Source organism: Miscanthus floridulus, chromosome 9, assembly GCF_019320115.1.
Source record: "Miscanthus floridulus cultivar M001 chromosome 9, ASM1932011v1, whole genome shotgun sequence".
NCBI lineage: Eukaryota > Viridiplantae > Streptophyta > Magnoliopsida > Poales > Poaceae > Miscanthus > Miscanthus floridulus.
In genome coordinates, this window is record NC_089588.1 from 66,504,534 (window position 1) to 66,576,622 (window position 72,089).

The 72,089-nt window shown below is 44.6% G+C and overlaps 1 protein-coding gene and 1 non-coding gene across 2 annotated transcripts; both read right to left on the reverse strand.

Moving 5' to 3' along the window:
• Positions 1-28,689: 28,689 nt before the first annotated feature.
• Positions 28,690-38,874, reverse strand: LOC136482091 (receptor-like kinase TMK4). The gene is made up of 2 exons (XM_066479341.1): positions 36,439-38,874; positions 28,690-29,639 (listed from the first exon to the last, which is right to left on the reverse strand). Exons 1-2 carry the CDS (start codon positions 38,699-38,701, stop codon positions 29,176-29,178), a joined length of 2,727 nt encoding a protein of 908 aa, XP_066335438.1. The 5' UTR covers positions 38,702-38,874; the 3' UTR covers positions 28,690-29,175.
• A 15,587-nt stretch (positions 38,875-54,461) lies between these two features.
• LOC136484647 (small nucleolar RNA R71) lies at positions 54,462-54,570 on the reverse strand. Its single transcript, XR_010766149.1, has one exon. It is a non-coding gene; the product is annotated as a small nucleolar RNA R71 (small nucleolar RNA).
• Positions 54,571-72,089: the final 17,519 nt, after the last annotated feature.

Sequence of the window (72,089 nt, forward strand, 5' to 3'; positions counted from 1 at the left end):
TAGCCTAGGGTCACGTCTAGCTCACGTGCGCTGGCTATCGAGCCAATGCCGGCACACTGGTGCCATAACACGGCTGCTCAGTTCCGTGCTCTTACCACCGCCATGCCATGCATGCGTCCAAGCTTCAATGCTACTCCACCATCGCCCTCACCTAACCCTAGGTCTTCACTAGGTAGCCCTAAAGCCGCAGTAGTGCTCGCCTTGGCTTGCCATTGTCGGAGACGACGAGCCCACCGAAGCGCAATGCTGTTGCCCACCATGGCCGCCGTCAAGCACTTCGGTGAGCCTCTGAGCCTACCAAGGGCACCCGTAGATGCGGAATGGGTTGGGGAACACGTCGAGGGTGACGCTACCGCCAGCGACCTCACCGTCGGTGAGCTTTTCACTGGTCAACCGCCGCCTTTGCCTCGGTCACACTAGCGCATGGGGCCAAGTTGACCTATGAGCCCCCGCTGTCAGCCACTATTGGTGTATAGACCGGGTGGACCTAACTGTAGCGCCCGAGTAAATTTGATTTTCTTTATGTATTTCATAGATTTTGTTGCTAACTTGCAAAAATTATATCTTGAGCTAGGAGTATCCAAATGGGGTGAACCAAATTTTGTTGGATTCATATTGAAGTGTACTATTTGATAAAAATATGAAATCTACCATTTAGTGTATTTTTCTGGGAGAATTAAATTCAGCAAGATAAGTGCTTTTAAAATAGATTCTATCTTGTAAATTGCATAACTTGAGCTAGGAAGGTGATAAAATTGTGATTCCAATTTTTCTGGTCTTGTATTGATAAGCTCTAGCTAGGAAAAATACTAAACCTATAGTAAGAATACTTGTAATATGGTCTTCCTATTTAATCTTAATTAATTACTAGATTCTAGTGAAATTAATTGGGGTAAAATACATAACATCTGATCATACAAATTTTTACACAGTATTCTCATACTTGGAGGAAAGTAAAAAAATATTAAATCTGTTGCTTGACATTTTTCACTATGCTAAACTATTTTTGCTAAAATAAGCATATCTAACTTGTCATCTTTGTAGAGGTATCTATACTTATCGAAATGGCATTAAATTTATACAGTAGACTATTAGAGTCATGTTTAAGCTACTGTAACTTTCTTAGAATTTATTGAGCACTAGAAATATTTACTCTGTAAATCACCTTATTATCTAAGGAAATTAATAAATGAAAATAAATAAATTAGTTAGGCCTAACCATGATGTTTTTTGTCTTGTGTGTGATGCATATAATCTATTGATACTATTAGTGAGGCTTAGAAGTATTTGTTTATAGGAAACTAGTTAATAATTGCTTTATAATTCAATTAGATGACTACATGTGTAGTTTCTGTTGTTGTGATGATTTCATGATGATAATGATCTTTTCTATAAAACTTGATATTAACAAAGTTGTATATAACTTACTTATCTACATGGTATTAAATTTTCATAGTCATAGGTCTTACGGTTTAAGAATTATGGCTGTTAGAAATCTGATGTCAGAAATGCTTACTCTCTAGATAGATCTAAAAGATTGAATTGTTTGACCTAGATAACTGCTGAATCGCGTTAAGATGATTGAAAGAAAGTTGTAGGCAATTTCATAAGGTTTCCATAAAGTCCATTACCATATTATTTTGATGTGTACAACTCTAGTTATGATCAAAACAAGTGGTTGTTGTCTTGTAGTCCAGAAAATGATTTACATAAGTGTTTGTCTAACTTACTTGAGAAGAGATATGCACCAACTTAGTAAAAGAAAATATAACTTGTTATCACCTTAATGCAATGCTGCTGAGAACACTTATGAGGATGCATTCATCACATCATATCATATTATACCGGTCATTATATATGCATCCATGATATCTTATTTTCTACTCATGCATATAGGATAGTCCAAAGGGATAACCCTGTTGGAGTTCAAAGAAGAGCCAGAGGAACAATAGGAGGCACCTCAGTCTATAGCTCCATAAGGAGAGGAGCAAACTCTTGATGACTTACCTAAGTACCTAGACCACAGGCCAACTTCTTTTATCAAAGGTAAGCCCCGAAGCATTTTAAGCCTCCCATGTTTTACAAAATATCAATTGAGTCCTTTATGTTTAATGCATTAGGTTATAAGAGTTCAATTGGAAACACTTGATGCATAGAACTACCTTGTCCAGATAAATATACCTTTAACCCTGTGTAGGTCTAGGATCGAATATATGCTTAGCCATGCTTAGACCGGTAGAAGTCGAGTGATTTCCTGTCACCTGTGAGATATAGGTGGATATGAGAGCATGGTTCGCTATATTCGCTATCGTGGAAAAGAACCATGGGGTAATGTAATTGGAGGTCGAACGGAGTCTATGCATAGGTTGGATCATGTGATTCCGTCTATGCCGATTAAGGACCGTACCATTGTTGGTGCTTCTATCGAGATTGAACGCATGCCTCTCACTTAGCTGGCCAAATAACTCATTCCGACCATGAAGCTAAGTAGATCAACTCAGGTCGGGCCCCGTTCTATAAGAGTGCACACTCTGGATGGTAGTAAGGATGTGCAGGGAGCCAGACGTGAGCCTAAGGGCATGATGGCCCAAAACGTCCTAGCAGCTGGTCGTCCCGGATTATTCAGCGCTAATCGAACCCGCGAAATGTGGACCTGAGTTGTACCAAAGGTGATCTAAGGTGACCGTTGATCTGGTCTGCCTAGGTTTGTGTTAGGAATAAATTCTCAACCGGTTGAAATCAATTCAAATCATCGTCTCTCTCAGACAGTGAGAAACTTAGCTAGTCCCAACATCGTAGTACATGTATTATGGAATGATGGTTATGATGAACATGGAATTACTACACCGGCTATGGTTATTATTGATATGCTACTAAATGATATACCACATGTTTGGCATAGGTTAGTTGATAATCTAGAGATGAATAGCTATAATTAACTTGATGACCGAATTATAATTGCATACTTGAATTGGTAAGCTTTTTATGCAAAATGTTGTCAAGCTAGCTCCACTTATATAGTCTTGCATAATCTTAGGAGTCACTTTATTTTTGGTTTATGATGGGTAAGTCTAGTAGAGTACCTTCTTATACTTAGGGTTTATTTCCCATTGTTGCAAATAATACGATGTATCATGGCTACTGTAAGAACTGCTTTTGTCCTGCCGTAGACGAGGAGTAGGGCCCTAGGCAAGGCATCTCTTGTTAATCCCTCTCTTATGCTTTTGTGGGATTGTGATCATGAGCTGGCATCATATTTGAACAATCATGACAGATGTTGGTTTCAAACTCTATTTTCTTTCGCTACTATTTTACCTGAAATTGGTTTGTAATAACTTTTAATCGTACTCTGATATATGAAGTTGTATTTGTGAACTTTATGTAACATGTGACATGTATGTTAAATCATGGACAATCTTAGTTGTATGTTGGTTGAATCGAGACCCTTTGTGGTACTCGACGGACTACCGGGTTTATATTGGCTCAAGTATGACAGTGTGACCGCTTGCGGGCTGCCATTGTACTTGTGCTCTTATAAATTGGACAATTCTACTATGGCTGGATTCAGAGCAAGATTCAACATTAATTGCCACATGTGTATTTAAAACAAAGGTTTTTGTTTTCCAAAACCAGTTTTTAGGAACTAATAGCTACATATAGGTGTTTGAATCTAAAGTGTGCCAGTGACCACTTCCTTTATGCCTAGTTAAGGATTTTAGATGGCTAATTAAGTACTAACTTGGGGGGTTTTATTTTCGTCATCCATACGGCATGCTATTGTATGGATGCCATTCAATTGAGTGGTAATGTATGGATCAAATGCCACTACGCCCAAGGTAAGATGCCACTCATCATCACAGTGGCATGACCGTAAGATGTGAGCGTGCAGTCTAATGGGGAGAGTTATCTTTGATACTAAAGTATATATATGTCTCATATATATACAGAGGTATTTAATTATGGGTTAGCTTTGATACGACTGTATATGCATATTTATATGTATATATGGGACGTATTTACTTTTGGGTAGCTTTGATATAGAAGTATATATATGGGTATATATATATATTGAAGTATTTAGCTAACAACCTAGAGCCCAGATTTTTATTTCTGCATATATAATTGTGGGGTTGGGCTGAAATGAAATTCTTGTGCAGGTACACTAACAGCGAAACATGTAGCCCGACTAGCTACGTTATATATGAGAGAACGCATGTATGCCACCGTGCATATCGTTAGAAGTTAAATTTTCCTAAGTTTGTGAGGACGTACGAAACATACATGCATCATGATCAATCATTCATTACACACTTGCATTGTTCCTCCCCTTATAAGTTTCTTATTCGATTAAGTAACTCTTTTCTAGTATAACATTGTTCTCACAAGAGTTGCACCATTTTGTTGGTATAGATGGCAGCATTAGCTAGGAATGAGACTTTCCTAGAGATGTTCGGTACCCCTGCCTTACTTTGGAGGGTCCTACATTATGCGGGATATACCGAACCACCTCTCTATTCTTGGAATGAGGTATACCTAAAAGGACAACCATGGTATGAGGTGCAGCTAACCATACCAACTCGTACCCAAGCACCCCTATGGTAGGAGTGGAAGGCAGAATCTAAAGGAAAAACTCCATGGGAAGGTGCCTAGGTAGTTGCTTTTGAGGTGTTGAGCCAGATATGTCAGCAACACGGGGATGAGCTTACCGGCAGTGCCACTGGCACTTTTCCTCAGGTGGATCCATCCACAGTAGTTTGGGCACATCGCAATCGCAATGCATTGATCCTAGACTGGGATGAGCGAGCAGATAGTTCTAGTCCCGCTATGAGTGCTATGTTCACCATGATGGAGATGTTTTATGCTCGTTAGGATACCCGGGACTTCTAGCAGGAGTCCTATACCATTTGCATGGACAGGCTCATGAGAGCCAAAGCTACCCAGCGAAAGCTGAGGAACCGTGTTCGCTAGCATAAGGCAGCAAGTGAGGCTCGATGGGAAACTGATCAGGCATATGTAGCATTGGGAAATCTCCACACTCAGATGGAGCAACTTGATCAGCAGAGAGCTATTGCCCAAGAGGCAAGAGCTGATGATCAGGCAGTGCTAGCAAGACTACAGGAGCAGCAGGAGGCTGCTCATGCCGAGGCACTCACAGCTACATGCTAGTGGATCCAAGAAAACAATCGTGCCGCCATAGCAGAAGCAGCACGAAACAATGCCAAAGCCTTAGCCGCGCAATAGGACCGAGTCGAAAGGGACTTGCTCTAGCAGCTTGCACATACCCAGAATGTGGTGGTTAATCTTTAGCATGAGGTGCATTATTTGAACAACGAACTGCACCCGATCCTTGATGAGGAAGAAGAAGATCTAGAAATGATGGTCGAAGATGATGGTTGGGAGGAAGAAGATGTGGATCTAGAGGATGAGGATGATGCTATCTCTGACCTCAACAGTGAGCATGCTGAAGAGTAGAGCCATTTAGTGACTAGTCAATGTGCTAGTTGTATCCCTACTATCTGTGTAATAGACTTGTAGTTTGAATTTCAGTATTCATGACTTAACTTCGATGTAATATTGGCGCTTTGCATGTTGTGTCATTACGGATTGAACTTTGATAAAATTCTAGTTTCGTTTTACTAGTGAAATATGACATGCATGTTAACGCATTGCGAGTATGATAAGTGATCAAATTGGTGATGTTATGTTGTGAGAATGAATTATTATGCCTTTGTTTTATTGTATAAATTTAAGATTCTCTCTAGTAATTTTAGTTGGGCATCGTTACAAATTTCATCTGCAATCTCTTGACATCATCCAATAATCACTTATTGTTGCAACTTTGTAGATGACTCACACTCGCGATGGAGCAGGCGCCAGCCAAGGTGGCAATGATGGTGACTTACCACCACCGCCGTCACCGTCTGTGAATGAGTTTTTCGCACAATTCCTAGGTAATTAGAGAGCCATGGAGGATACACTGTGCCTCATTGCATAGAACACCGCTCACGCCCGTCAGCAACATCAAGGGCCTAAACTGAATCAATATAGCTCATTCAAAGATTTCCAAGACACTAAGCCTCCTATCTTCAAAGAGGCTAAAGAACCGCTCTAGGCGGATGAGTGGCTGAACACAATAGAGCAAAAGTTTCATCTGTTGAGGGTAACGGAGCATTAGAAGGCCGAGTATGTGTCTCATCAACTGTAGGGACCAGTAAGGATATGGTGGACCCATTTCCTGTCTTCTCTACCTGCAAACGCATAGGTCACCTGGGAACAGTTCAAGTTAGCCTTTAGGGGACATCACATTCCCTCGGGGCTAATGCGCATGAAAGCCACCGAGTTCATGAGATTTACTCAAGGGACCAAAACCCTTACCGAGTACATGCATGCCTTCAACAATCTATCCAGATATGCCCTAGAGCTTGTCAACATAGAGGAAAAGAAAATAGAGAGCTTCAAGAGAGGCCTTAGCACCAAACTAATCAAGACTATGCCCAACTCAAGGTGTGCAACCTATAATGAGTTTGTTAGTGATGCCTTAACCTAGGAGAATCAGAACAACTTACATGTAGCAGCAAAGGGCCGCAAAAGAGTAGCTGAGGTAGGTGCCTCAGAGTCATCTTAGTCTAGAGCTCCAGTGGCAGCCATGCCACAGTTCCATCCACCAGCACCTAAGTATAGGCCTCCTCAGCCAAAAGCTCAAGCCAATTGCCCTCAGAAGACATTCCGTAGGGCATTCACCATTGCCATACCTAAGGCCAATGCAGGCCAGGGAACCTCAGTAGGACCAAGGAACAACCAGCCATGCATCAACTATAATCAGTTGGGTCATTGGGCCAAGGAGTGTCCCCATCCCAAGAAGAATAGCAATCAAAACTAGGGTAATCAGAAATAGGCAAATCCTAAGGCATGTCCTGGATACGTGCATTATACATCTATGGAAGAAATTCCCACGAGAGAAGTTGTTATCGTCTGTATGTTTCTTGTTAACAAACATCTTGCCATTGTTTTATTTGATTCTGGAGCTTCTCATTCATTTATGAGCCAAATATTTGCATCTAAGCATCATCAGAAGATAATTGAGGTAGACAAGGGTGGTTATAGTATAAGTTCAGCTGGGGCCACTATTTCTACTAATCAATTAGTGAGAGATGTGCTTATCTCTATACAAGAGAGGGAGTACACTATGGATCTTATAATATTACCAGGACTAGCAATAGATGTGATTTTGGGCATGAATTGGATGAGGGGTCATGGAGTTCTCATTGACACTACCACTAGAACAATTATGTTGAGAGAACCAAAGGGGAGTAATGCTTTTCTAGTACCACTTCCCTGGAGTTTTGATCTTCAAAACTTGTCTTGTGCTATCCAAGCCACTACTCTCTATGATATTCCAGTGGTTTGCGAATTTCCTGATGTATTTCCCGATGAGTTGTCGGGTTTACCGCTGGATAGGGATGTGGAATTTAAGATTGAGTTAGTGCCAGGTACAGCACCTATCTCAAGAAGACCCTATAGGATGCCACCAAATGAGTTAGCCGAACTTAAAATTTAGTTGCAGGAACCTTTGGACAAAGGTCTCATTTGACCTAGTTTGTCTCCATGGGGATGTCCAGCATTATTTGTAAAGAAGAAGGACAAATCCTTGAGAATGTGTGGGGAATATAGGTCGCTTAATGCGGTAACCATTAAGAACAAGTATCCTTTGCCTCGTATCGATATTTTGTTCAATTAATTGGCAAAAGTAAAGGTATTCTCTAAGATTGACTTGAGGTCCGGTTATCACCAAATTAAGATCAGGCCAGAAGATATACCTAAGACAACTTTCTCCACTAGGTACGGCTTGTATGAGTATTTGGTCATGTCTTTTGGGCTAACAAATGCTCTACCTACTTCATGTATTTGATGAATTTGGTATTCATGCCCGAGCTTGACAAGTTTGTGGTTGTGTTTATCGATGATATCTTGATTTACTCGAAAAATGAGGCAGATCATGAAGAGCATCTGAGAGTTGTTTTGTCTAGATTGAGGGAGCATAAATTATATGCCAAATTTAGCAAGTGTGAATTCTGGTTGAGGAAACTACTTTTCTTGGGTCATATCTTATCTAAAGATGGAATCTCTATAGACCCGACTAAAGTACAAGAGGTTATGGATTGGAAGGCCCCGACTTCGGTTCATGAAGTTCAGAGTTTTTAGGGCTAGCAGGCTACTATCATCGTTTCTTTCTGGATTTTTCCAAGATAGCTAAGCCCATGACCAGACTACTCTAGAAGGATGAAAAGTTCAATTGGACTTCAGAGTGTGTAGCCACTTTTCACACCCCACGGACCTTGCTAACTATAGCTCCTGTTTTAGCACAACCCAACATTGAAAAGCCTTTCGATGTGTTCTGTGATGCATCGGGTATTGGTTTGGGGTGTGTGCTCATGCAAGAAAGAAGAGTTATTGCCTATGCTTCCAGACAATTGTGAAAGCATGAAGTCAATTATCCTACACATGATTTAGAGCTCACAGTAGTTGTTCACGCCTTAAAGATATGGAGACATTATTTGTTGGGAAACATATGTCACATATACACTGACCACAAAAGTCTCAAATGCATCTTCACTCAACCTGAGCTGAACATGAGACAACATAGGTGGTTAGAGCTAATCAAGGACTATAATTTGGAAGTGCACTACCATCCAAGAAAAGCTAATGTTGTAGCAGATGCACTTAGTCGAAAATCTCATTGTAACACCTTAAAAGCCTTGTTGGAAGATGGATTTAATTTGTTACATCTTGTTGTGCTGCATAATATCACTGTCAATTGCTCACTTGAGAGCAAAATCATAGAACTATAGAAGACAGATGGGTGTGTTCCACATCAAGCGAAAGATGAAAGAACAGGAAACCAAGCATTTTAGGTTGGATGAAAGATGTCTACTATGGTTTGGGGACCGGCTTGTGGTACCGAAAAACCGAGAACTTAGAAATCAAATTTTAGATGAAGCTTATTCATCCAAGTTGTCTATCCATCCGGGTAGTAGCAAAATGTATCAAGATTTGAAAACCCGTTTTTGGTGGACCAAGATGAAGAAAGAGATCGCTGCCTATGTCGCTAGGTATGATAATTGCAATAGAGTCAAGGTCATTCATTTGAAATCTGCTGGATTACTTCAGACATTGCCTATTCTAGGATGGAAATGGGAAGAAATAAGTATGGACTTTATTACAGGCCTCCCATAGACACAACAAGGTCACGATTCTATAAGGGTCATTGTAGATCGCCTCACCAAGTCAGCACATTTTGTACTAGTTAACACAAGGTATCTAGCTGAGAAGTACACTGAGCTGTACGTTTCGCAAATCCTGAGACTACATGGCATACCAAGGACCATAATCTCATATCGGGGACCATAGTTTATAGCTCACTTCTAGGAACACTTGCACCAGGCATTGGGAACTAAACTAATCAGAAGTTCAGCATACCATCCATAAACTTCTAGACAAACTGAGCGAGTGAACCAAATCTTAGAAGATATGTTGAGAGCTTGTGTTATATCCTCCAAGGGTTCATGGGAAAAATGGCTACCTTTAGCTGAGTTCTCCTATGACAATAGTTATCAAGAGAGCGTCAAGATGGCTCCTTTTGAAGCCTTGTATGGCCGAAAATATAAAACTCCTTTGAATTGGATTGAACCTAGAGAAAGAAGATATTATGGCATTGACTTTGTCACCAAAGCTGAAGAGCTAGTACACATTATCCAACAGCATATGAAAGCAGCTCAGTCTAGACAAAAGAGTTATGCTGATAAAAGAAGAAGACCATTAACCATTGAAGTGGGAGACTATGTGTACTTAAAAGTTTGGCCCATGAAGGGAGTGCAGAGATTTGGAGTAAAATGGAAGCTTGCGCCTAGATATGTAGGGCCATACTAGATTATTGAATGGAAGGGAAATGTCGCCTACAAGTTACAACTTCCCCCAGAGATGAGTGTGATATTCAATGTTGTCCATGTTTCTCAGCTAAAAAGATGCCTCTGCATGCCTGATGAAGCTATTGCACCCACCAACATTAAGCTCCAATCGGATTTGACCAATGAAGAGAAACCAATCCGAGTGCTAGAAGAAATGGAAAGAGTAACCCAGAGCAAGGTCATTAAGTTCTACAAGGTGGTGTGGAATAACCACAATAAAGAAGATGCCACGTGGGAACAGGAGGATTATTTACGTGAGGTCTATCCTGCTTTTTATGAAGAATGGTAGGTCTTGCAAATCTCGGGACAAGATTTCTATAAGGGGGGCTATAACACCCTAGTGTTAAGCATTGCATTTGACACTTGCATTTCATGAGCACAATCATCATCCATTCATTCATGAGCATGAGCATATGAAATTTCATTTCATTCTTTATACATTATCACATGTGATGTTGATTATATATATGCATATGCTTGTAATCATGTATGACCAATGTATGAAATGGTTGTGAGGTCATAAAACACCTTAGACACATCTAGGATGGTAAATGGAACAATTTTTATATTCATGACATGAACCAATTTTGCTTCTAAGTGTTGGTTTACATTGAAATGTCATTTTCATGATGCTAGTATGACTAAAGTTGCAAGTAGTTTAGAGAGCTTGCATGGCTGTGTGACCTAAATAAAAGTTGTTGTTCTTGTCTTGAGTAACAAACTTTATTTAAGGGTCATGAGCTCATTTAGTGCCTAACTTAGTCAAATAGAGCTCACAAGTTTCAACTTAATGTTGTTTGTAACAGAAAATTTTGCTGTCCTAAACCTGTTTATAGTTTCATACTTTGGAGCACTGTAGTTTGAAAACTAGCTCAAATTAGGCCATGATCATTATAGCAAAGTTGTAGTACTCACGTAGCTCTACACTTTGTATTACTAAAGTTTTCAAAAATTCACCACAGATTAGGACATAAAGGTTAGTGAACAGGGCCATTTTAGTCGGCATGATGGCCTTTTCAAACCGGCCGAACGCACACCGGTCATGGCCGACCAGCTCAGATGCCATGCTCCATGTGTTGCCGCTCGCCTGTCCGCATGTCGCCGTGTCAAGAGGGAGAGTGAGCCAGCTGCTTCCCATTTCCACTCACTTATGCCCTCACTCTCTTCCTCTCTCTCTCACTCTCGCGCCCACCGAGCGAAACTACAGTGCCACACCATCGCCGCCACACCTCCGCTGAGCTCGCTCGCTGCCGCCACTGTGCCATTGTCTGATTGCTCATGTGCATCGCTCGGCCATCACCACCTCCACCCCATCGACCACCCATTGCCTTAACCCAAGCCAAGGTAAACGCCTAAGGGCGAGTTCACCATAGTTGCGCCCTCGCTAGAGCGCCACCGAGTTTGTGCTCGCCGTGGCCATGCTCCACCGAGCCATCTTGCTCATGCTTTTCTCTCGTTAGGGTTAGCCTAGGGTCACCGTCTAGCTCATGCTGTTGGCCATCAAGCCAACGCCGGCACACCGGTGCCAGAACATGGCTGCTCATCGCCGTGTTCTCGCCGCCGCTATGCCATGCATGTGGCCAAGCTTCATCGCCGCTCCACCGTTGCCCTCACCTAACCCTAGGTCTTCAATAGGTATCCCTAAAGCCACAGCAGTGCTCACCGCCGCCTGCCATGGCCACCGTTGAGCTAGCTCCGGTTAGCCTCTGAGCCAACCAAGGGCACCCATAGATGCGGAATAGGTTGGGGAACACATCGAGGGTGACGCTACCGCCGGCACCTCGTCGTCGGTGAGCTTTTCTACAATCAACCACCGCCTCTGCCTTGGTCTCACTAGTGCATGGGGTTGGGTTGACCTATATGCCCCTACTATCAGCCACCATGGGTGTATAGACCGGGTGCACCTAACTGTAGCGCCCGAGTAAATTTGATTTTCTTTATGTATTTCACAGATTTTGTTGCTAATTGAAAAAATTATATATAGACCTAGGAGTGTCCAAATGGGGTGAACCAAATTTTTTTTGATTCATCTTGAAGTGTACTATTTGATAAAAATATGAAATCTACTCTTTATGGTATTTTTTTGGAGAATTAAATTCAGCAAGATAAGTGTTTTTAAAATAGTTTCTATCTTGTAAATTACATAACTTGAGCTAGGAAGGTGATAAAATTGTGATTCAAATTTTGCTGGTCTTGTGTTGATATGCTCTAGCTAGTAAAAATACTAAACCTACAGTAAGCATATTGTTTTATGGTCTTCCTATTTAATCTTAATTAATTGCTAGATTCTAGTGAAATTAATTGGGGTAAAAATACATACCATATGATCATACAAATTTTTACATAGTATTCTCATGCTAGGAGGAAAGTAAAAAAAATATTAAATCTATTGCTTGACACTTTTCACTATGCTAAACTATTTTTGCTAAGATAAGCATATGTAACTTGTTATTTTTGTAGAGGTAGCTATACTTATCCAAATGGCATGAAATTTGTACAAGACTACTAGGGTCATGTGTAGCCTACTGTAATTTTCTCAGAATTTATTGAGCAATGGAAATGTTTACTCTGTAAATCACCTTATTATCTAAGGAAATTAATAAATGAATATAAATAAATTAGTTAGGCTTAACCATGATGTTTTCTGTGGTGTGTGTGATGCATATAATCTGTTGATACTATTAGTGAAGCTTAGAAGTATTTGTTTATAGGTAACTAGTTAATTATTGCTTTATAATTCAAGTAGATGACTGCATGTGTAGTTTCTGTTGTGGTGATGATTTCATAATGATAATGATCTTTTCTGTAAAACTTGTTAATAACAAAGTTGTAGATAACTCACTTATCTACCTGGTATTAAATTTTTATAGTCATAGGTCTTATGGTTTAAGAATTATGGCTGTTAGAAATCTGCTGTCAGAAATGTTTACTCTCAGGACAGATCTGAAAGATTAAATTGTTAGACCAAGATAACTATTGAATCACATTAAGATGATTAAAAGAAAGTTGTAGGCAATTTCGTGAGCTTTCCAGAAAGTCCATGACCATATTATTTTGATGCGTATAACTCCAGTTATGATCAAAACAAGTGGCTACTGTCTTGTAGTCTAGAAAATGATTTACATAAGTGTTTGTTTAAGTTACTTGAGAAGAGATATGCACCTACTCAGTAAAAGAAAATGTAACATGTTATCACCTTAATGCAATGCTACTGAGAACACTTATCAGGATGCATTCATCACAACATATCATATTATACCTGTCATTATATATGCATCCATGATATCTTATTTCCTACTCATGCATATAGGATCGTCCGAAGGGATAACCCTGTTGGAGTTCAAAGAAGAGCCGGAGGAACAACAGGAGGCACCTTAGGCCATAGCTCTAGAAGGAGAGGAGCAAACTCTTGATGACTTACCCGAGTGCCTAGACCATGGGCCAACTTCTTTTATCAAAGGCAAACCCTGGATCATTTAAGCCTCCCATGTTGTACAAAATATCACTTGAGTCCTTTATGTTTGATGCATTAGGTTATAAGAGTTGAATTGGAAACACTTGATGCATAGAACTACCTTATCCAGATAAATATACCTTTAACCCTGTGTAGGTCCAGGATCGAATATATGCTTAGCCATGCTTAAACTAGTAGAAGTTGGGTGATTTCCTGTCACCTGCGAGATATAGGTGGATACCGGAGCACGGTTGGCTATATTTGCTATCGTAGAAAAGAACCATGGGTAATGTAACTGGAGGTCGGACGGAGTCTATGCGTAGGTTGGCTCATGTGATTCCATCTGTGCCAATTAAGTTCCGTACCATTGTTGCCGCTTCTGTTGAGATTGAACGCATGCCTCTCACTTAGCTGGTCGGATAACTCGTTCCGACCACGAAGCCGAGTAGCTCAACTAAGGCTAGGCCCCGTTCTGTAAGAGTGCGCACTCTAGATGGTAGTAAGGATGTGCGGGGAGCTAGACGTGAGCCCAAGGGCAGGCCAGGCCTCAATGTCCTGGCAGCTGGTCGTCCCTGACTGTGCAACGCTGATCGAACCCGTGAAATATGCACCTCAGTTGTACCAAAGGTGACCTAAGGTGACCGTTGATCTTGTCTGCCTAGGTTTGTGTTAGGAATAAATTCCCAGCTTGATGAGGACATCACTCCTTCAGATGTACCTGCTGATCCTCCAACCGTCATGCAAGGTCCAATGACCTGGGCTCGAATGCGTCAACTCAATTTAGAGGTGAGCTCGTTCTTAAGCGATCCTTTTTATACTTTTGAGAATAGACTACTACCTAATGATGCTATCTTGCTTAGGAACATTGGAGAGGGTCATGAAGGACTTAGAGGATGTGGTGGAGGCAAAGATGACCAGCAAGGACGTCCAACAGGATTCGGAGGCCCGGTCCAACATGATTTCGAGTCTGCCTTGGCCTCCAGGACCAGTCTGCCTTAAACTGGTCACCTAGGACGTATCCGGACTCTGTTTTCGATGATCCATATATGGATGGAAAGCTAATTTGATAAGGAAGCCAATCCAAGTGGTCTTATGTCAAAAGCTGTTCGGAATCAATAGGAATCATGGTCACAAGTTAGCATCTACAATCTATCAGGGTGCTGCGACACTGTCTTTTGGTCCGTTGGACCATGTATCGTGTTTGGGCCCATTAGGGGCACGTCCAGGGGTCTTGCATGACCCTAGAGTCTTCATAAATAGCCGCCGCCCCTCCATTAGGGTTTGGGTTTTGCTTAGATTATTCTGTCAAGAATAGTTTCGCCGTTCATCGGTTTGTGAGACCCCAACTTTGTGAGATTAATCATTCATCTACAATTTGGTTGTGTTCCTTCTTGTTCTTGCTTGTGTTCTTCATTGCACAGGTAGGGATTAGCCTTCTTGGTGAGGTCAACCTGGTCCATGACTTGGTTGATAACCAGAGGAGCTGTGGTGCTAAGATTGCAGGGTTCGATCTTTCGATCTGAAGCCGGATCAGTGTGTCATTCTCCACCACAGCGATAGTTACCTCTACCTGATGGAAGATCGGGATCCCCATTTCCATTAAGTGGTAATCAGAGCTAAGATATACCATCAGGTTCATATTTATCCCCTAGTTTTGAGTGTTTCGCTTTTGTCCCATAGTCCAGTGCCATATTTTTTCCCCGTCCTAGAACCTTCCGCGCCATAGCCTTTGCATATTTCGGTTTCAGAGTCCGTCGTGTTGAGTTTGTGTCCTGGTCAAAATCTTGTTGCTGGTTAGGTCATGTTAGAGTCCAGTTCATGTGTTTTCCCCCATCGTTTCCATCAAATCTTTGCTGTGGTGACCAATTTTACGCACATTGTTCCCGTTTTGTCCTCTAATTCGGAGCCAATTCTTAAAACTGGTCTAGTTTTCTCATATGAACTCTGATTTGGATGTTCCATATATAAAATTGATCAGAAAAAAATTTTGGATCTGTCCATCCCCTGTTTCTTTGGGGTTGGAAAATTTTAAATTGGTAAAAAAGTGGTCACAAGATCCTCTTTTCATGGCCACAAGGTTTTTGTCGATTTTGAGCAAGTTTTCTGAAAATTCCACAGGCCACGTCTTTCACTTGTTTAAGCTCATATTTTTTGTGGTTACTTCCTTTGTGCTCCTAAGTGAATAAAAAATATCAAAAAAATAAAATAAAAAAGTTGAAATTTCCCAAAAAAACAACGACAACCCAAAAAATAGAAAAAAGAGGGGCAAAAGAGGAATAATATCTAGAGGAGCACATAGAGAAGACCAAAGTGAGTTGTGTTAGCGTGTGCTATCTAGTTCCTTGTTTGTGTTGCTATTTCCATCCACCATACTTGTTTTTCACACACCAATCACCTTGCTATCCACCATACTTGCTTGTTTGTTACACACCTGGTACTTAGAGCATTTTAGACCAGCAACGAGAACAAGTACTTTGGACTAAAATTCAGCATTACTTTCTGTTACTGACTTGTGTGCCAGATATACATATTACTTTTTATGTGTCTTCCAAGCTCCACGAACTTTTCAGATCAGTACAGAAAGAGGGCCTTGCAATCTCGGTACCACTACCTCACTGGTATCACGAACCAGCCACCGGTTGTACCACCCACTGCTTGCATTGATAAGAACTTTGTAAGAGCTTGGTAAGACGCTTCCACTTGCTGTGAAAAGTGACACCACTACAACCACATAGTCATTTGGTAGGGATAACTTTCACCGTTTGTTCCTATTTTTGTGTTTACAATGGCAAGAGGTGATCAGACTAGAGATAACAATCCTAAGGGTTTCAACGAGTATGTCAGCCAAGAGCAACTACAAGTTGTTGTAGAGGATGCCCAAAAAGGATGAATGAGGCCATTAGGAAGGCCGTCATTGACGCACTCATTGAACTCAACATTGGCAACAACATGGAGAGATTGGACAAATGAATTTCCACGCTGATCGACAAGGTTACTGAGTTGGAAACATTGGTGGCGGTCAATAACAGTGACGTCTTCGGCAGCAACACCGATGGTCTCTTGCCAGAAGACACGGTGCATGATGCCATTGGGAACATAGATCAAGCAGCCTTCCGACAAGAAAGATTACGACGACGTCTTCACCGCAACACGACAGATATGGGTGGTGTCCACCACCATCAAGGTAATAATCACCGTGTACCCGATGATCCTTATGCTAAGATTAAGTTCACAATACCATCTTTTTCGGGTCATTATGATGCTGAGGGATATCTAGATTGGGAGATGATGGTAGAACAAAAGTTTAGTGCCCACCTTGTGCCTGAGCATCATAGAGTTCGACAAGCTACTAGTGAGTTTAAGGATTTTGCCATTATTTGGTGGAATGGGCTAGCTACACAGGATGCTTTACCTGGTACGTGGGAAGAACTTAAGGTAGCTATGCGTGATCGCTTTGTTCCTCCTTATCATAGAGATTTATGTAAGAAATTAATGCAATTAGAACAAGAAGATAAATCTGTACAAGATTACTATGGTGAGCTCCAAAAGGGATTGATGCGTTGTAGTGTTGTGGAGGGGAATGAAGATGCCATTTGTCGTTTTTATTCGGGTTTGAGGCATGAGATTCAGGACATTGTTGATTATAAAGAATTTAACACTATCAACCAGTTGTTTCAGTTTGCTATGCTTGCAGAAAAGGAATTACAGGGGCGTGAACAACAGAGCAAGAGCAAGGTCAGCACCACATACACGCCAGGCTCGGCACCATCTTTGAGGCTGACCAACCCAACCACTTTTTGGGTGCCTCCACCAGCGAGCAAGCGACCAACAGCCTCTGGAGTGTCCACTACACCTAAGGCACCTCCCACACGACCTTCAGATTCAGGTAAAAATTCTTTGTAGGTGCCTATCAAGAGTGCCTCATCCATTGCATCGACGGGACGCACTTCGAGCATTTAGTGCCACCATTGCCATGGCATTGGCCATGTGCAGAAGGACTATCTAAGTCAGTGGGCATATATTGCTACAGAAGATGGTTACATCAGCACCTCTGACATTGAGGATGAAAAAGACCGAGATGCAGATGAGGAGGACGGTGAAGTCCTTGGTGATGAGGCCACGGTGGCCTATAGGAGCATCATTGTACAGCGGGTGCTCAGCTCACAAGTCCAGCAACCTGAGAAGCTACAACGCCATAACTTGTTCTAGATTTTCTTCGTCATCAGCAACCGTCGAGCATGTGTCATTATTGATGGAGGTAGCTGCAACAATTTGGTGAGTTCTGATTTGGTCAAGAAGCTTGGCTTGACCACATGCCCACACCCACGTCCATACCATATTCAGTGGCTAAATGATTCTGGTAAAGCAAAGGTAACACAAACTTGCAGAGTTTCATTTTCCATTGGTTCTTATGCTAATTCTGTTGATTGTGATGTGGTACCTATGCAAGCTTGTTCACTTTTATTGGGTCGTCCTTGGGAACATGATAATGATGCTACACACCATGGTAGAAGTAATAAATACACTTTTGTGCAGAAAGGAAAGAAAATTACTTTGGTACCTTTGACACCTGCTCAAATTGTACAAGCTGATAGACAACGCACTGCTAGTTTGAATGATGTTCAATATGAAAATCAGCAAGTTGCTAATTCTATTTTCCCACCAAAAAGGATAAGTCTACATCTATTTCTAAGGCTGAGGGAATTAAATTGAAGGGTGGTGTTATGCTTGCAACAAAATGTGACTTTGCTGAAATTTCTGATGATGATATTTGCTATGCTTTGGTATGCAAACGAGCTATGTTTTCACTTGATGATATTGTTAGCTCGGTGCCTCTTGCTGTCACTAACCTTTTGCAGGAGTATGAGGACATTTTTCCAGCTGAGATACCCACGGGGCTGCCACCTATGAGAGGAATAGAGCATAAAATTGATTTGATTCTGGGAGCAACCTTGCCCAACCGTGCTGCCTATCGAACCAATCCCGAGGAGACTAAGGAAATTTAGCGGCAAGTCCAAGACCTTTTAGACCATGGGTATGTACGTGAAAGCCTTAGTCCTTGTGATGTTCCTATACTTTTGGTTCCTAAGAAAGATGGAACTTGGCGTATGTGTGTTGATTGTAGAGCCATCAATAATATTACTATTCAGTATCGTCATCCTATTCCTAGACTAGACGACATGCTTGATGAGTTGTGTGGTTCTATAATTTTTACTAAGATTGACTTGTGAAGTGGCTACCACCAGATTAGAATGAAACTTGGAGATGAATGGAAAACTGCATTTAAAACCAAATTCGGGTTGTATGAGTGGTTAGTTATGCCTTTTGGTTTGACAAATGCACCTAGCACTTTCATGCGCTTAATGAATGAGGTTTTAAGAGCTTTTATTGGTCATTTTGTGGTAGTTTACTTTGATGATATATTGATTTACAACAAGTCTTTTGATGAACATATGGATCACTTACGTGTTGTTTTTAATGCTTTACGTGATGCACGTTTATTTGGTAACCTTGAGAAGTGCATCTTTTGCACGGATCAAGTTTCTTTTCTTGACTATGTTATAACTCCACAGGGAATTGAGGTGGACGAGATGAAAATTGAAGCCATAAAGAGCTGGCCGGTTCCCCAAACCATCACACAGGTGAGGAGTTTTCTTAGTCTTACAGGATTCTACCGCCGCTTCATCAAAGATTTCAGCACCATTGCTGCCCCATTGCATGAGTTGACAAAGAAAGGAGTGGTGTTCCATTGGGGAAAGGCACATGAGGAGTCCTTTGACACTTTGAAGGACAAGCTTACACACCCACCATTGCTGCAACTTCCAAACTTTGGTAAGACTTTTGAGCTAGAATGTGATGCTAGTGGAGTTGGCATTGGAGGTGTTTTGATGCAAGATAGTAAACCCATTGCTTACTTTAGTAAAAATTGCATGGCCCTGTTCTTAATTATTCCACGTATGATAAGGAATTGTATGTACTTGTTCATTCTTTAGAGACGTGGCGTCATTATTTGTGGCCTAAAGAATTTGTTATTCATTCTGATCATGAATCGCTTAAGTATCTTCGCTCTCAAAATAATCTGAATCGTAGGCATGCTAAATGGGTTGAATTTATTGAATCTTTTCCTTATATTATCAAACACAAGAAAGGGAAGGATAATGTGATTGCTGATGTTTTGTCTAGAAGATATACATTGCTGTCCCAACTTGATTGTCGGATTTTTGGTCTTCAATCAATAAAAGAACAATATGCGCTTGATCCTGATTTTAAGGATGTGTTGCTTAATTATAGAGAGGGACGTACATGGAATAAGTTTATGATCAATGATGGGTTTTTCTTTAGAGCTAACCGCCTATGCATTCCAGTTTGTTCTGTTCGTCTTTTGTTGTTGCAGGAGGCACATGGAGGCAGATTGATGGGACATTTTGGTGCTAAAAAGACGGAGGAGGTGTTGTCCACACACTTCTTTTGGCCAAGGATGAGGCGAGATGTAGAGCGGTACGTGGCTCGGTGTGCCACATGTCAAAAAGCTAAGTCGCAGTTGAACCCACATGGTTTGTATATGCCTCTTCCTATTCCTTCTACTCCTTGGGCTGATATATCTATGGATTTTGTGTTGGGTTTGCCAAGGACTAAGAGGGGGAGGGATAGCATTTTTGTGGTGGTTGATCATTTTTCTAAGATGGCACATTTTATTCCTTGTCATAAGAGCAACGATGCTGTTCATATTGCTGACCTTTTCTTTCAAGACATCATTCGCTTGCATGGTATGCCTTCTACTATTGTTTCAGATCGCGACGCAAAATTCTTGAGTCATTTTTGGCGCACGTTGTGGAATAAATTGGGGACCAAGCTGCTATTTTCTACAACATGTCATCCCCAAACTGATGGGCAAACTAAGGTTGTGAATCGAACATTGTCCACCATGTTGAGAGCAATTTTGAAGCTCAATTTGAAGATGTGGGAATAGTGTTTGCCGCATGTGGAGTTTGCATATAACAGGGCGGAACATTCCACCACCAAGGTAAGTCCTTTTTAGGTAGTGTATGGTTTTAACCCCCGTGCTCCTATTGATCTTTTGCCTTTACCTACCACTGAGAGAATACATAGTGAAGCTAGAGAGCGTGCTGATTTTATTCATAAGTTGCACGAAACAACTAAAGCAAATATTGAAAGAATGAATGAAAAGTATAGAATTACTGATAGTAAAGGTAGAAACGAGATTAAACTTGAACCGGGTGATTTCGTTTGGTTACATTTGAGAAAAGATAGATTTTCTGAGCTGCGTAAGTCTAAATTAATGCCAAGAGCAGCTGGTCCTTATAAGATAATTGAGAAAATAAATGATAATGCCTGCAAACTTGAGTTGCCACCCGAGTTCAGGGTTAGTCCCACCTTTAACATTGTAGATTTGAAACCTTATTTGGGAGAAGAAGATGAACTTGAGTCGAGGATAACTCCATTTCAAGAGGGGGAGGATGATGATGACATCACTCCTTTGGATGTACCCGCTGATCCTCCAACCGTCATGCAAGGTCCAATGACCCGGGCTCGAATGCGTCAACTCAATTTAGAGGTGAGCTCGTTCTTAAGCGATCCTTTTTATACTTTTGAGAATAGACAACTACCTAATGATGTTATCTTGCTTAGGAACATTGGAGAGGGTCATGAAGGACTTAGAGGACGTGGTGGAGGTGAAGATGATCAGCAAGGACGTCCAACAGGAACCGGAGGCCCGGTCCAACATGATTTCGAGTCTGCCTCGGCCTCCAGGACCAGTCTGCCTTAAACTGGTCACCCAGGACGTATCTGGACTCCGTTTTTGATGATCCATATATGGATGGAAAGATAATTTAATAAGGAAGCCAATCCAAGTGGTCTCATGTCAAAAGCTATTCGGACTCAACAGGAATCGTGGTCACAAGTTAGCATCCAGAATCTGCCAAGGTGCTGCGACACCGTCTTTTGGTCCGTTGGACCATGTATCGTGTTTGGGCCCATTAGTGGCGCATCTAGGGGTCTTGCACGACCCTAGAGTCTTCATAAACAGTCGCCGCCCCTCCATTAGGGTTTGGGTTTTGCTTAGATTATTCTGTCAAGAACAGTTTCGCCGTTCATCAGTTTGTGAGACCCCAACTTCGTGAGATTAATCATTCATCTACAATTTGGTTGTGTTCCTTCTTGTTCTTGCTTGTGTTCTTCGTTGCGTAGGTAGGGATTAGCCTTCTTGGCGAGGTCAACCTGGTCTGTGACTTGGTTGATAACCAAAGGAGTTGTGGTGCTAAGATTGCAGGGTTCGATCTTTCGATCTGAAGCCGGATAGGTGTGTCATTCTCCGCCACAACAATAGTTACCTCTACCTGACGGAAGATCGGGATCCCCGTTTCCATTACAGCTGGTTGAAATCGATCGAATCACTGTCTCTCCCGGACAGTGAGAAACTTGGCTTGTCCCAACATCGTAGTAAGTGTATTATGGAATGATGATTATGATGAACAAGGAATTACTACACCGGCTATGGTTATTATTGTTATGCTACTAAATGATATACCACATGTTTGGCACAAGTTAGTTTCTAATCAAGAGATGAATAGCTATAATTAACTTGATGACCAAATTATAACTGCATACTTGAATTGGTAAGCTTTTTATGCAAAATGTTATCAAGCTAGCTCCACTTACATAGCCTTGCATAATCCTTGGAGTCACTTTATTTTTGGTTTATGATGGGTAAGTCTAGCTGAGTACCTTCTTGTACTTATGGTTTATTTCCCAATGTTGCAGATAATACGATGTATCATGGCTACTATAAGAACTGCTTCTATCCTGCCGTGGACGAGGACTAGGGCCCTGGTGAAAGGTCCTTGTTGGTTTTGGTAATTGAGTGACAACCTAGGTGGACTAATTGTGTTTATGTGAGATACACAGGTGATTAGTCCACAGGTACATGTGTGTGAGCAACATATGCCATGGAGGTGAAAATGGCTTGGAGATGTTGCAAAGCTCACACATATGATGATGAAGGAGCTTATTGCACATGAGACATGACATTGAGTCATGTGATCAAGGTGGAGAAGATCAAGACAAGACTTGGCTTGATGGACCGGTTGCAAGCGTGAAGGGCAAGTCGAAGGCTTTGGAGTGATGGACCGCGTGGCAGTGAAGCTTGAGCAAGACTTGGCGCCGATGGACGATGGCAACGGTGAAGAGCAAGTGGAGTCAAGATCGATGAACCAATATGATCATGTGATGATATGAAGTGGATCATATCATTGTTGATCGTGTTGGTGCATGTGTTGCATCGGCATTGGAGGAGATGGAATGGAATGCGCAAGGCAAAGGTATAACCTAGGGCATTTCATTTCACCGGTCATAGGTGTGTAGAGAAGTTTATGATCGGGTTTAGGATAGATGGCCGTACTATCAAGAGGGGCAAACTTGTTTGCATATCGGTCATCTAGTGCCACTCGAGTGATCTAACTTTGCATTGTCGCTAGGATCGAGTGGCGTGGCAAGTTGAGTGGCTAACATCCTTTGGGAAATGATTGTGAAAATGCTAACACACAAACACATGATGGTGTTCACTTGGTGGTGTTGGCACATTTACAAAGGAGGTGGTGTTTGCAGGGTTGAGATGGGTTTTGGGTCTCTCCCTCCCGCCGAGCAGGCTCGGCGGGATTCGGCGCTTTCGGGAAAATGGAATGTCTATTTTCTATTGCGCCGGATGCAAATTCTTGTGGTTAGCACACTTGAGTAAGGGTGAAGAAAATGAAGGTGATGCCAGCGTTGGTCAAGTGACCGGACGCTGGATCCAAATGCACCGGACGCTGACTGCCTGCGTCCGGTCGCGCTGACGTGGAGTATAGCAGTAGCTGGAGAGTGACCGGACGCTGGTGCTGCGTCCGATCGCGTTCGACCAGACGCATCCGGTCATGCTCGGGAGCTTACTGGAAACGACCGGATGCTGAGGGTCCAGGTCCGGTCAGTTGAAGCTGCCGCGTCCGGTCGAGGTCGGTACCTTACTGGAAACGACCGGACGCTAAGGGTCCAGCGTCCGGTCAGTTGAAGCTGGTGCGTCCGGTCAGGTCAAGTGACCGTTGGAATCAGGACACATGGTCGTCTGCGGGCGACCGGACGCTGAGGTCCAGCGTCCGGTCAACACGATCGGAGCGTTCGGTCGGCCCGACCGTTGCCCAGTGAAGGGGTAACGGCTAGTTTAGCCCTTGGGGCTATAAATAGAAGTGGCCCTTGGCCATGGCTAGTGCTGAGCACCTCAAGGGACTTAGTGTCCATGCTTGTGAGTGCTTGGGAGCCCTCCATCACACATATACTTGATAGTGATCATTCGATTGTGTGAGTGAGCGATTCTAGTGTGATTGCATCGTGAGGTTGCATCGAGTGGCACTAGGTGATCGAGTTGCAAGCCGGTGGTGCTTGTTACTCTTGGAGGTTGCCACCTCCTAGACGGCTTGGTGGTGGTCTCCGTCGAAGCGCGCAAGAAGCTTGTGCGGCGCTCCGGAGAAGTGCTTGTGAGGGGCACTTGTGCTCGCCCCACGGGAGTCGCGAAGAGCAACATTAGTAAAGCGTGTCATTGAGCTACCCTCACTCAAGGGGTAGGTTCTTGCGGCGCCCGATGTGCGGGCTTGGCGGGTGATGCCAATTAGCCGCCGAACCACCAAGTGAGCGGTCGACACAACGGGGACTAGCGTGTTGGCAAACACGTGAACCTCGGGAGAAAAATCATTGTGTCAACCTTGTTCTTCCCGTTGGTTTGCATCTCCGTTACACAAGCTTGCGTTTACTTTCATATACATTAAGCTTGTGTTGTTGTTTTTGTAATTAGTTAGCTTGTGTAGCTTGCTAGTTACCTTCATGCTTGTGTAGCATAGAAGTAGCTCCCTTGCGTGGCTAATTTGGTTTATGTAACCTTGTTAGTCACATTACTTAGTTTGTGTAGCTAAGTAATTGTGCTCTCTAATTTGGCATTGGTTGCCTTGTTATTGAGCATTGCTAGTGAGCTTTGTTAGCTTTGTGCTTTTGCTTACTAGCATGTGTAGGAGCTCCCTTGTTGCTTAAAATACTAGTGGCATAGGTTTGTGTAACCTTGCTCCTAGAATTGTTTAGGAGAGCTCTAACTAGCCCGGCACCTTTGTTGCATAATTGTTATCTTTGCAAGGTGCTAGTAAACATATATAGTGGGGTATAGTCTTGGCTAGACCGATAGTTTTAATTCCGCATTTGTATCGGTTAGCCGACGCGATTAATTTTAGAAAAGACTATTCACCCCCCCCCCCTCTAGTCGCCATCTCGACCCTTCACCTGGGCAAGGCATCTCTTGTTAATCCCTCTCTTATGCTTTTGTGGGATTGTGATCATGAGCTGGCACTGTATTTGAACAATGATGACAGATGTTGGTTTCAAACTCTATTTGCTTCCGCTACTATTTTACCTGAAATTGGTTTGTAATAACTTTTAATCATACTCTGATGTATGAAGTCATATTTGTAAACTGTATGTAACATGTGACATGTATGTTGAATCATGTACGATCTTTGTTGTATGTTGGTTGAATCGAGACCTTTTGTGGTACTCGACGGACTACCGGGTTTATATACGCTCAAGTATGACAGTGCGACCGCTTGTGGGCTGCCGTTGTACTTGTGCTCTTATAAATTGGATGGTTCTGCTACCCAGGGAATGACCGTAAACCCGGGGTTCTCACAGACTTACCCGTTAGTAGCATGGGCACGGTGATCTTGGCCAACGAGGCCATATTCGTAACATCCCATCCCAACGAGGGACTTAGTCTCTAAGCATGACTCAAGAGCAATGGGATTACAAATGAAAGTAATTTCATTTCATTAATTGGGAATGACCCGATTACAATATACGGTGGCAAAAACCGCTAGAAGATGCAAGGTGTCGGTGCCGCGGCAAGGTGTTGGAGAAGACCCACCGGCGACCGGCATGCAAGTGACCCTACCTCCCCTGAAGAGATGGTATTCATTGAGAGTGAAAGAGGAGGTCGGGGACCCCAAGCCTAGAAGCTCGGTCAGTCACCCACAGGAGGGGCGAAGTGCACTGAGAAGAGGTAGAGGTCTCCCAGCTATAGCTTGGAGATTAGCCTCGCCCTCAGCAGTCTGAGCCCTCCGGAGAGTGCCACGTCTGGCCCAACCACAGGCCGGAAGTGACACGGCGTAGCCCACGGATGGCGCTAGGTGGCTCGAGCATTCCCAAGCCCCGTAGGTGACCAGAAGCCTATGGGCGACCACAAGGCACCGCCTCACCCCCATGGACGCTGCCTCTGATGACAAGGATACGGAGATGGTGCAAGATGCCAGCTCAAGCGGCCCACCATCCTGCACCGGCACAGGCGTAGTGCTGCACCAGCGAGGAGCCAACGGACAATGGGCCCAGCGGCCCTGGCCCGTGCCCATTGGCTCACTAGAGTCCTTCCACCCTCGAAGAAGCAATTGCCTGGTGGTCCAAGACAGGCTCACCCAGAGGGAAGCGTCGCAATTCATCGTCGCCATCGTCGCCGAAGAAATGGATCTAAGAGGAAGAAGAAGAGAAGGGGCTGGAGGAAGGGATTCAAGACATTGAGTTCCCCAGGGCTTCCCTTTATAGCCCAGACAATGCGCTAAGAGCGGCTCCTGGCCCTCTAATTAGCCATCAATGGCCTGAAGGGGCCCTAGGGAACTGGCTAGGCATCTCTTCAATCCCCACAGCACGCCCCAAGGCGGTTGCGTGATGATGGTCGCACAGTTAAGGTAGAGTCAGGGAACCGCTGACAACGAGTCAAGTCCTCGCTCCACTTTCCACCACGTGCGTCGCCCACTCCGTGCATGCCTCCTCGAGGGACTTGAGGGGATCCGACTCCCCTCGGGCCCACTGACTATCATTGACGGCCTAGATCCACGCGCACCAAGTGATGCGGCTCGTCCTCCACTAGATCTGCTCCACATGGCCCTAACGTCCCATCTCCCAGATGAAGTGGGATGGCGTGGGGGTGAATGCCATAACTCCTCCACTAGGCACGATGGCCTAGATGCCATCAACCACCTACATAAGACATCAGCGGAAGGGACGTGCCTAGAAGCCACCACTTCCGCTGACAGGGAGGCCCCACAATGGCCTCGAGGGCTGCGCCGGCTCCCCAAACAGAGCAACCTGACCCCCTGATTGAAGGGCGCTCGGGTGACGCACCCCTAAAACCAACAAACTCCATGGAGTTGGGGTGGGAGCCGCTAAGCAGTGGACTCGGCGTACTCCCCCGCACCCTGATCTATGGCCACAAAAGATTAGCCCCAAAAGGCCAGCTTGAGAGGAACTAAAGTAAGAGTCTCATGCTCGGTTGTCTTCGGCAGTTAATCTATATGCTCTCTCTCATGCCATGTCTCTATCCTTGGACCATGCTCTTGTCGACTCCTAATCGTGTGGCCATCCCTACTTGCCCAACCCGCCTATACGTAATGTTTATCCATCCATGATCTACATGTGCCATGTGATTTTTCATTGGTTGTGTGCTCGGTAATGGTGTTATGATAACGATTGATGGTGCCACGACAAAACCTAGAGCCTACTGTGGACATTTCTCTCATTCATCTTATCTTTTGCTATGCAGATATTCAAGTTGCAATAGAGGATGCAAGCTGTACAAGCTAAAGCTTAGACATTTGTTTGTTGTTTGTTGCTAGTACAAGGCGTCTAGTATGAAAATTTGTATGCTAGCAGTAGTGAACTCATGCCATTGCACTTTGTGCCATGTTTACTTCTCAATCAAATACTTATTTCCGGGAGGAACTTTGGTCAACATTGTTTTGATTATTGATGTAGTTCAGGTCACAAAATTGTGGGGATTACAGCTTGACTACACGCATGGCACATTATTTAAGTGGTACCATGTTTGTACTATTGTTGAACTGATATATAGGTGCTGGAAAATGCTTCTTACTCACAGAATTTGTGTTCATCCTTTATTTTTTTTCCGGTTTATTATTGTGAAAGTTGGGTCCAACATTTCAAGTTTGATCTAGTTGTATCAATGCCTACACTGATGAAAATTGTATCATTGCTTTTTAGTGTCACATGGCTTTCCATATTTCATAGTTATTAGCGTAAGTTCTGTGTACTCCCATGCCTTACTAGCTTTTTTATCGGAGATATTAGCGCCCGAACATCCGGACGGACGCCCACCTCCGGACGCCCGTGCCTGATCCTACTCGCTATCTCCCACCCGTCCCGTCCTCCCGCGCCCGACGCAGCTCCCTCACTCCCACATCCGGACGCCCTCCTCTCTGCCCTCTTCTTCCCCATGCCTGACTGCCCCTCTCTAGCCCTCCACCGCCGGTGGCCCCTACGGCCCACTTTCTCCCCGCGCGACGGTCGTCTTCCTCCTTGCCCGCAGCGGCCTCCACCTTCCCCTCCCCCTTCCACCTCGCACATGGGCATGGGTGCTAGCGAGCACTGCCACGACGCCCCCACCCCGACCTGGCCCAGCCGCCTCCACCGCCGCCAGGACCCTAAGCTGCCCATCCACCATCCCCACCCTGCCTCCCAAAACCCCTTCTAAGCCTGCCGGAGTTGGAGAAGAAGAGGGGAAGAGGCTAGAGAGAGAGGCTGCCGCCGTCGACGTTGCAACCCTAACCGCCGCCCACATTGTCTTCATCTTCGGTGGGGCGCAGGCGCACACGGACGTGGGCACGGGGTCGCATGGGAGCGATGGAGCGCGGAGGTGGCGTCCAGACTCGGTGTCCGGGACGCCCGAGTTCCATCATTACTGGCTTTTTATCTGTACAGGAAGTAGCCAATGCGAGAGGCAGCCAATCAACAATGAGAAGTGTGGAGCAACATACAAATTAACCAGACTGACCAAGCCAAACCGGACACCGGCAGACTGGAATGAAAAACCAAACCTGTGGAAACCGTGAGTGGACAGGCCTAGTATCTCATGATGATATAGGCTTTAAAACATGTTCTTGCATTTTCAATTTTCAATTTCTCATGTAAAGGTTTATCTTGTTTGTACATAGGTCATTGAAATACATTTTCTATGGTGCCGATTCCTGCACTTTTACATGTGCTCATGTCAATGTTTTAAGAATTGTAACTAGATTCTATAAAAGCAACTAGATTCTATAAAATGCGACTTGTTTAATGGTATAATAACATTCTACATATTGGTTTATAGGAATGTACGGGTTGGCAACCTCTTAATTTACTTCCAAAAAGCTAACGCAAAACTTGAACGTTAGGTAGCATCATTTCACATGTTCAGGTATTTTCGAAGAAAGCAACCCTCACGGTTGGTTGTACAGAGCAAATACAAATACTAGATAAATAATAACAAATAGTTTTGTTGTACACAAAAAGCAACCCTCTACGGCCTAAAAAACTAACCATCAGAATGCAGTTCGGAAGCTATGGTTTCTTTCATCTTTTTTCCCTCATGACCATTCAAGAACAAACTGTTTCTCGATGTCCCCAGTGACCAAATGATACAAACTGGATAAGCTAGATACAGCACAAGTTTCAAGTATCATGACTTCCCTCAAGTTTGAGCCTGGTTAGCAGCCTTTAATGAAGGAAGATGCTGATTATCAAGTAACCTTGTTTTCAATGGGCTAACTACAACACCTGACAGGCTGGCGCATTGACCTTCAAAGCTGTCCGTGATCCACAGAGCTGTAGAGAGCCTCTTGATGCGTCAGATCATGGTTCCTCATTTATATATGACAAAAAAGGCCTCACTAATTGTCAATGGTACTTCCTTGATGTGTTGTATGTGCTGAATGAATCCGAATCTGATATAGTGAAATCATCGCATCTCCATCTTTCTAGCTGTTGGTGAAGACCCATCTCGCTTGTCCCACCCTCATCATCATCAACAATATTTGTTGGCTTCCACTGATCCACTAGGCTGGAAAGCCTGTTCACACAGTGACACATGTCTGGCCGCTGGTATGGTTCCCGCGCCGTGCAATGGCGAGCAAGATCAGCCACCTCCAGCAAGCTGTTCCAAGATTCAGCATTGAGCTCCAGGGTGTGGTCCAAAAACTTCCTGAACTTCTCTTTGTCAAGCATATTTTTTCGGAAGATTGTTACAAGATGTGTTTCATCCTCGGGTAATGAGTCATCGAGTACTTTCCTTCCCGTAATCATCTCCATTAGTATCACACCGTATGCATACACATCTACTTTTGTAGTGACCTTTCCTGTAGCTGTATACATATCAATAGCATGTTTATCAATACTATGCCACAAAATGGAACAAATAAAAAACATGACAATGCAAAACATGGGGAAAAAACAATTGTTCACATACAATTCTCTGCATTTATTTCCAAAAGAATTAATGCTGAAATACCGAATTTGAAGAAAATGTACAGAAAAAGGATAAAATTTGAGCTCAAGTGAAAAAAAAATGTCTGGGAAATGACTGAAAAGTCCTCCAGAATTGATTTATGGCACCGTCTTTTGAATCTTTTTCCGTCAATAAATGGATACATGAAATCAGTTCCAGTCCAATTTTATTTGAGTAAGTTGTCCTAATTGTATTCCGATGTACTAAATGGTGCAAAACCACGTCACTGTTTAGTAGGAATAACAGAACTAAGGTCAGGCTTTACTAGGTGCTGAGCATGATATGAACCAGATATACTAGTAGTCAATTTTTGACATCACAAAAAAGAACAGGCATGTAAACGATTTTCTGTACTTTCGAAAGAATGGACGTAAACCAAAGGAAAAGGTTCAGTAATTTCATTTGGAGTTGACCAGTGGCCTCAACTATCAGCAATAACATTGTACGTTTTTCCAGATATCTGCTTAGCAAAAGTATGTGTGTTAATATGCCATCACCAGCAAAAACTGAATAACTGTTGTGTTGCTTGCTTGGGAAATGCTCGTCCTCACAAGCATAATCAAACATCATCTGTACAGTCAAAAATGGCAAGACAATCCCTCAAAAAAATGGCAAGACAAAGGACTCATGAAGCGGTTGCTACAGAACCCATCTTGAAAAGAAAAGGGGGTGAGGATCATGTAAAGCAGTTATTAAAACCACTTTCTGTTCTAAAATGAAATACCCCATGATTTTGGGGGGTGACTTCAATATTCTAAGATATAGTAGTGAGAAGAATACAAAGTTTAAAGGGCGTACCCAGTGCAGAGAGCTCCAGCTCTGTGCGGGGTCTGGGGAAGGGTGTTAGTGGCAAGCCTTAAACAACAAATACATTGAGGTTTTTAACTTAATCATCAATTCCTATGAACTAAGGGAAGTGGTAATGCAAGGAGGCAAGTTCACCTGGAGTAATAGAATGAACCCTACTCTTGAAAAGCTTGATAGGGTGCTTATTTCAAAGGATTAGGAACAGGACTTCCCTCTATGCAATGTGAAGAAAATACCCAGATATAAATCTGACCATAACCCTCTGGTCTATGGTTCAGATCTGGAAAATAAAGTAGTATCAAGAGCCTTCTGCTTTGAAACTTCTTGGCTAAAACACCCTAGCTTCACTACTAAGAGATTGGTTTGTTAGGAAAGAAATAAGTTGATTGATTCGGTTAGGATATTTCCTTAGGAGTCAAGTCAGTCGTCTCTATAAAAGAGAGAACCCGTATTGATTGTAATCAAGCAAGAAGAACATGCGAAGTAGTCTACGGATGAAAGGGTTTTTCCTGCTACCCAGCCAATCCATATCAATTGGTATCAAAGACCACTACCGAGGCATCGCCGTCCATGGCCGGCCTCGACACCGATCTTGCGACCATCTCTGCCAAGCTCGACCTCATCTTGGCCCAGTTCGTCACCCTCAACATGTACCTTGACGCCCGTGAACCGGCGCTTGGAACATGCGTTCGGCATTGTCTCCGGGCCGCTGGTATCTCCGGTATCACCGACCCCTAGCCCGACAATTATGACACCACCAGCGAAGGTCCATGCTGCCACGACTCCGGCAGCATCTTCCACACCCACCCTGACGCCCGTGCCTTCTGCATCTTCTGCGGCAATCCCGGCACCACCCACACCACTCACATCTGCAGCACCACCTCCTCTGTGGGCATCACCTCCTTCGCCACCAGCAAAGTCCCAGAATGCCGTACCAGCAGCCACTGTATCTTCACCATAGTTTTTACGGCGGCGTGGCGAGGCGCGGCGACCCACCACCTTCACACCTTTACAGCGTCTATGGCGCGCGGCGTGGCGACGCCATACACACATCGGCGTGGCGACGCCATACATTATAGTCTAGGATATTAGGAAATTATATTGACAAATGGTAATGCCTCCAGTTATTCTTCTATCACATAAGCAACACTGCACAACATCTCTATTGCCAATGGTTGGCCAAAATCCATATTTCCACCCAGGATCATTTGACTTTGCCGGCTTCCGCTTTGGATCAGTCTTTGGATCAATATTTGATGCCGCGTCCGAGGCCTCCGCGCTTCCAGTCCCTTGAGTAGCCATGTTCTGTACTTCTGTCCAAAAAAAAGAAGAGTGTGAGGCACAGAGAGAACAGAGGAACAGAGAGAACAGAGGCAGTGAGGCACTTCAACTCACCACTTCACGTCTTCACTCTTCACCAGAACGGCGGGCGGCAGGATGGGGGAACAGAGGGCGGCGGCTCGGGCTCGGATCGAAGGTGGCTCCAGGCGGGGGAACAGAGGAACAGAGGCCGCGGATCGGGAGGGCGGGGGAGGCCGACGGACTGCGGCCGACGGAGGGCGGGCGAGGCCGACTCCAGGCGGCGGCGGCTCGGGCTCGGGCCGGCTGAGGGCGGGCGAGGAGATTGCGGCGGCGGCGGGGCGGGGAGATTGCGGCGGCTCGGGCTGATTGCGGGCGGGGCGTTTCCAGGCGGGGCTGATTGCGGGCGCGGCGGTTCGTCTATTTGCTCCCGGGCCCGGCTGTACCGGTGTACCCTAGACTCGGCGTGTATGGCGCCCGCCACAGCGCACTACGGCGCCACAGGACGCCATATCGGCGCCACGGGGACGCCACGGCGCTATGGCGGACGCCATACACGTCGGAGCCGTGGCGTCGCCGTGGCGAGAGCCACAAAACTGCCACGGCGATATGGCGACGATATGGCGACGCCACAACAACTATGATCTTCACCACTGGCAGCTTCGCCAACAGCCCCGCTGGCACATGCCATCACTCCTGCACCAACTTTGGCGGTCATGGTGACTGCATCAACGCCTCCTGAGCCATCGCCAACAGTTTTATTGGCAGCCACGGCAACACCTGCGGCACCCTTGGGAACAGTTCAGATTGCGAAGACTCCGGACTTGCTGTCCACGGCCCCTGCAACCTTGGCTGCGTCCCCAACCCAGGGGCTCATTCACCTGGGACTGCGATGGGACTAGCGGCCCTCTACTCAAAATTGCCGGAGTGGGGCCGTGAAGTCCAGGTGCGGTGCTCAGCATCGCAGCCGCCCAACCTGATGCTGCCTTCCGTGCTCGTGCTCCAGGCAGCTAACGGGGGTCCATCTCCACGAGCTGCCATGGCGATCTCCTTTAAGTCGCCATGAGCGTCATGTGGCCAACATTCTCCAAGCAGCTTACTCATGGCCTGCAAGGTCTTAGGCTCCAGCAATCGCCACAGCTCAAGGATGAGCTGCCTTGAAGGGGTGGAGTAGTGTTATGGCAAGTGGAGCCGGCCCAAGGGCCCACGCGGCACCATAGTGCGTGAACAGTGCCGGATTAGATTAGATTAGATTGGTTTGGTTTGTTAGGAAAGAGATAAGTTACATTAATTCGGTTAGGATATTTCCTTAGGAGTCAAGTCAGTCATCTCTGTAAAAGAGAGAACCCGGTGTCGATTGTAATCAAGCAAGAAGAACCTAAGAAATAGTCTACGGACGAAATGGGTCTTCCTGCTACCGCAGCCAATCCATACCAGGAGTATGTAAATAATGGTATTGTGATTCTGCATACGCAGATGACACAATCTTGTGCATTCAGGATGGCAAAGAACAAGCAACTAATCTCTAGTTCCTGTTACATTTGTATGGGTCCATGTCTGGGATTAAGATTAATTTTGCTAAAAGTGAAGCTATTATGATCAGCCAAGATGTTGATACGTCTTTGGAGTATGCCGACACCTTTAGTTGCGCTGTTGGGAAATGGCCTATAAAGTACCTAGGGGTCCCTGTGTCTAGATCCAGACTACACATAGCCGATTGGCTTCTTCTTGATGAGAAATTGCTCAAACGGTTAGATGGTCGGCAAGGCAGCTCAGTCCATTGGTAGGAGAACCACCCTTTTGGACTCATCTTTAAGTAACATGCCCACATATGCTATGTCTATATGTACCTCTTTCCCATAACTACTACTGACAAGCTTGATAAAACCAGGAAGAAATCTGTGGCAAGGAGGGGGTTTGAGAAGAAATACCACTTGGTTAGGTGGGAAACCATAACTAAACCTAAAGAAAAAGGGGGCATGGGGGTCAAGGACTTAAGAAAGATGAACATTAGTCTGCTATGCAAATGGTGGTGGAAACTTGAAAATGATTTCTTTGGCAGGAGATTGTAAGGAAAAAGTATCTGAAAGGGAAATGCTTGCAACAAATTACCTACAAGGCTAATAATTCCCCTGTGTGGAATGAGATCTTAAAGTAAACCATGTCTACTTGATGGGTAGGTCAATGAAAGTTGGAAATGGCCGTATGTGTGATTTCGGTGCCGCTATGTATCGGTGGGGCAGGGGTTTAGGGGTTTTCTCGACCTGCGTGAGGTCTTCTTCTTAATGCAATGCCCGGGGGCTGTCTTGCCCCCACAGGTCGAGTTTTTGGAGAGATATTTGGTGTGCAAATGTTTCTCTGAAGGACAAGTTTCCTGGCTTATATGACATATGTACTACTCAAACTTGCTCAATGAATGAGCTATGTGGTAAAAACTGGAACTTGGAGTTTCGAAGGTGGTTAGATGAGGGCCTGCAAGACCAGCTTAGGCGCTTACACGACAGTATTTTCAGATACAAAGTAAATGACTCAAAAGATGTAGCTCGTTGGAACGGAGAAATCTGGGAAGTTTTCTGTCAAATCTGTCTACAAACACTTATGCAGTAGCTCTTAATGTCCAAACAATAAGAAGGTTTGGAAGCCAAGCTCTGCCTTTAAAAATAAAATTCTTTATGTGCCTAGTGTAACAAAGGATAACCTGGTTAAAAAGAAATGGAAAGGTGACGATTCTTGTGCCTTCTTTTCTTTGAGTGCCCTGTTATCAAATATGATTGGAGTACCCTGGCCTTTAGTTTTGGATATCTGTTAGACCTTCGTCCTTTATTCAGTATTGGATGTGGTTCAATTGGGTCCTCCCAAGAAGGAAAAAGGTTCATATGGTTGGTTTGGCTGCTGTTTGCTGAGCTATCTGGAAAACAAGGAAATCTATTTGCTTTGAAGGGAAGAGAGTAAAGGCTCCTACAGAAATTCTATGTTTGATATGTTCTATGCTGGTATATTGGACAGGGCTGCAGAATCAGGAGTCTGCGACTCAAATGGAGCATGGGGCCGCGATTCTGAAGTCGGTGGCTTTGCAATTCCACCAGCAAGTCCAACGGACAGGGGATGAATCTCAGGTGATCATCAAGATGTGACGGCTTCAGTTCTGCTGCTTGGAAGTCCGTCTTCGCTGGCCTGCTTGCCGTGGCAGCCTCATCTGGCTTTTAAGTCTGGTCGGTTTTGAGTGTTAGCTTCTTATGTCAGTGTTAAACATGTAGTTTACTGGGAGTGGCATAGTCGCCGTCGTTTGTGCTTTTGGTTGCTTCTGTGGCAAAGCCCTTTGTGCTTGGGCTGGAGGGTAAGTAATGGTCTTGGATATAAATCTGGGTGATTGACTAACCTTGATTCAATTTATTACTACCAGTAATGAAACTCGGCTCGTCCATTGTGGAAAACTGGCTTTTCAGCATTTGGTGGGTCGTCCGATCCTGCCAATAACCTATGTTCGGTTTAAGGGATACTCCGTACTCTAGTGTACGATGGTGAATTAGTGATGTACTCTAGTCTACGATGGTGAATTAGTGATGTACGCTAGTCTATGATAGTGAATTAGTGACTGCATCAAGAATCAACCTTGTTCCAAATTCCAAAAACCAATGTCTAATGTCTGACAACATAGAAGACCTATCTGTGAACACAAGAAAAGTATGGTGTGTGTGGTTTCCTGCATATGCTCGAGCCTAGCCTGTAGGAAGCAGGGAGCGGTTGTTACGTTGAATGTACGTGGTACTAGGTCTGGCTCACAGGATACGAAAAGGTGCTACTCAACCACACTGATCAGATACACAGAAATTGGCCATTTCTCTAGAGCCAGGTTCACCGAACGTGTGATTTAGTCTAATTATGCTATTAGTGTGTGATTAGTGCATATTAAGTGACTTTAATTTCTTTTAAAGTAGACTAAGGCTTGGAAAGATAAAAGTAAAGGTTCTTATAATAAATAACACAAAATAATTATAACCTCAACTCTTCATTTTGCACTTTCATCTCATGAAACATGTACTCACGCAGGCAACCAAACAATATCTCTCCCCATCCAGGCCGAATACATATATGCAACCAGATAAAATGATCCTACATACACCTAACCTGGCTCGAGTGTGGCTCCCTGATACAAGACAAACTAAGGTCACGCGTCATGCATTGCACAGAACCAAACACAACCTACACCTCTGCTAGCGATTCTTGTTTCTGCTTTTCAAATACAACCTGAGAAATATGTCAGTGTATTACCAAACAATCAAATTGAATTAAGCACAGCTCTGTGTAGTTCTACAGTGGCAAGAATCCTGCTTGTTAGGATCATGTAAAGAGTTGAGTTCCTAAGGTAATTTCTAGATGATCCTACCTTGCTGAATAGTGTAAATTGAAAGCAAAAAGATTGCTCAAGTAAAAAATAAAGTATGATTGAACTGAAAGCAGCCAAAGTAACAGAAGTAAGAATTATATGCAAGACAAATGCTGATTGTACTTGAGAACAAAATATTTATAGAAGTGAGAAGTGAACATACTGGCATATTCAGGCGCAAGATATCCAAATGTCCCTGCTACTCTTGTCATCATGGACTTATCTGTATCTTTCGCAAGCTTGACCAATCCAAAGTCCGAAACCTTGGCTCTTAAATCTTGATCCAGCAATATGTTGGAAGGCTTCAGATCCCTATGGATGAAAGTCTCCTGCGCCAAACCATGCAAATATTCTATCCCCCGGGCAACATCCAAAGCTATTGTCATCCTTTGTGTCCATGTAAGAGGAGTATAACCACTCTGCTGAAGATCACACAAGTGCTCACGTAGTGTTCCTCCCGACATATATTCATAGACCAAGAGCCTCTCATTGCCATGCGTGCAGTACCCAAGCAATGCAACCAAGTGTCGATGTCTCACCTTCCTAAGAACATCAATCTCAGCCATGAATTCTTGCAGCCCTTTAGTTCCCATAGTGCCACTGTCACACCTCTTCACAGCAACCAGCTTGCCATTGAGAGTCCCCTTAAAAACCACCCCAAAGCCCCCTCTACCTAAGATGTACTCCTCATCAAAGTTGTTTGTGGCCTTTAGTAGCACACTCATCGGTAATTGCATCCCATGGGACTCAAAGAGGTCAGCAATGTTTGTGCTGTCAGCACTTGAATGACTGTAAAGCTCAGTTGGGCCTACAGAACCACTTATGTTGCTATGGCCATTTGTCCTAACTACCTGAATCTTCATCATCTCAGATTCACCAGAAGGGCTCTTTGTTGAGACAGGACTGAACTTGTCCACATTCTTTTTCCTTCGATGATGTAGGAAAAGCCCAATGCAAATGACAAGAAGAATGACAGCTAGAAGAATTCCAATGATCATTCCAGCATTTGACTTTGAGTTATGTGAACCTGTTGGATTGGAAGATGAGGACCCCCCTCCACTATCACCACCTGATTCCCCAAACCGGTTGCCTGCAGTCATAAGCTTTATAGGCTGCTTAAACTCAGGCACTTGTCCAGTAAGGCGATTATTTGAGACATCAAGATAATTGAGGCTTTCCAGTGTCGTCAAAGCATCTGGTATCACCCCTGTGAGTTGATTGTTAGACAGATCCAACCGTTGAAGCCTAGTCAGGTTTGCAAAAGCCGGTGAAATAATCCCTGACAAGTTCTGGTGAGGCAATTTGATTTGAGTTACATCCATTTTGATGCAGGAAAGACCAGGCCATGGATCGCATGGGTTGTTTCCTGCCCACTTCGCAAGCTGCAATGGGTATCCAAACCCTAAAGCTACCCCAAGCAGAGTGGTCACCAGCGGATCACATGGCCCAGGGTCTTCGTGACAGAACCCGTTCCCAGAATCAATATCCTTAGTCTTAGCTGTGAAGTTTGGTTTTGGCCCTTGAAGAAAATTATTGGACAGCGTCACATCCTGAAGGGTTGCGATCCCTATAAGAGACGGTGGCACCGGTCCGGTGAGACTGTTGTCCCTGACATTGAAAGTCTCCAGCTGCGAGTTGGGGTCAAACTCCGGGATCGGGCCGGTGAACGAGTTGGACTGAAGAAACAGTGTCTTCAAGCTCGGCAACTTCACCACAACATCAATTGGCCCTGACAGCTTGCCAGCCGACCTCTGGTTGTTGAGCTGCAGTGTCTCCAGCGCGCCCAACACCTCTAACCCCACCGGCAGGACCCCGGTGAGATTATTGTACGACAGCCGCAGCGTCTGCAGCGATGTCAGGTTGGCAAGAACTGCCGGGAAGGGACCAGAGACAGAGGCGTTGGAGGCCGAGAAGGTCTGCAGCATGGCGCACCCCGCAATGGCGTCGGGGATGCTCCATGGCTCGAGAGGGAGGTCGTCCATGCTGAGCTTGAGCAGCGAGGGGAGACCCTCGAGGAAGTCCGGCGGCAGGGCGGAGAAGGCGTTGCCGTCGAGAACAAGGGTCTCGAGGGAACCCATCCGGGCCAGGGAGGGCACGTCGCCCTCCAGCACATTGCCTTGGAGCTGCAGCGACTGGAGCGCGGTGAGATTAGCGAGGGACGAGGGAAGGGTGCCGGATAAATGCAGCTTGGCGAGGTTGATGCCGGTGACGCGGCCGGCGCCGTCGCAGGTGATGCCGCTGAAGGAGACGCCGCCGCAGACGTCAGTGCCGGTCCAGGACGGCGGCGGGTTGGTCAGCGACTTGGCGAGGTCCAAGATGACGCCCGCGTCTGCGGTCATGGCCGTCGCCGCGGCGGCGGGGGCGGGGGCGAGGCTGGCGACGGCGAGGAGGAGCAGGAGGGGGAGGAGAAATCTCGCCCTCCCCATGGCGGATTCGCCGTACAGGGGGCGCAAATGCGACGGATTGTTGCGGAGGATTTTGATTTCTTGCCTGGGCCGGGAAGATGTATTTTTGGCGTCTCCGGCCGCGCGGTGGTTCTGTTCCCCCCTCTGTCCCTCTTGTTTCTCTCTCTATAGCTTCTCTCTCCTGGATGAATCTCGTTTCGTTTCATTCATCTGCTTCAGCTGTCTGCGGCGTGCGTCCTCGGGAGTGTGGGCTGGCGCGGGGCGTGGTGGGTGGGTTGCGCCACTCTTGTCCCTTTCCATGAACACGTCCATGTACTATGAGACACCTTTGTTTTCTTTTTCGCGAAGAAAAATTCTGCCAGTCAGTTATATACTCCTTGCATCCAAAACAAATTGTAATTCAAATTTTTTGAGAAATTCAAACGTTTTTAAATTTGGTTAAGTCTATAAAAAATATAAAAAATGATACATAATCTCTACTAACAATCAACTATTTTAGTAAACCCTAAATATGCGTCCCCCGCTGAAAAAATTCAACTATTGTGCATCAATAAAATTGCACTCAAGATTTCAACACCATTAAAATCTATGTATTGCTCCTAATTCTCTTTCACATGCTTGAACTCGATCAAATGGCCAACGTTATTTGGATTACCCCCACTCCTTGGGCTTCAACGCATGCCACTTGCCCATCCCCCCCCCCCCCAACCCATCCCCTACACGGCGTCGACGCACCTCAACCAACAACCCAGAATTGAATCCCAAAATCCCCAAATAAACAAAAAAAGTTTCCTTCAAAAAAATTTCCTTCTTCACGCCTCACGCGCTCCGGTAGTTTTGATCCTGCCTGCCGCCGCTACCGCCTGCACGGCACTTGCCCATGCTGCTTTCGTGCTGCCTGCGTGCGACCGCCGAACCTATCGCCTGCCCATGCTGCTCCATACCGCCTGCACGCCGCCAAAACTCCCGTGCCATGCTCCGCCCGTTACGATTCTGCTCGTCGCTCGCTACCACCCCAGGCCACATGATCTAGCGCAGACCCATGCTGCCGCCGCATACACGATCACGGAGGCCCGCCGCGGGAGCCCCGCAGGAGTGTTTGCATCACCACGCCCTACGCCTCATGTCACGCAGGAGTGCCCCTAGAACCCCGCAGGAGCGTCGTGAGTGTTGCAGCGCCGCGCCGACCGCTCGCCCTGATGCTCCGCCATCGAAGCTCGTTGCTGTTCGCCGCGCCGAGAGCCGCCGTGCTACTCCGTGCCGCCTGCAACATTTTAGGTCCTTTTTAATTTCAGTTTTTTCTGATCATTACCTTATACATTGTCGCAGATAAGGCTAGATAATGAGCTGGCTCGGCTCGGCTCGGCTCGTTCTGGCTCGTTAAGATAACGAGCTAGCTTGTTTGTGGGTTCATCGTCCGTCCCCATGGCTAATTAACCTTGCCTAGTTAACCTTTACTCTTGCTTGTTTGTGGGTTCATCGTCCGTCCCCATGGCAGATACTCTAGTAGAGGGCCCGGATAAAGACGGATAACTATAATCGACGCTAGAGTAGTAGTCGATAGCGTAGACGTGGCATCTAGGCTAGAGGCTACCTTCGTTTGCCTCATACTCCACGGTTGAAGGGTAGGCGGCAGGTGATGATAGCCATGTCCATCCCCTGTAATCCCCCATGTTCGGGTATGGCATAGATCTAGAGGCTAGCATCACTTGGCAGACTAGGTGCGATCCGATGCTCGAAGTAAGCAAGTAGGAGTAAAGTCATTCTGTCCTCATACCTAAAGCCATAGGATTCTATCTCTACCCTTTTAGCTATCCTTGTGTTGTCCTTGGATGAATTAGCTAGAAGAAATACCCCCGTTCCCTATGAAAAATATGATACCCTGAATACTTCTGGGTGAAAGCTACAACTGTAATTCCGTACGCTTGTGGATTCCTTCTATAGACGTTAAGAAATACCAACACACAGCCTAAACTAATATAAATGTTTGTGTCTTGTGTGTTACCATCTTATTCTTCTTATGCGATCATGTTGTTAGGCATTGCCAGAGCTAAATCATCTGACAGTTGGCGTGCCAAGTAGGGCCTTTCGTGTATAGATTGATATTGTCTTTCAGATGGGAATCATCTTCAACTTCGATGACACCGCTGAGAAGATGCAGCTAGGCTTGAGGATCACCTTCAGTGACCTGGACTTCATCATCGACTAGTTTGGGAACTTGTAGCTGCAAGAACCCAAGCCACCCGTGGAGGAAAAGGAAGAGCGCCCCTCGGTCTGTGCATTCTTCGTCGGACTAGCGGAAGCTATGTGTCGGCATTTTGTAGACCGACTAGTAAATTTGTATGATCGTCACATTGCTCTAGGAAGACGATGGTAGCATCCAAAAGACAAGGAATTATACTGGTTTAGGCTGGAGCCCTACGTCCAGTCTCAAAGAAGATCGAGTGCGTGTTCCTCGGTTGAATGCTCTAAAGTTCTTACAATGGGGTATGCAAGAAGAGTGGAAAGAGGTAGGGGAGTGGAGAGGGACTGTCGAATGAAGGATTCAAGAGTTCGATCCCCCTCTAGAAGGGTGACATGGCTACCCTTATATAGAGTCTGGTGCCAGGGCATGTACAAAGAGGTAGGTTCTCTCGACCGAGGGGTCATGATCCTAAGGGAGGGAACCTAGCTAACTTGGTTGGCAAGGAATGCCGTCTTGTCTAAGTGTAGCACATGTCTGGGCGTGGTTGTCATTATGGTCTTGTACCCATGTCGTGGCAGGGTGTGGCATGGTGCTACTGTGCCAGTTGTGGCAGCACTATAGGCACGGTGATGGTTCAGTAGTTGTCCTATGTGACTTGGTCTCGACATGGCCTTCATCATCCCCTCGTGATCTCTCGGTACGGGATTTGGTAGCCGCCCCCAGGTTGTTGATCATCTTGCTGCTTGTGGAGCCAATGGCCATGATCCTAAGCTCTGGGGTCATGGCCTTTGTTGGCTTGGATGGCCCCAAAAGTCAAGGCCACTGTCATGTGCCCCATCCCGTAGTGGGTGGGGTTGTACACCCATCTTGTTGGGCCATATTTGGATAGTGGGTCACTGTACTAGCCACCACCGCTTAGCGGTGTTGTCTTGTCTATGCTGCATGGTGTAGGGATGGCGTATGATTGGGCTGAGAGGACCGCTGTCCCCTCGGTCCTTACGGAGTCAGTGCGGCATGCCTGCTCTTGTCAAAGCAGGCCCTCCTAGGGGTTAGGACGGAGGAGAGGTCATATGGTGTTGCGTGGCGTGCGGTGAAGGCAGAGAGAGGAGGTCATGGTTGACTCCCGCCTTAGTGCTCGGCCTAGGTCCACTTAGCTTGGTTGGGCCATGGTTGTTTGGGCCTATGCTAGATCATGTATCGTGGGCCTTCCGAGTGGCTAATTAATCATTATCTTGAGATACCCAGGGTTTCATAACCCCAACACTATAGGTGCGAGGTCGCACGCTCTTGCCCAGTGCTTGAACCGCTATGGCCACGATGTCTTCACCAAGATCGGCTGAGAGCATGACCTCAACGCCACGCTCCAACTCTAGGAAAATCCAAATTGGGTCCCCAAATCAGATCTATCATCGCTACCTGACCACATCCTTTTCGGCTTCCCGATCGGATTATGGAACATAGCGGCGACCTGGTTAAGCTGGCTTCAACAAGCCCTGGCAGAACCCACCGTTCCTTGTACCGAGGAGTGACATGCCTATGATCTAGATTCTCCTAGATGCTTTCATGATCTCGTTACCCGATTTGTCTAGTGACGAAGAGATGACCGAGGGCCCAAAAGATTGGGAGGACGAAGACAGTGAGCAACCCATTGTGGATCTCGGTGACATCGATTACGATCAATTCCTCCTCAAGTTTCTAGATTTGGAGGAGGTGAAACCCAAGGAAGCAGAAGACGAGTCCTCATAGCAACTCGAGTGCTACATGTGTGTACAAGACCCTGAGCCACCTCAAGAGGAATTTGAGAAGCTTGCGCTCAATTGTCCTACTCCCTCAGCGGGTGACGTTACCGTCCCCAATGCTTCTTTTGAGACTAACGATGAAGCTCGCCTATGCTTGCTTTGCCAGAATGACTTGCTCAAGGCAGAGAACAATCATCTTTGTCAACAGCTCGAGCAATCTTGGGGCCAATCACCCACCCGATGGCAGCCAAAACTTGGTCGATCGCCCTTATAGGATGATCGGGATACTCTAGTCGACCGCTAGTGCTAGACAGAAGACGCTCTCGACTACTCGAGTGCCAACTACAAATTGGGATACTCTCAAAGCTAGTCGCATGGTCGTAGCATGCAACCGATGGCACCGCCCCTCAGGGGCTCAAGGCCGACCAACGGGAGGCCCTGGCATCCACCAACCCGAGCATCGCCCCAACCCGGTCTACGATTAGCTTGGAGGTGATTGGGATGCTCACCTGGTTATCGATGCGTGACGATAAGATTGTGAAACTCGCAATCCCACATACCAAGTGGGCAATTCCTGTCCTGTCAACATCAGTGGTAGGCAAGACCGCATGTTTGGGAAGCATGCTCAACCACCACTGACTCGCAAGCATGTTACCCATATGCCATCACTGATGACTGCAAGAGGTAGGTCTATCATGACATGTTCAAGCGGATCATGAATAGTCCATGTTAGAACCACGACTTCCCTATGGCCCACCTCACCAAAGATTGCGTTGCCTATAGGCGGCGTGTCGCTCTAGAAGACAAGATGTAAATGGTGTAGGACGGGTATTGGTCAGATTACGATGATGACAAGGGAAGCAATGCTACCACCGGATGTGCCATGCTCATATTCGATGGCCCCTAGGCCTATCAAGATTGGAGACTCTACAAGGTGACCCATAGGTAGGTCTATGCAGCCGCCCCATGTTGGTATAAATTAATGCACATAGATAAATCCGCAAGCGCTCGGATACCGCTGTTGCTTTCACCTAGAAGTATTTCAAGTATCGTATCCACAGGGAAACGTGTGAGACTAACTATGGTCTAACTTAACTGAGGGTAAGTCAGGATAAGATATATATGATAAGTACATGATAATTGAGCATTGATAATGAATAGTTAACCACCCGGACTACTCCTTTCTAAGATATTAGCATGACCAGGTAGAAATTAGAGAGATAATTCCTAAGTCATTCTTAGTTACTAGTCAAAGCATACGATGATTAGTGTAATTACACTTAGTAGTCATGGCTAAGATCATCCTTATATCTACACATAAGTCATATTACTAAGGAAGATTAAGAACAGAGCTTGTTCTTCCTTCGTAACCGGACCCCACATGTGCCTATATTTGGGGAGTGGACTACAAAGGACTCAACGGGAGTGTCACATCCACAATCTACCACAGACCCTGAATATAGGGTGTATCCATAGCTAAACAATATATAAGCACCATGCTTACACAATGTCAACCACTCACCCCGTGCGCAGCGGAGCGAGCACTATACGAACTTATGAATGGACATAATGATAAACTAGCTATACTAAGCATATAATCAAAGTAGACGGTGAACATTATAACGAAGAACATGAATAAGATGAACACTAATATTGTCATAACAATTGTAGCAAGAGTATAAAAGTAATGGAGATACAAAAGAGATGGGGCACAAAGATTATACCGAACCACGCTCTTGACAAGATCAGGAATCCAAGCGAAGCCTGCTTGCCTCTCTCTAGATCTAACCTAGCTAGCTATGCTCTAGAATGGAGCTCTGAGGATTAGGGTTTGATCTCTATCTTCTGCTCTGACTTGTGCCTCAGGGAGGGGAGGTAGGGGCTGCTATATATAGGCCAAGGTGGAGTAGGGGGCAAAGAATCGAGGTGGAGTAGGGGGCAAGGAATTGCCACGTCATCGATCCGCGTCAACTCCCTCGATCACCGTTGGATGAACCGACCTAAAACCACCTTAGAATCAACATTGTAGATTGTAAGAAGGAGTACGAGGCGACGGAGGGCGATTGGTGGGCCCAAGGGGCCGAGTGGCCCCACTTGGTAGGCTCTTGGGCCCCACCTCAGTGTATTGCCTTCTGGTGTCTTCTAGATCCTTTCCATGTTGTTTACGCGGTAGAATTCCATAATTTCCTTTGACGAATAGGTCCTCCTTGGTAGTTTTCTAATTAAATGCTCCTGCAGTCACATATTCACCAAAACTCAAGGAATTTATTAGTTTAAACCCCTATAGGTATGTTTGGTGATGGAATTAAGCATATATGCAGGTTATGTTGATGGTTTATAATTGGTATTAGTGACCGTCAACACCCCGCTATATCTACGCTGGTTCGAGTGGCTAATCACCATTGATCGCACCGATCATCCGATTTAGGTGGTCGAGGTCGGACGATTCCCCCTTTTGGTCAGCGCCATCATCAAGACCGTGAGGATGACGAAGATCGTCATGGATAGGGATAGTGGCATCAACATCCTTTATAAAGATGCCTTCATCAAATTCAATGTGGATATAAGGAAGCTTCATGCATCACAGTCTCCCTTCCACAGTATTATCCCTAGGCGGTGAGTTATGCCCCTTGGTACAATAGATCTCTCCATGACATTCAGTGACATGGTACAATACTAAAAGGAGACACTCTCCTTTGAAGTTGTTGACTTCCAGGGACCCTATATCGCCATATTTGGGAGGCCGTGCGATGCCAAGTTCATGGCCGTCCCAAACTACGCCTACCTCAAGCTGAAGATGCCAGGGCCACGCGGCGTGATAACAGTGTCTAGGAATTTCTAGAACACCTATCATTGCGAGAGGGACGTCGTTGTGTACACCAAGGCTAACACCATGGACCTAAGGCCAAGAAGCAAGAACCGCACGGGGGCTTTAGATTATCCCTGCTTGATGCAAAGAAAGAAGCTCATGCTGATGGCTCCAAAGCAGTCGTCTCTCATCGTCCTCGACCCCTTGGCCTCGACTCTACTGCTAGTTCCTACTCCCGAAGGTCTCCCTAGAAATGGAGGAGGCCTCATCGGGGCTTAAGGAGGTGACCAATGACTCCCAGTTATGTCGGTTTTATGTTTCATTTTCAATTATGGTTATCATTTCCACTCTGCATGAACCTTTCATTATCATATGAATAGATTGTGGTCTTTCGAATACCTTGTGGAGAATCTCTCTTAGTTACTTGTCGGCTAACTTTTGTAGTTGTTCTATTAAGTTTGTTCCAAGTTTTTGCAAAGCACGTTGTTGACGGTAGTTATTATCCATCATGAACGATCAACATAACTTGAATAAATGCATAAAAGGGATCACCAATATAGACTTAGGGTTTTAACTGACAATTTCAACGAGTTTTAGTGAATCTGTATTTTCAGCAGGGTTTATCCAGAAACCCGTCAATGTGGATCGAATCGTCAAATTAAATCGTAATTATCCGCGACGAAAATAGCTCTAGAAGGTTCTAGAGGACACTAGAAGGCACTCCACTGAAGCAGGGCACAAGAGGGTGACAAGTGGGGCCAGCGAGCCCCACATGTAAGTCGACCGGCCTAGGGGGCCCACAAGTTAGCCCCAGCTTCAAACATCGGTTCTCTAGCGCCTTAGGGTTTGCAGCTATGTTGTTCTTTCAAGTCAGTTTGATCCGAGGGTCTAGAATTTATGTTCCAGCCTATATATACCAGCCCCTACCCCCTCCCTGAGGCATCCTTGCATAAGTCAAGATCAGATCAAAAAATTAGGGTTTCTAGAGAGAAGAGAATAGAGCTCTAATTCTTCAAGTTCTACTATAGGCTAGCTAGCAAGATTCAAGTAGAGTTGGGCTATTGCTCAGGATTCGAGATTCACCATCTGGAGGCTAGTGTCAGTGTTTGACGACCACCAACAACTCATCATGGGGTTACCTAGGACAATGGTTGGTGGGCTTCGGCGTATGTAGAACTAGACGGTAAATGTAGAGACAACAATTTATACTAGTTTGGTCCATCGGAATAGCGTCCCTACGTCCAGTCTAGATGGAAAATATATTGCGCCCTGCGCTTGGGGTTTAGACCGTGAGGTCTGTTCCTCTTGGGTAGAGGTACCGATCTAGGGAGCTCTGGCCTCATTTATATAGTCTAGGAGACAAGAGTCCTAGTCGGTTACAATGTAGAAGTCCTAGTAGGATTACAGGATAGCAATGTTACTAGGATTACATTTGGTGAATTCTAGTCGGACTAGATCATCTCCCTTCCTTGCGGGGTACCCGGGGACTATGTCCCACAAGCCCTCGAGTGATGTATGGTTGATCTTGGAAGCCTTCTTGCTCCTCTAGGTCTTGCCAAGTAGAAACAAGCTTCGTCTAAGTGATTTCTGAGAGAAACCATGTAGTGCTTCTTCAAATCTTCAAGTGGTGTGCACTTTTCAGAAAAGTGCACTCACTGAGTGTAGCCTATGAGCCTCTTGCTATTTGGAACAAAGAGTTGAAGGGTCTTGTCTGCAATTCCTTTTTAAAGAAATTTGAATGCATCCTCTGGGGATATATATCCTGCAGCCCCCAAGCCTACAACGGGATATATATCCTCAGAGGATGCATTCAAATTTCTTCAAAAAGGAATTGTAGACAAGACCATCCAACTCTTTGTTCCAAATAGCAAGAGGCTCGGAGGCCACACTCAGTGAGTGCACTTTTTCGAAAAGTGCACACCACTCGAATATTTTAAGAAGCACTACATGGTTTCTCTCAGAAAGCACTTGGACAAAGCTTGTTTCTACTTGGCAAGACCTAGAGGAACAAGAAGGCTTCCAAGATCAACCATACAGTGCTCGGGGGCTTGTGGGACATAGTCCCTGGGTACACCTCAAGGAAGGGAGAAGATCTAGTCTGACTAGAATTCCCCACATGTAATCCTAGTAACGTTGCTATCCTATAATCCTACAAGGACTTCTACATTGTAATAGACTAGAACTCTTGTCTCCTAGACTATATAAAGGAGGGCAGAGCTCCCTAGATCAGCACCTCTACCCAAGAGGAACATACCTCATGGTCTAAACCCCAAACGCAGGGTGCAATATATTTTCCACCCAGACTAGACGTAGGGACGCTATTCCGGCGGACCAAACCAGTACAAATTGTTGTCTCTGCGTTCACCGTTGAGTTCTGCATACGCCGAAGCCCACCAACCATCCTCCCAGATAACCCCGTGATGAGTTACCGGTCATCAAACACCGACAATCCGACTACTCGGAGTCAATTATAGGATCTTGTAGATGTCTTGAATGGTGCAACTGAGTAACCCCTCGAAGACAATGATCAATGACCGCTTGTCTCCGAGTGGTTGGAATCTTGCAAATTTGGTCTTCCATCTTGAATCCGAGCCCCCGGGTGTAGTTGGAGCAATACCGACTAAGCCGAGGAAATGGCCAAGCCCCCGAGCTTCGTGCCGACTAAGTCATGGGGGCGGAGATGCCTAATCAGAGTGGCAGAAGTGGCCAGCGCGGTGGCCAAGTAAGGTAGCTCTCATGAGCCACCTAGCGTTGTGGTGAAGATCTGGTCCCCAGCAAGGTAAACATAGAAATATGTTGTGATTAATATTTAGGATATCAAGTTAGGAGCAGGTCCCATGCAAGGAAAATAATAGAGCGGGAGCAGACCCCAGTATTATGAAATGCATGTATGAATTTTTTTCGCGTCTTGCTCTTGCTAGGCTGTGTAAATTTCCCAAGTAGATGATCCCGTATTTGTAAACACTTGTCTCTCTAGCGTATGGTCAGGGGGCTCATGACCGTAACCATGTGAGCCGTGCGAGTAAATGCATCACAAATATGAGTTGATATTATTCGAGTAATTTCACAACCGTTAAGAGGAGGCTAGAGCAGTCAAAAGCTGCATGAAAAAAGAGTACGCGTGGAGTGCATGTTGTCCCGACTACTAGCACGGAGCTGTGTGGGTTGTCGGGAATGCAATTATGGTATGGCCGCCGAGACACATGCATAATATCCAGAGATATAAAAAATTAAAAAAATAAAGCATGGCTTAGCTTGATTCATGGCCAAGTGAAGTAGTCGGCGTGTCGTGGAGGCATCGTCAGATGGCTAGATGTAGTTGGACGACTTGATGTAGGCGGAGGACATGTTATACTCTTGCTTGCTTGCTTCTAGCTTGGATGGCTTGATGCATAGAACGGGTGCGTGGAGTTGTAGTCGAGGCATGTTAGTCAAGCGAGAAGCCCCCCGGCGTGTCCACTGACTTAGGTGTAGTCGGATCACAGTAGCCGAGTGAAGCCCCGGCATGTTAGAGTGGGAGTCAAACTCAGTCATCGAGGCGGAATTAGAAGGGGCTGGTAGTCGGACGTGGCATGCATGATGTGTTCGTGCCATGCATATACACATATACCTTGGCCTTGCTTGCTTACTTGCTTGTATGATACCGTGGCCCTGTAGTTCGTAAGGGCGCTGCTTTGCTATATTGAATTGACGTTGTCATGCTCCATGTCTTGTCCGGCCTTGGAACCATGATGGACTCAAATTCCCATAGGGCCGAGTTGTCCCGTAGCTACGAGCGGATCGTATGTGACTCAGACTATTCCACGACACGGAGACAAGCCACCTAACGTGGAGACAGGGTGTCGCTCGGCTCCACGCTTCTCTACATGTTGCGGTGAGTTGCTTTTTGACATTGAACTTCATGCTTTCATGAAGGAGCCAGAGACTTGACGACTTTGATTCGTGTGCGAACGACAGAGCAATGAACGACTGCCTAGATACTCGGCCCATGGCGGGCCAAGATGTCTTCGTGAAAAGATGAGCTGTTGAGACGATGTGATGACGATTGCCACGGTGGGCTGACGACAGCGCCCTTGTGGGGTCGATAAAAACCACCGTAGGATGACATTGAGGGATGCCATCTCAATACACCGAGTCGCCATAGATGTTGAATTGTCACGGACGACCATGACGAAGAAATTCCCTTACAAAACCGAGAGGGTCGATCTCGTCGAGAATGTCATGTTGATCTTGATGTCCTTCGAGCTCTTAATCGCAATTGCGCCGAAAGCCTATACCTAGCGTGCCAGCTGTCGGTTTTTGATGACTCACAACTCATCACGGGGTTACCCAGAATGATGGTTGGTGGGCTTCGGCGTATGCAGAACTCAACGGTGAATGTAGAGACAACAATTTATACTGGTTCGGTCCGCCGGAATAGCGTCCCTACGTCCAGTCTGGGTGGAAAATATATTGCGCCCTGCGCTTAGGGTTTAGACCGTGAGGTGTGTTCCTCTTAGGTAGAGGTGTCGGTCTAGGGAGCTCTGCCCCCCTTTATATAGTCCAGGAGACAAGAGTCCTAGTCAATTACAATGTAGAAGTTCTAGTAGGATTATAGGATAGTAATATTATTAGGATTACATGTGGGGAATTCTAGTTGGGCTAGATCTTCTCCCTTCCTTGCGGGGTACCCAGAAACTATGTCCCACAGCTGGTAAAGCCACTGTATCTCTCTATAGTTTGTGACTTTGAGCTATTTCAATACTATGTTTCTATTTATTATGTTCCTAGTTTGCTCTAGTAGTATGTTTGATATAGTCATGATTGACAATGAATTTGTGCATATGTTCGCAAAGTGCTTAGCTCAGTACTCGAGTGAGTTAAGTGGTCGATATTATATAAGTGTGGTGCTTAAATATTGTTTACCTGCAGATGCACTCTACATTTCAGGCCATGTGGTAGATCGCGAGTGTGACATCCTCGTTGAGTCCTTTGTAGTCCACTCCCCATTTGTAGAACAAGTATAACCCGGTTGCGAAGGAAATCAAGCTTTGTTCTTGATCTTTCTTAGTAATGTTCCTTATGCATAGATGAAGAGTTAATTGTGCTATAAATGAAAGTGTATATACTAGAGTGTACCAAAGACTTCTCAAATAAGAAATGACTTAAGAATCTTTTCTCTTAACTAATCTCCTATCTAGCCATACTACATTTATAAGTATCTATTTATATCTCTGAATTACTATGAATGTCTTACATTTATCATTTATTTATTATTTTGCTTACCCCTGTTATAGCATGAGAGTTGAGTTAATGATTTTATCATAAGTATACATATTTGTCATTATCTCTAGCCTCTCCACCGCTCCTCCCTGTGGAAAAATATAAATAATTATACCTAGTATACTATCGGGTGAAATGCTACAATGGTATATTATCTGTGAGCTTGCGGATTACTTAATATATTCTTTTCTCAATTACAAGTGACACGAATAAATACCAACAAATATTTCTAGCATCATCGCTAGGGATGACAACTTAGTAATAGGTGATGTTAAGAAATGTCAACAAGCATTTCTGGCACCGTTGCCGAGGAGGGGCACAAGGCTAAAAGTGAATTGATCAAATAAATATTTATTGATGAAATCATAACTATACACCTCTGCTTTAGCAGCCTTACCCTTATTTGTCTTTGTTCATATCTTATATAGGGTATTGCAGGATTGAATTTGATTCATCGACACCAGTTTCTAAAGCTATGGCTGAAAAGACTCTACGTGAGTTCTCTACTCCAAACATCGAGAATATTCGCACTAGACCAACACTCAAAACCAACAATCTTGAGTTTGAACACAAGCCAAGCCTCATCAACATGGTGCAAGCTACCCCATTCAGTGGAAAGGCATATGAAGATGCTAGTGCTCATCTTCAAAATTTCTTGGAGATTAGTAGCACAATCATCATCAAGAACGTTGTTGGTATTTATAAGTGCAAATAGAATATGAAGGATTCTGTAAGCGCACAGAATACCATTGTAGCATTTTACCAAGAGTATTCCAGGTATCGTTATTTATATTTTACCATAGGGAAACAATGGAGTAAAGATTATTACGGAGTATCTATCAGTGAACATACCATCATAGCTAGAGCAAGGGGTAAAGGTAATGATAGGAATTAAGCATAATGACACTCAAGGGATAGATCACTAAGATATTGTAAACTAGTTAACTCAGGAGAATAACGTGTGAGGTAGATTCCTATGATATTCCTATTACAGAATCAAAGTATATACATATACCCAACTTTAGTTAAGACTAACTCTACTCTTGTGCACTTTAGGACACTGCTTAGACAGTAGAGCACCGCAAAAGGATAACTCTATTGACGCGACTACGGTCCTACAATTTAAGAATCTGCTCATTTCGGTATGGACTATGAAGGATAGATGGGGCTGTCACGTCCCACCGCTACCATACAACCAGAGAACAGGGTGTACTCACAGGCAGAGCATTGTATAAGCACCATGCTTACACGTGGCTCGGCTACTCAGCCCAGCCTTGGTAAACTAGTAGTCTAAGCACTCTATGAACCCGCACACAAAAGTAATTATAACCTCAACTAAGCAAGATACATAATAAAAGTAAGCATAGCCATATAGATAGGAATATGATGAATTGATAATAAGTCTTACAAGATGTAAAAAGTGAAGATAAAAGGCTTTATCGAGCCTCCAAGACTAGATCCAGAACTTGAGAATGAGCCCAACTCGACCCTCACTACCGAGCTACTAATCTATTACATTGAAGACTTCTAGACCTAATCCTCTTGGTGTGTGTTGATCTAAATAAGAGATATGAAATAGGGTTTCTAAGATGATCTCAAGGAGGGGGTATAGGGCCGTATATATAGGGGGTGTTGGCGGTCACTAACAACAACATCCGACTGCCAACTATAGTCCAAAACAAGAGAAATAAACAATCTTTTGAGAAATATACCTTTACTATTGACATAGTTCCACTTGTATTGGAGAAAACACAATTTGCAGGACAATATTCAAATACAAGTGGAAAATGATCAAAATGCGCAAAAGAGAAAGCGTAATGTAGATCCTATATCAAAGAGCCAAGCAAAGGCCCACTCCAACGAAGCATTTGTGCCAAGCACCGATGTGGAAATGGTCTAGGCCCACAGAGGAACCGACCATGCGAAGGCGATCATGGGGCGGACCCACTAGGGTGCGGGCGCAACCCTGCCACTGCCTCCTGGGTCCAGCTTCCTCTAATGGTTGCATGCCGCCATGCTACGTCGATCCATGGTGGTTTCCAAAAATACCTACTCCAAACTGACCATGGATTAGTATAAAAGAGAGGGTAGAGCTCACCTTCAACACACACCTCATTTTGGAGCCAAGCACCTCAGACCACATCTTGTACTCTTTTACTTCTTAGTAGTAGTCTTTGGAGCTAGCAAGGTCTACTTGGAGAGCTTGTCTCCTTGGAAGAAAAGCAACACTTGGTATGAATACAAAGAGAATTTCTTCCATAGTCGTGCTCTCATATCATTTATATAGTTGTGCTATAGAACTAGAGTATAGTTGTCTTGTTATAATCATGATTTATGAACTAGCATATAGTTTGTGTGTCATGATCTTAACATATTCAATTTCATGCTTAAAAATTCATATGATTTGTATGAGTAGAAGTAGAGCTTGGGTTGGGGTGACGGTTCATCGTTCCTTCGGGTTTGCCCATATTCTTGATTATCGATCCATAGGGTCAGAGTCCTAGGGGGATATGGGTAGTTTCTTTGTACATGGGCGTGGTGCTTAGGTGCATGGGAACCTTTGGATATGACGGTATCCCATAGTTGAGGGGTAGGCGGCAGGTAGTGATAGCTTTGTCCGTCTCTTGTAATCCCCCACATCTGGGTATTGTGTAGGTGTCTTAAAGTCACCCTAGCTTGCTGGCAGACCAGTGCCCAGAGATCTTCCCGTCCATCTCACACTTAGTTCTAACTCTAGTCATGTAACTTGTATGATCATTAAACTGTTCTTTGCATAGCTATATTAGAACATACCGGCTCCGCTTAGGAATAATCTTTTATTCTTTGTTTTCCTTTTATGCTTGAGGTTGGCGCAGATGTGTGTCCACTATCCATGAAATACCATTTTTACCCCTATCATATACTATGGTCCACTATGCAAGTATGTAATCATGTTTATAACTATGCTAGACTCTTATACCTTGCCCTCCTTTGGGAAAATATAAATAATGATACCCTGAATACTTCCAGGTGAAATGCTACAACGATAGATCCACGCGCTTGCGGATAATCTCTGTAATCGTTAAGAACTATCATAGTTGGTGTTTCTTAGCGGCATTGCTAAGATTAACTCAATCTTAGTAATGGTGTTAAGAAATACCAATAGGCATTTCTAGCGCCATTGCCGGTGATGGACTTAAAACCTCCTCACTTGGTAATTGCGTTAAAAAATGACAATAGGGGGTAGCGTCAATTTTGAACCCTTGGATCAAACCGACTTGAATAAACAGCGTAGATGCGATCTTTATGGCGGTGGAGAACCGTCATAGCGAGGTGAAGGCTGACAGGTGGCTCCACTAGCCGACCGGTCTGTAGGTGGGGCCAGCCAGCCCCACCTAGCAGTCCCTCATGGTCTTCTTTGGTGTCATGTCCTCTGGAACCTTCTAGGTTTGTTTATGTCATGGTTAAGCACGATTAAGTCTAACGTTTGGGTCCACCTTGACAATTTTCTGGATAAACCCTACTGAAAACACAAATTCACCAAACTTATGGAATTTATTAGTTTAAACCCCTAGACCTATCTAGGTGATCATTTTCATGCATTTATACAAGTTATATTGATGGTTCATGATGGGTGTTAATGATCGTCAATAGATGTCGCTCAAGACATCATACTACTCCGCCTATTTCCATTCTTGTTAGTGGGAACGGCGAAGCAATAGTTCTACACCAATAAAGATAACATCAACACTTGGGCAAAATGTTCGAAGGCCTTCCTAGCAAAGTTTTTCCCTATAGGAAAAACCAATGCCTTAAGAGGAAAGATTTCCAACTTCCAACAGTAGAAAGGAGAAACCATTCCAGAAGCATGGGAATGTTTCCAAGAATACATTTCAGACTATCCTCATAATGGCATGGAAGATTGGTTGCTCATGCAAAGTTTCTACCATGGATTAACTCAAAAAGCTCATGAACAACTCGATGCTACTATTGGAGGAGCATTTATGTCAGTCACTCTTGGAAAAGCTGAAGCTCTTATGGAGAAGATAGCCTCTAATCAATGCTGGTCTCAAGGCAATTTTCAAACATGTAATAAGAGCGAAGAAGCACAAGAAGAGGTGTGTGCACTTTCAACCAAGATGGACGTACTGTTGAATTGGCTTGAACAACAAGCCAATTATAAGAAAGATCACCAGGCCATTCAAGATGCTTATAATACCCAAAACATATGTAGAGAATATTTGGGGGTTGATTTCCCTGAATCTCAAGAGGATGTAAGCATTGTCATGAACAATTCTGCTCCACAACAACAAAGACAAGGATGGGGGCAACAACAACAATGGTCAAATTACCAAGGTAAGTACCCAGGTAATTACAATAAATCTTCTAATCGTAAACAACCATTCTTGAGAGATTTGATTGTAGAACAAGCCAAGATTAATGAAAATATTTCTAAAAAGCTTGCTTCTAATGATAAGGTCCTAGAAAACATAAACACTAAAATGGAAAGCTTTCCTTCTGCTACAAAAGACCAACTTAGCTATAACTAAAAGATAGAATCACAATTGGCCCAGTTGGCTGGTACTCAGCCTTTTGCCACTAACCTTGAAAAGGTCAATGCCATAACCACAAGAGGTGGCAAGTCTAGTCATGATCCTCCATATCCGACAAGGACGAGTAAGACACCAATAGAAATGCGAGAGGAAGGAAAAGAAGAAGCCAAAGAATTTGGACCACAAGCACATGAGATGATGTAAGATTATCACGACACCACCCTCCTACCATTTCCACACAGAAATTGAAAGGATAAAATGGATGAGCAGTTTGGTAAGTTTGTGGAGGTAATTCAAAAGTTATATATCAATATTCCTTTGCTAGATGCCCTACAGTTACCTACGTATGCAAAATACCTCAGGGACATTCTGAACAACAAAAGACCATGGCCCACCACTAAAGTAATCAAGCTAATGGAGGAGTGTAGTGCGGTCATCCTCAATACATCACCAGTAAAGAAGGATCTAGGATGTCCCACTATTGATTGTTCGATCGGAAACCAAATCTTTGAGAATGCGTGTAACACCCTAGTGTTAATCATTGCATTTGACACTTGCATTTCATGAGCACAAGCATCACCCAAGCATTCACGAGCATGAGCATATGAAATTTCATCTTATTCTTACATATTATCACATGTGATGTTGGTTTTATACATGTATATGCTTGTAATCATGTGTGACCAATGCAAGAGATGGTTGTAAGGTCACAAAAACACCTTAGACACATCTTGGATGGGAAAAGGAACAATGTTTGTATTCATGACCTAGCCCAAATTTGCTTCTAAGTGATGGTTTGCTTGTAAACACCTTTTTCATGATCCTACTTTGACCAAAGTTGAACTATAGCATAGAGTGTTTGCATGATAGTGCACCATTAATAAAAGTTGTAGTTTTTGACATGGGGAACAAACTTTATTTAAGGGTCATGAGCTAATTTAGTGCCTAACATGCTCAAATAGAGCTCACAAGAATCAATAAATTGCTGTTTTGGGAACTTAGAAAAATTTCTAAGTCTTAAATAGTTTACAGTTTAAGTGTAGCACACTTTGGGAATTTTTTGTTTGAAAACCATTGTGAAGTAGACAAAACTTCTTTAAGCAATCTTGTAGTATTCATGTAGCTCTACAATTTCTATTAAATAATTTTTTGCTAACTCGAACCGGTTTAGGAGATCTAGAGGCTCCAAGATTGGGTTTTAGTCGGGTTCACCTGGTCTGAACCGACCCTGAGCGCACGACATCGTGGCCGACCGAGCATATGGCTCAGCTGCCGTGTGGCATCTATACACCATCGCTGGCCCCCCTCATCAGACTGGGGGAGGGTAAAGTGCCATGTCGTTGCTGCTCGCTCCCACTCGACCTCATTTGCTTCTTCGCTCTCTCTCTCGCTCGCCGAAGTGGTACAAAGTGCTGTCACCATTACCGCGCATCTCTGCCATGCTCGCACGCCATCCACACCACACCACCCACCAATCCATCTCGCCCATAGCTTCGCCACCACCTCCTTTACCTCCCTGACCTGCCATTATAGCTATTCGAGCCAAGGTGAGGCCACATTGCGCATCGCCATCGCCGCCATGGACACGGTGCACCGCTGAGCTTCAAGCTCGCCCATGGCCAGCCACCACCATTGCTCCTCCAACATCCCTTCACCTCGGTCCGTCATCACCGTAAGGTCTAGATGCTAACACCGTAGCTCGTTTAACCGCTACCACAGCACCAGCGCGGGAACGCGCGACCGCACCGTGCGCGTCCACCATGGCCGCGAGCCCAAGCTCACCGTGACTAGCCCCGATCGGCCTCCCTTTCCTCTAGCTAGTGTTTGTTTTAGCGTCACTAGGAAGCCTAGCACCATCCCTGAAGATGGAGACCCGTTATCGACAGCAATCTCATCAGAATGATGCCCTCACCGTCACCACGCTTACGCCGCCATGCACGTGGCCGAAGCTCACTGCCGCTTCACCATAGCTTAGACCTAGCCCTAGAGCTGTGCTAGGACCTCCTGACATAGTAGCCTCGCTCGCCTGGCCATGTCATTGCCAGAGATGGCGAGTTCACCACCGTGCACTGCCGCCGTGCCGCCATGCTCACCGGTGAGGTAGCTCTGGTGATCCACCGAGCCCATCGAGGGTACCAGTAGATGCACGAGTGGGTGGGGAACACGACGATGGTGACCTCATCGCCGATGACCTCTCCATGGTCAACCGCCATGCCCTGCTTCTTTGCCGATGACATGTGGGTCCCGTTGACCTGCAGGGCCCAGCAGTCAGTCACAGCAGGTGTAGTGAACCGGGTGCACGTAGCGATTTAAGTTTTAAATGTTTTTCTTTATTCTTTTTTAGAAATTGATTCAAACTTCAAAAATTCATATCTAGAGCTAGGAGTGTCCACATTGGGTGAACCAAATTTTATTGGATTCATAATGAAGTGTACTATTTGATAAAAATGTAAAACCTACTGTTTGGGGTATTTTCTAGGGAAATTAAATTAAGCTAGTTAAGTGCTTTTAAAATGTGATTCCAATTTTGTTGGTCTTGTGTTGATATGGTCTATCTAGGAAAAATACTAAACCTATAGTAGGCATCCTTGAAATTTGGTCTTTCTATTTAACCTTGATTAATTGCTAGTTTTTTGTGAAATTGATAGGAGTAAATATACAAAACTTATGAGCATGAAATGTTTTACACAGTATTCTTATGCTAATATGAAAGTAGGCAAAATATGAAATCTTTTGTTTGACAATTTTCACTAGGCTAAACTATTTTTGCTAAAATAAGTCTATGCAACTTGTCATTTTTGTAGTGGTGGCTATACTTATCCAAATGGCATGAAATTTGTACAGTAGGCTATTGGGGTCATGTGTAAGAGATGGTTGTGATGTCACAAAAACACCTTAGACACATCTTGGATGGGAAATGGAACAATATTTGTATTCATGACCCAGCCCAAATTTGCTTCTAAGTGATGGTTTGCTTGTAAACACCTTTTTCATGATCCTACTTTGACCAAAGTTGAACTAGTGCATAGATTGTTTGCATGACTATACACCCTTAATAAAAGTTGTAGTTTTTTACATTAGGAACAAACTTTATTTAAGGGTCATGAGCTAATTTAGTGCCTAACATGGTCAAATAGAGCTCATAAGAATCAATAAATTGCTGTTTTGGAAACTTAGAAAATTCTCTGTCTTAAACTGTTTATAGTTTAAGTGTAGCACACTTTGGGAATTTTTGGTTTGAAAACCATTGCAAAGTAGACAAAACTCATTTAAAAAATCTTGTAGTATTCATGAATCTCTACAATTTCTATTAAAGAAATTTTTGCTAACTCGAACCAGTTTAGGAGATCTAGAGGCTCCAAGATTGGGTTTCAGTCGGGTTCACCCGGTCTGAACCGACATTGAGCGCACGACATTGTGGCCGACCTGGTGTAGGGCTCAGCCACCGCTATGCCATCACCGACCCCACTCGTTAGGCCAAGGAGGAGGGTAAAGTGCCACATCGCTGCTGCTCGCTCCTGCTCGACCTCATTTGCTTCTTCGCTCTCTCTTGCTTGCCAGCACTTGCTGAAGCGGAATGGAGCGCCATCGCTAGTACCGCGCGCCTTTGCTATGCTCGCATGCCATCCATGCCGAACCACCCACCAATCCATTTCGCCCACAACTTTGCCACCACCTCCTCTACCACCTCAACCCACCATTGTAGCTATTCGAGCCAAGGGAGGCCACATTGCGTGTCGCCATCGCCGCCATGGCCATGGTGCGCCGTCGAGCTTCAAGCTCGCCCATGGCTAGCCCCACCATTGGTCCTCCGACGTCCCTCCACCTCAGTCCATCATCACTGTAGGGTCTAGATGCTAACGCCATAGCTCGTTTAACCTCTACCGCAGCACTGGCGTGGGAACGCACGACCGCACCGTGTGCGTCCACCATGGCTGCGAGCTCAAGCTCGTCATGGCTAGCCCTAGCTAGCCTCCCATTCCTTCCTCTAGTGTTTGTTTGAGAGTCGCTGGGAACCCTAGCACCATCCCCGAGGATGGAGACCCATCACCGATTGCCATCTCATCAGAATGATGACCTCACCATCGTCGCACTCACGCCGCTGTGCCACCATGCATGTGTCCGGAGCTCACCGTAGCTTCACCGTAGCTCAGACCTAGCCCTAGAGCTCTGCTAGGACCTCCTAATGTGGTAGCCCTGCTCACCTAGCCTTGTCATTGCTAGAGACAGTGAGTCTGCCATCGCGCGCCACCGCTAAGCCACCATGCTCGCCGGTGAGGTAGCTCTAGTGATCCACCATGCCAGCCGAGGGTACCAGAAGATACGCGAATGGGTGGGGAACACGACGGTGGTGACCTCATCGTCGGTGACCTCGCTGTCGGTGAGCTCTTCACGGTCAACCACCACACCCTACTTCTATGCCAATGATATGTGGGGACCGTTGACCTACGCGGCCCAACAGTCAGTCGCAGCAGGTGTAGTGAACTGGGTGCACGTAGCGATTTAAGTTTTTAATGTTTTTCTTTATTCTTTTTTAGAAATTGATTCAAACTTCAAAAATTCATATCTAGAGCTAGGAGTGTCCAAATTGAGTGAACTAAATTTTGTTGGATTCATCATGAAGTGTACTATTTGATAAAAAATGTAAAACCTACTATTTGGTGTATTTTTCATAGGGAATTAAATTAAGCTAGTTAAGTGCTTTTAAAATAGTTTCTATCTTGTAAAAGGCATAACTTGATATAGGGAAGTGCTAAAAATGTGATTCTAATTTTGTTGGTCTTGTGTTGACATGCTCTAGCTAAGAAAAATACTAAACCTATAGTAGGCATCCTTGAAATATGGTCTTTCTATTTAACCTTGATTAATTGCTAGTTTTAGTGAAATTAATAGGAGTAAATATACATAACTTATGGTCATGAAATTTTTTACATAGTATTATTATGCTAGTATGAAAGTAGAAAAATATGAAATCTATTGTTTGACAATTTTTACTAGGCTAAACTATTTTTGCTAAAATAAGCCTATGCAACTTGTCATTTTTGTAGTGGTGGCTATACTTCTACAAATGACATGAAATTTGTACAGTAGACTATTGGGGTCATGTGTAAGATATGGTTGTGAGGTCACAAAAACACATTAGACACATCTTGGATGGGAAATGGAACAATGTTTGTATTTATGACCCAGCCCAAATTTGCTTCTAAGTGATGGTTTGCTTGTAAACACATTTTTCATGTCCTACTTTGACCAAAGTTAAACTATAGCATAGAGTGTTTCCATGACTGTGCACCCTTAATAAAAGTTGTAGTTTTTGACATCGGGAACAAACTTTATTTAAGGGTCATGAGCTAATTCAGTGCCTAACATGGTCAAATAGAACTCACAAGAATCAATAAATTGCTATTTTAGGAACTTATAAAATTTTCTGTCTTAAACTGTTTATAGTTTAAGTGTAGCACACTTTGGGAATTTTATTTTGAAAACCATTACAAAGTAGACAAAACACCTTTAAGCAATCTTGTAGTATTCATGTATCTCTACAATTTCTATTAAAGAAATTTTTGCTAACTCGAACCGGTTTAGGAGATCTAGAGGCTCTAAGATTGGGTTTCAGTCGGGTTCACCCGGTCTGAACCGACCCTGAGCGCATGACGTCATGGCCGACCAGGCATAGGGCTCATCCACCGCGTGGTGTCTATATGCCATCGCCAGCCCTGTGTGTCAGGCCGGGGAGGAGGGTAAAGTGCCGCGTCGCTGCTGTTCGCTCCCGCTCGACCTCATTTGCTTCTTCGCTCTTTCTCACTCGCCCATGCTCTCTGATGCCGAACAGAGCGCCGTCGCCATTGCCGCGCACCTCCACCATGCTCGCATGCTATCCATGCTGCACCACCCACCAATCCATCTCACCCACAGCTTTGCCACCACCTCGTCTACCTCCTTGACCCACCATTGTAGTTGTTCGAGCGAAGGTGATGCCACATTGCGCGTTGTCATCGCCGCCATGGCCATGGTGCACCGCTGAGCTTCAAGCTCGCCCATGGCTAGCCCCACCATTGGTCCTTTGACGTCTCTCCACCTCAGTCCATCATCACCGTAGGGTCTAGATACTAATGTCATAGCTCATTTAACCGATACAGCAGCATCGGCACGGGAACACGCGATCGCACCATGCGCATCCACCATGGCCGTGAGCTCAAGCTCACCGTGGCCAGCACTAGCCGGCCTCCCTTTCCTCTCGCTAGTGTTTGTTTGAGCGTCGCTGGGAACCCTAGTACCATCCTAGAGGATGAAGACCTATCACCGTCCACCATGTAACACCTCGGGTGTTAGCCTTGCATAACTTGACTTGCATAACATGAGCATGAGCATCAAGCATTCATAAATCATCATTTACAATTGAAACATTTGATCGAAACATATGAAACATTGCTTGTTATCTCGTGTTTCTTGGAACATATGCATATGATCATGTGCAAATGAATGCAAGTGGGTAATGTTGGTCACTAAAACACCTTAGCTACACTTAGGTTAACAAAAGGAACCTTGTTCATGAAGGTCACCTTTCATGATCAAGCACTTAAGTAATATTACATGTGTTGACCTGGATAGCTATATGAGTGACTACTACATGAAATGCTTAAATGACCTTGCAAATTGTTCAAACATGCTTAGAGTATCATCATGAACAACTTTGGTATTTAAGGCTGGGGCTAGTTTGGTCATTTAGCCATGGTTTGAATATGTATCATGATTTCAAAGTGACATGTTTGACTAAAGTTGAACTAGGTGTTAGAGACCTTGCATGGAGGAGTTCACTAAAGCAAAGTTGTAGTGTTTGACATAAGGAACAACTTTGATTTTTGGGTCTTTGACTGATTCAGCTCCTAACATGTGTGAATTTGGGTTTCAAAAATCAGGAAAATCAGCATTTCATGACTTAACAAAAATTTCTAAGTGGTTGATTGACTGACTGACTGACAGCCGATGTTGAGCACGATATTACTCCATCTCTATTGCGAATTAGAACGAGGTACTTGAACCAAAGTTGTAGCTAGTACTTCGGGCTACAAAAATCATGTAGATCGTTTTTGCTTAGGAGCTACGGATTAGCAGTTAGAGGAGTGTCAAAACTCGCTGTCAGGCATCCATTGCAGTGTCTGATTGAACTGAATCGCAACCTTCAATGGCCGACACCGGCAGGCTTCGCATGCCGCATGGCGCGGAGCGTGGCCACGCGTCGCCGGCGCTCTGCCTAGCGTGGCCAAGGCAGGCCGAAGTGCGCCTTCATCACGCCAGCGCCCGCCCGCACTCAGCCGCACTCCGTTTTCGCGTTGCCTCGGCTTTTCTTCCTCGCCGTAGCACTGCAGCGAGCTCGCTCCACCTCCGCCGTCGCCATAGCCGCGCAAGCTCACGCCTAGCCATCCATTCTTCACCGCAGCAGCACCACTAGCCCCCTAGTGACCCACTGCTTCTTCCCGTGCCCGTTGACAGTACTTGTTAAGCCACCGCAGCGCGTATAAGCTCACCGGAGCTCCGCCGTGGACTCCATCGTCGTGGCCACGCCGCCACAGTCCTCCTCCCGCTCCGTTAGCTAGCGCGCTAGGTCCCCCAGCGTTCCTAGATGCTCATCTGCACCTTAGGTTGGGCCGCCGAGGTCGTCGCCGACGTACCGCCGACGTCCTGCCTCGCCGAGCCGCCATGGTCGCCGCCGTCGTCGCTGGTGTCGATGATAGGGCCGGCCAAGTAGACCAATTGACGTGTTAGGTCACGGGGGTCACACTGTGATGATGTCACCGCCGGCGTACTCGCCGTCGGCGAGCTTTGGCCGCGTCCGTCGAGCAGCGCCGCTGTGCTCTGTTTTGGTCTCGCTGACCAGTGGGTCCCGCGTGTCAGCGACTCAATATTTCAAATCCAGTTCAGTTTGAATGCAGATTCACATGTGTTTTGTTATTTTTGTATCTTTAGTTTGGTAGCTCCTAAAAGTGTGAAATAAATTTTTGTAGTGTTCCTTAGGAAGTGTAGTATTTAAGAAAAATATGTTCTTGGTTTCAACAGTAGAAATTTCTGGAGATTTAAATCAGGATTTGAAATGTGCTTTTGAATGCATTTAAATTTGTTTATTTTATATCTAGAGTTCCTGTGCTCCAAAAATTATGAAATTTTTGTGGTAAGCTAGTCTTAGCATATATGAGCTTGGGTAAAAATTTGAAGACCAGTGCATGTGTAGAATTATAGTTATAGATTTTTCTTTCATGGCTAGTCAATCCTTGCATGAATTTTTATAAATTATTTATGAGTCCAAAATTCATGAAATTTGTTGGAGGTAATCCTAGTACCATATGGATGTTAAGAAAAATAAGAAATCTATTGCTTGACACTTTTCAATAGGATTTTCCATTTATGCTATTTCAAGCCTTGCTTCCTTATCATTTTTGTATAGAATGTTCTACTTAGTAAAATGACATGAAATTTTTATAGTAGTCCTTTGATAGCATTAGTAAGACTCTGTAAATTTTTGAGAATTTATTAAGCACATCTGGTATATATTTATTATTTAACCTAGATATCTAAATAAAATAATAAAGGCAATTTAATAAATAGTTTGGGCTTCACCATTATATTATCTAAAATGTATTTGGTATGCCTACACTATTGGTAGATTTTAAGTTGTCAAATTTGGAATGATTACATGAAGTAGAGGTGTTATTACTTTATATTGCATGTTAAATAGTTTCCGGACTAATTCTAGAGTGTGATGAGTTGCATGTTGAAACTGATGTGTACTGTAAAAATGGTTAATAACAAAGTTGTAGAGAATTTGATAAGCTTTCCAGAAAGTCCTGGATCACTGTTTTTGGATTTGTAGAACTCCAGTTATGAGTGAAACAAGTAGCTACTGTTTGTGGCATAGTCGATGCATTGTAGAAGTAGTTAAGTAGTAATCGAGAAGAGATATGCACCTACTCAAACAACGTGATGTACTTGTTAACATATATGCATTCGTAATACTCATACCATACTCATGCATCTAGGATCGGAGGAAGAGATCACGTTGCTGGAATTCGAAGAAGCAGAGGAAGGGAACCCGCAGGAGGATCCGCAAGCCGCAGCTCCCGAAGGCGTGGAGCAGAACCCTGAAGAGCTTTCGGAGTGTCCTGACCACCGCCCTACTTCCTTTCTGCGAGGCAAGCCCTGGAGCATTATAAGTCTCCTAGTAATTTACAAATGTTTACTACGTATTTATGATTGATGCATTAGGTATAAGAGTTGAATGAAACCACTTGATGCATGTACATTCCTTGTCCAGATATTACACCTTTAACCGGTATAGGTCCAGGACCGAATATATATGCTTAGCCATGCTTAGACCGGTAGAAGTCAGGTGATGTCCTGTCACCTGCGAGATATAGGTGGATACCAGAGCACGGTTGGCTATATCTGCTATCGTGGAACGGAACCATGAGGTAAAAGTAAATTGAGACCGGACGGGAAGTCGATAGAGAAACGACAAGACATGGAGGTCTTGGGTGTGTATTTATCCCTGTCTGTGTCGATTAAGGACCGTACCATTGTTGGCGCTTCTGACAAGATTGAACGCATGCCTCTCACTTAGCTGGCCGGATAACTCGTTCCGACCGTGAAGCCGAGTAATTCAACTCAGGCCGGGAACCGTTCTGTTGTGCGCTCCTTCTGGGGAACGATCAGACTAAGCCCAAGGGCAGGCTTGGCCTGAGCATCCTGGCATCTGGTGTTCCAGATTGTGCAGCGCAGTATGGACCCACGAAATGTGTACCGGAGTTGTACCAAAGGTGACCTAAGACTATCGTGGCTGGTAGATCTGGGTTTGTGTTAGGAATAAATTCCCAGCTGGTTGAAATCGATTTGAATCGCCGTCTCTCCCGGATAGTGAGAAACTTGGCTAGTCCCAACATCGTAGTAACTGTGTTATGAAACATGATGGTTCGAATGGAATTGGAATTACAATACCTGCTATGGTTACTATTGTATGCTTCTAAATGATATACCACATGTTTGGCACAGGATAGTTGCTAATCTAGAAAGGAATAGTTATAATTAACTTGATAAAGGAATCATAATTGTACAATGGGTAAGTTGCCTTTTTCACAAAATGTTGCCAAGTTACGTCCACTTATACAGCCTTGCATAATCCTTGGAGTCATTTTATTTCTGGTTCATGACGGGTAAGTCTAGCTGAGTACCTTCTCGTACTCAGGGTTTATTTTCCCATTGTTGTAGATGGCACTGTGTATCATGGTTATTGCAAGAGTTGCTTCTATCCCGCTGTGGATGAGGAGTAAGCCTTGGGCAGGCTTCCTTAGTAATTCCTATCTTTGCTTTTGTGGACCGTGATCTGGCTTGGCACTGTATCAAACTATGTTGGAAACTTTATCTTCGAACTTATTTGCTTCCGCTTTATTTATCAAACTCGGTTTGTAATAACTTTTTATTCGTACTCTGATGATGAAAAGTATCTGTGAACTTTATGTAATATGTGGCATGTATGTTGAATCCTGTACGATCTTGGTTGTTGTAAATCGTTTATCGAGACCCGTCGCGGTACTCGATGGACTACCGGGTTTATATGGGTTCAAGTATGACAGTGCGACCGCTTGCGGATTGCCATTGTACTTGTATTCTTATAAATTGGTCGGTTCTGCGACAGCTGGCATCAGAGCAAGATTCAACGTTAATTGTCACAAGTGTATTTAAAACAAAAGTTTTTGTTTTCCAAAAACCCTGCTCTAGCAACTAATAGTTATATAATAGGAATTTGAAATCTAAAGTGTGCCAATGATCACTTTCCTTATGCCCAAATTAAGGACTATTAGGTGGCTATTTAAGTACTAACATGGGGGTTTTTACTTCGTCGTCCATACGGCGTGCTATAGTATGGATGCCATTCACTTGAGTGGTAATGTATGGATCAAATGCCTCTACGCCAAGGTAAGATGAGTGTATGACCGCAAGATGTGAGCGTGCGGTCGGGAAGAGTTAGCTTTGGTACGGCTATGTATGCATGCTTGCATGTGTATATGGTACGTATTTAATTGTGGGTTTAAATTATTGTCGGGTAGATTGATACAAAAGTATATGTATGGGTATACATATATGGAAGTATTTACAATTACATTCTGCATATTTCATTATGGGTTTAGGGCTGAAATGAAATTTTATGCAGGTACGCTAACAACGAAACATGTAGATCGACTAGTTACGTTATTTAAGAGAGAACGTATGTATGCCACCGTGTCTACCGTTAGAAACAAATTTTTCCTAAGTTTGTAAGGACGTACGGCACGAGCATGCATCATGTTAAATTACCATTCACATAATTACATTGTTCCTCCCCTTATAAGATTCTTACTCGGTTATGTAACTCTGATCCATTATGGCATTGTCTCACCAAGGGGTACATGTTAATGGTGCAGATGGCATGCACCAAGCAGACTGCTCGCAAGTCCACCGGAGGCAGAGCTCCTAGCCGTCAACTTGCTCCACGTACCCGTCAACGTCACACGTTCCTTGGAGAGTTTGGGACACCTACACTCTTGTGGAGAGTGCTCAGCTATGTAGGTTATCCTGATGGAATGGAACCCCGCTACTTCTAGGCAAATGAGCGGTTGGGAGAAGGTCTCTTAGTTACTATGGAAGCCGTTGTTCGTCCCCGAGGTGACAATTCAGAGTGGACAGGCTAGTGTTATGAGTCAACTGGCAGGACTGCTGAAGAAGCAGCTGGCAGGGCAGCCTTTGGGATCTTGAGGAATATCATGGATCGTTTTCCTCAAGAGCTGGCAGCCGCTTTGGTTGGAGTTTTTCCAAGAGGTAACCCCTCCACTGACTCATGGCAGCAGGCAAGAGGAAGATCTTTGGAGATTGGTGCAGCAGAAGGGCAGAACAGCGATAACCCTGCCATGAGCGCCATGTTCGCAGTGATGAGAGTGTTAGATGGAGTAGAAGGTAGCCTCCAACGTGTGTCTGGTGCTCTTGGTCATGCCCGTGAGGACCGACGTCAGCTTCAGAGGGAGCATGACGCCGAGATTGAAAGGCTCACTGAAGAAATGACTCGGTTAACTCACCAGCAGAATGCAGCCTGGTCCAGGGAAGATGTCCTGAGAGCTCGATAGTTTGAGCTGGGACAGCAGCTGGCCAATGCGGAAGAATACAATGATAATCTGCATGAAGAGGTTCACCTACTGAACAATCAGCTCCACCCTTATGTCCCACCTGGAGCCGCAGAAATGGATCTAGAAGGGTACGAGGAAGAAGAAGAAGTGGAGCCTGAAGAAGAAGTAGAACCTGAGGACGGAGATAATTCTGCGTCTGACCTCGATAGTGATCATGATGAGGATTAGATCGCTTAGCACTTAGTGGAAGGACTAATGTATCACCTTTATTCATGTAATGGACCGGTAGTTCAAAGTTGGCATTAGTAACCAGGCTATCATGTAATGTTAATCGCACGTTTGGATGAACGTCAATGCAATTCCAGTTCTTTGTCGGTAATCACGCTTTAAATTGCATGCATTATGAGCATGATAAGTGGTCAAATTGGTGATGTCATGTTGCGAGAATGAATTGTTATGCCTCTGTTTTTATTGTGCTTTTGAGAATTTTCTCCAGTAATTTCAGTTTGGCATGAGTACCTAATTCATCTGCAATCTCTTGACATCAACCAATAATCGCTTGTTGTTGAAACTTCGCAGATGACGCGCACCCGTGCAGGAGCTAGTAGCAGCCAGGATGGCAACCATGACGACTTGCCACCCCCACCGCCGCCGTCTGCTCAGGAATTCTTTACCCAGTTCCTGGGTAGCCAGAGGACAATGGAAGAAGCTTTGCGCCTTATCGCACAAAACACTGCTCGTGGCCACCCACAGCAACCAGGGGCCGAGCCAAATTAGCACAGTTCATTCAAGGAGTTTCTAGACACGAAGCCTCCAATCTTCAAGGTGGCTGAGGAACCACTGTAGGCCGATGAGTGGCTGAATACCATCGAGCAGAAATTTCGTCTGCTAAGGGTCACAGAGCACCTGAAAGCAGAATATGCTTCTCATCAATTGCAAGGACCAGCAGGAATCTGGTGGACGCACTTCCTGTCGTCTCTGCCTACTAATGCGAGAGTGACCTGGGATCAATTCAAGCTGGCTTTTAGGGGACACCATATTCCCCCGGGCCTGATGCGCATGAAAGCAGCAGAATTTATGAGGCTCACTCAGGGAACAAAGTCACTCACAGAATATATGCATGCATTCAACAACTTGTCAAGATATGCTCCAAGTTTCGTGGATACCGAAGAGAAAAAGATTGAGAGTTTCAAGCGAGGGTTGGGTACCAAATTAATGAAGACTATGGCAAATTCTCGATGTGCCACGTACAATGAGTTTATTAGTGATGCTTTGACCCAAGAAAACCACAACAACATGCATGCAGTTGCTAAAGGTCGCAAGAGGGCATATGAGGCCGGTGCATCCGGATCTTTCCAGTCGAAAGCGCCTATCACCGCTAGGCCACAATTCCATCCACCTGCACCCAAGTTTAGGCCTCCACCACCGAAAGCTCAGAATAATAGGTCACAGAAACCATTCCGTAAGGCGTTCACTATTGCCTTACCAAAAGGAAATGGTAATCTGGACAGCTCCACCGGATTCAGAAGTAATCAACCATGTTTCAACTGCAACCAACTGGGTCATTGGTCCAAGGAGTGCCCTCACCCCAAGAGGAATGGCAACCCAAATCAGAACAATCAGAGGCAGGTGAATGCCAGGGCACGTCAGGGACAAGTGCATTATACCGCTGTGGAGGAAGTGCCCGCCGGAGAAGTTGTCACGGCTGGTATGTTTCTCGTCAACAAGCATCCCGCTGTTGTTTTATTTGATTCAGGAGCTTCTCATTCATTTATGAGTCAAGCATTTGCATCTAGACATGATCAAGAAATAATTGAAGTAAGTAAAGGGGGTTTTAACATAAGTTCAGCAGGGGGAACTGTTACTACCAAAAAGATAGTAAAAAATGTACTCATCTCGATACAAGGGAGGGAGTACACAACAGATTTGATAATATTGCCGGGGTTGTCAATAAGTGTAATCTTAGGCATGAATTGGATGAAGTATCATGGTGCCCTTATTGACACTAGCACCCGTACTATCATGTTGAGAGAACCCACGGGAGGGAATACTTTCCTAGTCCCACTCTCCCGTGATTTCGAACCCCAACATTTAGCCTGTGCTATCCAAGCCACCACCATATGTGATAGTCCAGTGGTTTGTGAGTTTCCAGATGTATTTCCAGAGGAATTACCAGGTCTACCACCGGATAGGGATGTGGAATTTAAGATCGAATTGGTGCCAGGTACCGCACCCATATCCAGAAGGCCCTATAGAATGCCACCCAATGAGTTAGCAGAACTTAAGGTTCAATTGCAAGATCTATTGGACAAAGGTCTTATCCAACCTAGCTCATCTCCGTGGGGATGCCCAGCATTGTTTGTGAAAAAGAAGGATAAGTCACTGAGAATGTGTGTAGATTACAGACCACTCAATGCGGTGACCATCAAGAACAAATATCCATTACCCCGCATCGACATCTTGATCGATCAGCTAGCGAAGGCAAAGGTATTCTCCAAAATTGACTTGAGATCAGGTTACCATCAGATAAAGATCAGACCGGAGGATATACCTAAAACTGCTTTCTCTACTAGGTACGGCTTATATGAGTATTTGGTTATGTCTTTTGGACTAACAAATGCTCTAGCCTATTTCATGTACCTAATGAACTCGGTATTCATGCCCGAACTTGACAAGTTCGTGGTCGTGTTTATCGATGACATATTGATTTATTCAGAAAATGAGTCAGATCATGAAGAGCATCTGAGGATTGTCCTATCCAGACTGAGGGAGCATAAGCTATATGCCAAGTTTAGCAAATGTGAATTTTGGATGAGCAAAGTACCTTTCTTAGGTCACATTTTATCAAGAGATGGAATCTCAGTAGACCCATCAAAAGTACAAGAGGTCATGGATTGGAAAGCCCCAACTTCGGTTCATGAAGTTCGGAGTTTTCTCGGGTTAGCAGGATACTATCGCCGGTTTATTCCAGACTTCTCAAGGATAGCTAAACCTATGACCAAACTACTTCAGAAAGATGAGAAATACAAATGGACACCGGAATGTGAAACAGCTTTTCACACCCTCAGAACTTTGTTGACTACAGCACCAGTGCTAGCACAACCAGACATTGAAAAGCCTTTTGATGTATTTTGTGATGCATCAGGAATAGGCTTGGGATGTGTACTTATGCAAGAAGGGAGAGTAATTGCATATGCCTCTCGGCAATTGAGAAAACATGAAGTCAACTACCCTACACATGATTTGGAACTTGCAGCCGTTGTCCATGCATTAAAGATATGGAGACATTACTTGTTGGGCAATGTATGTCATATCTATACTGACCACAAAAGCCTCAAGTATATCTTTACCCAGCCAGAACTAAACATGAGACAACGTAGATGGTTGGAATTGATTAAGGACTATAATTTGGAAGTGCATTACCATCCGGGTAAAGCTAATGTAGTAGCCGATGCACTTAGTTGGAAGTCCCATTGCAACGCTATGGAAGCACTATTGGAAGATGGATTCAACTTGCTACATCCTGCTGTACTACACAATATCACAATTAGTTGTTCGCTTGAGGGCAAAATCATAGAGCTACAGCAGACAGATGTAGGAATAAGTCACATCAAGAGAAAAATGCAAGAGCAAGAAACCAAACATTTTAGATTGGACGAAAGAGGTGTATTATGGTTTGAGGACCGACTCGTGGTGCCAAAAGACCGTGAGCTAAGGAATCAAATTTTAGAAGAAGCTCACTCGTCCAAATTGTCTATCCACCCGGGTAGTAGTAAAATGTATCAAGATCTAAGAACCCGTTTTTGGTGGACTAAGATGAAGAAAGAGATCGTAGCCTATGTTGCTAGGTGTGATAACTGCAGTAGGGTGAAAGCCGTCCATATGAAAACCGCTGGATTACTTCAGCCACTGCCTATTCCAGGATGGAAATGGGAGGAGATCAGTATGGACTTTATTACAGGCCTTCCAACAACGCCACAAGGTCACGATTCAATCTGGGTCATTGTTGATCGTCTTACCAAGTCAGCACACTTTATACCCGTGAACACGCGGTATATAGTTGGGAAATACGCTGAAATATATGTTTCCCAGATCGTGAGATTGCATGGAGTACCCAGGACCATAATCTCAGATAGAGGACCACAATTCATAGCTCGTTTCTGGGAGCACTTACACCAAGCTTTGGGAACCAAGCTAATCAGAAGTTCGGCTTATCATCCGCAAACTTCAGGACAGATAGAGCGAGTGAACCAAATCCTAGAAGATTTACTTAGGGCTTGTGTTATATCTTCAAAAGGTTCATGGGAGAAATGGTTACCTTTAGCTGAATTCTCCTATAACAATAGTTATCAAGCAAGTATCAAAATGGCTCCATTTGAAGCCTTGTATGGCAGAAAGTGCAGAACTCCATTGAATTGGATTGAGCCCGGTGAAAGGAGATACTTTGGTATTGATTTTGTCAATGAAGCCGAAGAACAAGTACGTATCATCCAACAACACATGAAGGCAGCTCAATCAAGATAGAAAAGTTATGCCGATAGGAGAAGAAGACCACTGACTTTCGAAGTGGGTGACTATGTATATTTGAGAGTATCACCCATGAAAGGTGTGAAAAGATTTGGGATGAAAAAGAAGCTTTCACCAAGATATGTAGGGCCATACAAAATTTTGGAACGAAAAGGAAATGTTGCGTATAAGCTACAACTACCACCTGAGATGAGTGCAATCTTTGA

What these genes read in the sequence shown, in the direction of transcription:
- LOC136482091 (XM_066479341.1), bottom strand. Translation starts at nt 38,701, where the DNA reads ATGGGGAGGGCGAGATTTCTCCTCCCCCTCCTGCTCCTCCTCGCCGTC. An exon ending in TCTTGCGCCTGAATATGCCA is followed by an intron (nt 29,640 to 36,438) that starts GTATGTTCACTT and finishes ATATGTATACAG; the next exon opens with CTACAGGAAAGGTCACTACA.